General features: G+C 29.1%; 5 protein-coding genes across 8 annotated transcripts; 4 read left to right on the forward strand and 1 right to left on the reverse strand.

The window, feature by feature from the left end:
* Nucleotides 1-6,327: 6,327 nt before the first annotated feature.
* Nucleotides 6,328-16,670, forward strand: LOC136091923 (uncharacterized). The gene is made up of 6 exons (XM_065819644.1): nt 6,328-6,798; nt 6,885-8,712; nt 10,645-10,672; nt 12,602-12,656; nt 16,319-16,413; nt 16,534-16,670. The coding sequence occupies exons 2-6, from the start codon at nt 7,078-7,080 to the stop codon at nt 16,668-16,670; spliced, it is 1,950 nt and encodes a 649-aa protein (XP_065675716.1). The 5' UTR covers nt 6,328-6,798; nt 6,885-7,077.
* Nucleotides 16,671-25,180: 8,510 nt separating this feature from the next.
* On the forward strand, nt 25,181-27,313 carry LOC136091925 (uncharacterized). The gene is made up of 3 exons (XM_065819645.1): nt 25,181-25,325; nt 25,394-25,884; nt 26,075-27,313. Exons 1-3 carry the CDS (start codon nt 25,181-25,183, stop codon nt 27,311-27,313), a joined length of 1,875 nt encoding a protein of 624 aa, XP_065675717.1.
* A 777-nt stretch (nt 27,314-28,090) lies between these two features.
* On the reverse strand, nt 28,091-29,794 carry LOC136091926 (uncharacterized). Its single transcript, XM_065819646.1, has 3 exons — nt 28,913-29,794; nt 28,561-28,804; nt 28,091-28,473 (listed from the first exon to the last, which is right to left on the reverse strand). The coding sequence occupies exons 1-3, from the start codon at nt 29,792-29,794 to the stop codon at nt 28,091-28,093; spliced, it is 1,509 nt and encodes a 502-aa protein (XP_065675718.1).
* Nucleotides 29,795-32,113: 2,319 nt separating this feature from the next.
* Nucleotides 32,114-32,587, forward strand: LOC136091927 (ATP-dependent DNA helicase PIF1-like). Its single transcript, XM_065819647.1, has one exon. It carries the CDS (start codon nt 32,114-32,116, stop codon nt 32,585-32,587), a length of 474 nt encoding a protein of 157 aa, XP_065675719.1.
* Nucleotides 32,588-53,350: 20,763 nt separating this feature from the next.
* LOC136091428 (uncharacterized) lies at nt 53,351-58,343 on the forward strand. 4 transcript variants are annotated; one of them, XM_065819006.1, is made up of 10 exons: nt 53,356-53,596; nt 53,700-54,639; nt 54,888-55,177; nt 55,300-55,517; nt 55,721-55,960; nt 56,174-56,250; nt 56,374-56,479; nt 56,657-56,986; nt 57,217-57,793; nt 57,939-58,343. In XM_065819006.1, the coding sequence occupies exons 2-4, from the start codon at nt 53,911-53,913 to the stop codon at nt 55,385-55,387; spliced, it is 1,107 nt and encodes a 368-aa protein (XP_065675078.1). In that variant the 5' UTR covers nt 53,356-53,596; nt 53,700-53,910; the 3' UTR covers nt 55,388-55,517; nt 55,721-55,960; nt 56,174-56,250; nt 56,374-56,479; nt 56,657-56,986; nt 57,217-57,793; nt 57,939-58,343. The 4 variants fall into 4 exon arrangements, with proteins under 4 accessions (XP_065675081.1, XP_065675080.1, XP_065675078.1 ...); XM_065819009.1 differs by lacking the exon at nt 57,939-58,343 and having other exon boundaries at nt 53,351-53,596; nt 53,695-54,639; nt 57,217-57,295; XM_065819008.1 differs by lacking the exon at nt 57,939-58,343 and having other exon boundaries at nt 53,353-53,596; nt 56,374-56,580; nt 57,217-57,295.
* Nucleotides 58,344-65,106: the final 6,763 nt, after the last annotated feature.

Raw genomic sequence — 65,106 nt, forward strand, 5'->3', positions numbered from 1 at the left:
CTCCTTTAATATAAATCAGCAACTGTTTTAAACAACTCACAAGTGCAACTATAAAAATATATAAGGTGTTAATGAGTATTTTATCTTGTATTCAATAACGTTAATAAAAAAAACAAGAAAATAAATCATGTTATGCTGGAAATTTTTTTAAATATTTGTATCTTAAATTAAACATGTTTACAAAATTCACAGCTAAAAAACATTTAAATCAAATTATGAACTATCTTCTTCACTAAGGCTAGCATTATCTTCAGTGGCATTACAGAGTAGTGTTTTATACATACTAAGTATTCTGCCTTCTACTCCTACAAGACCGAGAAGACGAAAAACATCGTCTTTCTTAGCAAGTTTAACACAGTTATTTAATTCCAAACGTTGCGGTCTAAATGTCTCCCATTTCTTCCATTTTTTAAGGATACTGTGTCATTTTGGCTCAGAATGGTAACTAAATGCAACTACTTCGAGCTTGTCTGAATTTATAAGAAGTTTTTTTGCTTCACTGATTTTAAATGTTTTTTTGCTCATGACATACTTTTTGACTTCTGATTTGAAGTCATGTGCTGACCGATTCTGCCCGTAAACTCCTCTTGTCAGATCAGGTTATCCTGCTATATATCTTGTCAGATCTTGTCAGATCAGGTTATTCTGCTACTGGTAACAAGTAACCCAGTACAATCTGCTTCATGTCCTGCTGCCTTGTAGGATACGCCTTTTTAGGCAAAGGCTAGGAGATGCCAACTCCGATTTAAAACACCCCCTGCCTTGGGGCTCTTGGTTGAGTAAAGGCTAGAGATGGTGTCTCGATAAAAATACTCATCTTGGGCAGATGTTAAATGCACCCAGCTACTATCTTGTAGAAGCCCTCCTAGGCAAAGACTTAAGGGGTAAACAGTTTCTATCTGTTGACCAGTCTCGCACCCCTTCTCCATCTATTAGGCTGGTGCAGATGTATTTTTAATACATTGTTTCCAGTTTAGGATGTTGAATGCTGGATCTTCTTGACTCAATGCATGGGTTTGCTTGTGTCACTATTTTTATGACTAGGCAACTCATTCTATTATCTCCTTATGAGGGTACAGCTCAAAAACTCAGTTTTATGGTTCTGAGGCCGGCTGGTAGTCAGGTTTCCCGAACTCTGTGGTAGCTCTCAGAGAGGCTGATTCCATCAACAGCTGATAAATATCAAAGTATTAACAGTGCCATGTTGCGCATGGATGGTGTCCCTGTTTTTACTTTCGGTGTGCATTGCGGAGGCCACATTTGGAGCCCTTTGTTACGGCTTAGGGTTTATTAGTAGTAATGAGGCAATTGCTTGGGCTATTAAACGGTGTTCTGAGTACTATCTATGCTTTGAGTCAAGTTCTTCAATCTAATTTTAAAATGAATAAAGTACCAAAAACTATGAAACACAAAAAACCATCATCATCACCAAGTTCTCTAAACCTATCATTCACTAATATTCGTGGTCTTCGAAGTAACTTATCTTCTGTTGAGTCTTATCTCTTGCAAAGTTCACCAGACCTATTTGCTCTTTGTGAGACTAATTTGAGTTCGGCTGTCTCATCTTGTGATCTTAGTGTTGATGGTTATCTTCCTCTGATTCGTAAAGACTCCAATAGTCACATGCTTGGCCTGGGCATTTACATTCGTAAGAATTCACCTGTTTGTCGTGAAACTAGGTTTGAATCCACAGACTATTCTTTCATGTGCTTTTGTTTAGCACCACTTCACTCTATTGCCTTTCTCTTTGTTCTATAGCGCTCTGCTTCATCTCAAGACTGCACTCTTTTTGATGTTATTTCTGATCATATTGACCAAGCCCTCTCTCTTTATCCATCAGCTAATATAGTTGTTGTCGGTGACTTTAATGCTCACCACTCTGAATGGCTTGGCTCTAGTGTCAGTGACTCTGCAGGCATTAAACCCCACAACTTTTGTCTTTCTCTATCTTTAACTCAAATAGTCAACTTTCCAACTCGCTTTCCTGACAGCCCTAATCATTTACCTTCTCTACTCGACTTATGTCTTGTTTCTGATCCTAGTCAGTGCTCAGTTTCTCCACATTCACCCTTAGGTGCTTCTGATCACAGTTTGATCTCTTTAAAACTAATATCTCATTCTTCTTCATCACCTGAAGACCCCTATTATCGAACCTCTTACAACTACGGTAAAGCTGACTGGGATTCTTTCCGTGATTTTCTTCGTGATGGCCCTTGGGTAGAAATCTTTCAACTTCCTGTCGACAAATGTGCTTCTTACATAACTTCGTGGATTCAGGCTGGCATGGAATCTTTTATTCCCTCTCGACGATTCCAGATCAAGCCTCATTCTCCTCCATGGTTTTCCTCACACTGTGCTGCTGCTATTGCCAATCGAAACCGTTACTTCCATATTTATCAGCAAAACAATTCTCCAGAAAACAGACGTCTGTTTATTACTGCTAGAAACAACTGTAAAAAGGTTTTGTCTAACGCCAAAACCCGCTATTCTCAGGTCATGAAATCTCGTATCTCATCTCAAAAATTAGGCTCTCGTGACTTCTGGAGAATCTTTAATAATATCAATAATAAGGGCAAATCTATAATTCCACCTCTCTTGTATGGTTCAGACTTTGTCACCTCACCTAAAGACAAAGCCAAACTGTTTGCTAAAAACTTTTCATCAATATCATCTCTTGATTCCACTAATTGCGTTCTACCTGATATTGCCAACAAACAGGTTGATCCATTGCTTGACATTCATATCACTCCAGCATCTGTATCTAAAGTGATTTCCTGCCTAGACTCTTCTACAGCTTGTGGCCCAGACAGCATACCTGTTATTGTCTTGCAGAAGTGTTCTCCGGAGCTGTCGTCTATACTCTCAAACTATTCAACAAGTGCTTATCAGAGTCTTGTTTTCCAGCCTGCTGGAAAGCCGCATCTGTTATCCCTATCTTCAAAAATTCTGGCGATCTGATTCGTCTAACTACCGTCCCATAAGTCTTCTTCCTATCATAAGCAAGGTTTTTGAATCTTTAATTAACAAACACTTAATTTCTCATCTTGAATCTAATAACTTACTTTCTGACCATCAATATGGATTTCGATCTTCTCGTTCTACAGCTGATTTGCTAACAGTAATAACTAACAGGTTTTATCGTGCATTAGATGAAGGTGGGGAGGTTAAGGCCATCGCTCTTAACATTTCAAAAGCGTTTGATAAAGTTTGGCATGCTGGTCTTCTCCATAAGCTTTCTTCTTATGGTGTATCCGGCAACATCTTTAAGATCATTGAATCCTTCCTTTCCAATCGTAGCATAAAAGTTGTCCTCCATGGACAACACTCTTCTTCTTATTCTGTAACTTCAGGGGTTCCTCAAGGTTCTATCCTTGGCCCTATACTCTTTTTAATTTACATTAACGATCTTCCAGATATTCTCACATCTAAGGTGGCATTGTTTGCTGATGATACTACCATTTATTCTTGTCGTGATAAGAAACCAACACCCTCTGATTGCTTGGAGGGGGCATTTGAGCTTGAAAAGGATCTCACTTCTGCTACAGCATGGGGCTCACAGTGGCTGGTGAACTTTAATTCAGATAAAACTCAATTTTTTTCAGCCAATCGTTATCGCAATAATTTAGATCTTCCTATATTTATGAACGGTGATGTACTCGATGATTCACCTACTCTTCATCTTCTAGGATTAACTCTTACTTCCAATCTTTCTCGGAAACCATATATCAAATCGGTTGCAAAATCAGCATCTGCTAAGGTTGCATCTCTTTATCGAGCTCGCCACTTTCTTACTCTGGATTCTATTCTCTATCTCTATAAATCTCAAATCCGGCCTTGTATGGAATACTGTTGCCATATCTGGGGCGGATCTTCTAATGATGCTCTTTCTCTTTTAGACAAGGTGCAAAAACGCATTGTAAACATAGTTGGACCTGCTCTTGCAGCCAACCTTCAACCATTATCACATCGTCGTAATGTTGCTTCTCTTTCTCTTTTCTACAAATACTATAATGGGCACTGCTCTAAAGAGCTAGCGTCTCTTGTGCCATCTACTAAAATTCATTCTCGTGTTACTCGTCATTCAATTAAGTGTCATCCTTTTTCTGTGACTGTTCCTAAGTGCTCCAAAAATGCTTATTCGTCTAGTTTTTTTCCTCGAACATCAGTTCTTTGGAATTCGCTTCCTTCATCTTGCTATCCTGATTCATATAATTTGCAATCTTTTAAATCGTCCGTCAATCGTCAATCTTGCTCTACAATCTTAATCTTTTTTCTTACAGTAACTTCCAACTTTAATTAGTGGCTGCTTGCAGCCTTGTTGGAAGCGAAGATGTTTAAAAAAAAAAAAACCATGACTTTTCCATGCCGGCTAAGTATGTTTATGTATTCATTAGGCTCAAAAATTTGGTCTCTTTTTTTAATATCTAGCTGAACTCGACCAAACACGCGATCAGCTGGCAGATATGAGTGACCTCGTTCTGGAAAAGTATGTGTAATCTGCAGTTTATGAAAATATTATTTTCTTAGAGCTTGAAGCATACATGTCGTATTTATGTTTTTGTTCTGGCCATAGCATGCATCAGAAAACAATCTAAGTTAAAAACGAGGCGTTGAAACATTTATCTTTTAAAACATTTTTAAGTAGATGTTCTATAGCTGAACAGATCATATTCGAATCTTTCCTATTTTCACACTCCATCCAAGTAAAAAAATATATATCGTTAACAGACTGAGACTTATCACCTTTATGAATAACAACACCAAGGACATAAAAATAAAGCTGTCTAGAATAGTAGGCTTCTCCAATTGATAATTTTGGTAGTACAAGGTTCTCCATTATGTCAAAACAGATAGTGATCTCATTGGGATGAATATCATTGAGAAGACTATAAAATTTTCTGGCTTTCCTTCGATGAAGAATGAAAAGAGCAGTTTTTAATTTTTTTTGGTTATCAGTAATATTTTGGTTTTTCATAGCCAACTTATATGTTTGACATGTAGAGCATGTATCTGTTGCTGGTTATCCAAAAGCTAAATTGAAATGATTCATAAATACCCCATAATAATAATGGTAGCCTACAGTAGCTACAGTATAAGCATTGTTTTTATCCAAAAAAAGTTCGTACATCCGCTTTACATTTAAATCAGAGGGCAAATATTTACGTCCTGGAGCACCTTTTCTTCCATAATGACTTGCTCGCCAATTAAAAGACTGAATATGGTTTTTAATTCTTTCTTTTTAGAAAAAACTATTTTCTTCCTGTCTCCTCTATTTTCAGGTCTGGTTGTTCCATGTTCATACCAGTGTCTTGCAATTCTTAAAACTCTATCAAGTTTTATGGCTGGAATAAATTAATAAAATATTAACTTTTACTCATTAATTTTTTTTAACAAAATATACATTCTATTTCTGAATTAAAAGTAAAGTAATTTTATACTTACACAATACTGAACAAAATGAAGCTTGGCAAACTCGTACTTTAATTCCCTCGCAGCATAAATAGTACTCAATACTCATATTTCTTAACTTTATTCGATTATTATATTTCACTCTGACTCTTTTAACACTGATTATATTAAGCATTGACAGTATAGTAGCATCTTTATTTGCAATACTATAGAATTCTGTATGATGTTTTAGCAAATTATCCTTTGTTATATCTCGAGCCTGAAATAAGTCAATCAATAAATAATTATTTTGCCATAAACACAAATTATACCAAGTAATCTTACATTGTGTATAATAAAAATTTAAACTCATAACTAAATTATAATTTCAACATACGAAGATCATTAAATTAAAAAAACTCACTTTGCAGTAACCTTAAACATGATTACATGATATAGTAGGAATTTTTCCTCCGCTTGAATGTCTAAATAACTTATTTTTCTCTCTTGCAGAGCATTGTTTTTTTTTTTTCGTGATTTTAACGTTGACACAACACTTCTAAACCATTCAAATCAGCCATCTTTATTATTATTATTTAAATATGACTATTGCGCTTGCGTGGAGTTAACTTTATATAAGCACGGATTGGTCAAAAAAATATACAGCACATTGAAAATAAACTAAAAAAATTATACAGCGTTTTGAAAATAAATAATTTTTAGAGCCTAAATTAAAAAAAAAAATTAAACCTAATTAATTAGTTACAAACATGATTTAAAAGTATCTAACTTTCTCTTCAAAATTATCCACTTAACGCAGTTTTTTCGAAATTGGCGCTTACCGCGTTTTGAAAATAAGCTCTTTAAATATAGTTGCTTAAAATTGGAAGAAGAAAACATATTTATTGAGACTTATTATGCCTTTAAAGTGTTGTGTTGCGAATTGCTCTACTAATTATTTAACAGATAAAAAAAAGTGTGCTGTTTACAGGTTACCAAAAGATCCAGAAGATCGTAGAAAGTGGCTATCTGCTATTCCAAGAAGCAACATTCCTGATAGCAAATACACTGTTGTATGTTCTGAACATTGGCCTATAAATTTCAAAAAAATAAATGTTTATGGTAAGGAAAGACCCTCTTCTCCACCTTCTATTTTTAATTGTGTTAAGTCCAGCCTTGTACCAACTGCACCTCCAAAGTCAAGAATTACAACTTCATCAACTTCTGGTGCAAGAAGTGTACAAGCTGATCAACTTGAAACTTTTAAAGCGATGGACTCTTTGAATTTCAATGATGCGATTATTCATTACCAAAAAAAATCCCAAAAGATTTATTAAAGTGTATAGTTGTCTACAAATGTGATGAAAAAATTTGTTTTCAATCAACTGAATTTTACTGTGGTTTACCAAAGTAAGATAAGCTTTCTTTAAATTATTATAAATTTATAAAAAAAATTTAATTAATTGTTACTGATTTTCTTATTTGATTTTTTATAGGTTCATACTAAATCTTTCTTCTAAATTAAAATATGAGACGTATCATTGTGGATGCTTATGCTATGTAACAAGTTTGTCAAAAAATCATGTAGCTATTTTAGACAAATGGTCGAATTTGGCTGAAGCTATAAGATATTTGACTAATATTGAGTTATCGATAAAAAAACAAGTTATTGTAGAAAGTTTATCTTCTATGAAAGTCTTAAGTATTGGAGATACACTGCATTCTTCAAACACTATTGTTCGAGCTTTTGAATATTTTTCTGTTTCAAGAGCACTTTATAAGCGAATTCGAAATGATTATCAGCTTCCCAGTGTTTCTACTCTACAAAAATTGGCATCAAAAGCTTCAAAATTAAACAATGATGAATTTATTTTGCATGTTTTTTGCAAACTTACTAACCGACAACGACAGTGCATTTTAATAGTTGATGAAGTATATGTTAAAGCTTCATTAACTTATCACGGTGGAGAACTTTTTGGGAAACCTGTTAATCAACCAGACAAATTAGCAAAAACAATATTAGCTGTTATAATTAAATGTCTTTTTGGTGGACCCACTTTTATAGTATGCATGATTCCAGTATGTTATCTTGATTCAGATTTTCAGTATGAAGTAGTTGATTCTATACTTGGATCAATTTCAAATGCAAATGGAAGTTGTGTTGCGATTATATGTGACAATAATAAAGTCAATGTAAAGTTTTTCTCTCTCTTTGAAACTTTAGAAGAGAAACCATGGCTGACTAAAAATAACATTTTTTTACTTTACGATTATGTTCATATATGGAAAAACATAAGAAATAATTGGATTACTGAAAAAACACAAGAAATTCAATTTAAGGATGATGATGATAATTTAATTGCAAGGTGGAGTGATCTTAAGAACCTTTACAACTTAGAAAGTAAGACACTTGTGACTCTTTCACGTTTAAATACAGCTTCTATCTTTCTAAAACCTGTTGAGCGACAAAATGTTTCTTTGTGTTTGAGAGTTTTTTGTGATGAAACTCTTTCTGCCTTATCAACACATCCTAAAATAGACCAAACCAATGTTAAAGGAACTGTTGTATTTCTAAAAATGTTTATAGACGCATGGAAAATTATTAATGTTCACAAACTGGGTGATGATAAAAGGTTAAGAGACCCATTGCGCTCTGTCATAAATTCGACTGATGATCTTCGTCTGCAACAGATACTTTCATTATCACAAATCTGTGAAGATATGGATTGCCATAATGGAAAAAATAGAATTAAAACATTGACTGTTGAAACATCTAAAGCGATAGTCCATACCTTAAAAGGACTAGTTGAGTTAGCAAAATATTTGTTAAGTACATCACACGAATTTGTAAAACTTGGTGACTTTACATCTGACCCTATTGAAAAGGCATTTAGTAAGTTACGCCAAGGTGCTGGTGGTGCTTATTTTATTTCGGTTCAACAAGTTTTAGAAAAAACTAAAATTGAGCACTCAAAACTACTTTTACAATATGATTCAGACTTTCGTGAGCTTCATGTTGGTCATACTTGCATGAACTGTCAGAGGCAACTAACACAAAAGGAAAGTGAAATATTTGATTCTTTGAAAATATTAGAGTCTAGTTTAACTGACTCTGTTAAAATGGCTTTAGTATACATTGCTGGTTATCTTCAATTTAAGATTGGTTATGAAGATCTTGACACTGATACATATTCATATTGTAATGAGTATGGTGCTTATCTCTTAGACTTAGATAGAGGTGGTTTAACAAAGCCAACTGACATTTTAAGTCCATTTACTTTCTTTTTTTATATACTTTTTATTGCACTGGATATGACTTTGCCAGTTTGTTTGCATTCCTTACCATACTACTTTCAATCAATCAACAATTTTTTTTTTGGTTATTTTAAGAATAATAAGTGTATGAAAAGTTGTAAAATTTTGTCAAATATTTTTTTAAATAATTATTCAAAGCTAAACACTCCACGCTCTTACAAGAAGCCAGCTCAAAAAATTTTAAAACTGAGTGATTAAATTAAAACTTGTGTTGTTTTTGTTGTTTGACTTATATAAAACTCTTTTGAATAAATTATGTTTCATTGAAATTTGGTAATATTTTTTCATCAATAAATATAAAATAAGTATGCCTTTAGTTGACAAATTAGATAACAATTGTAATTTGTTAAAATAATTTTATAAATCAAAATAAAGCCTAAATTAAATTTTTACTAATCGGCCTCCAGTTATTTTTACTGTTTGCACGATTAATAGGCCTGTGTTTTAGATAGCCGTGTTCCAAAACAAACCTTTATTTTCCACAGTGCGGAGTAAATTCCAAACATGTATATAATCATGTTAACGTAAAATAAAAAATAATTGGAGTCTGTTAACAATAAAACCTAAAATGATTACCTCCCTTCTATGCCATTAGCCTGAGAGCGACGAGTTTATAACATTTATATATACGCTTTTTTTAACAATTTAAACTAACGTTAAGTTCATTTACAAGTCTCTAATTTCATGCAATAATCTCTTAGTGTTCAAAAGTTACGACTATATAAATTTTGAATAACCTCTCCTACTATTTGGGGGATTTAAAATAATATCTTTAATTAAGTTATAAGTTTGTCTGAGAGTTCCTTATTCAAATGTTCGGAGCAAAAGTTAATGTAACACCTTTTTCGTGAATAAGTAATCAAATGACGCGGACATCAGCATTAAAACTTGTCAAAGAATAACGAAGAAAATTGAGTTTTTATAAGTGACTTTAGTCTATAAGATCATTCGTATTTTTCAAACAATACTATAAAGTTCATTTTTTTTTTCAAAGATAATTTGGTTACAGATTATTATTATTATTTTTTTTATTACATGAAGACATTCTTTAATGCAGTGGCTGACCTTTAATTTTTATAATTTTTTTCTTTTAAATTTGCCATTACAAATAATTACTTTTCTTTTGTAAAATATGCAAATGGCGGGGGTAAGAAGAAGACAAAAATAGTCCTATCGCCAAGCCCTTAATAATCCGCAAATAATATAATTATTAAAAGCTTGTCATTAAAAATTGATGTTTATGTTTCTTTCTGAAGCTTGAGTTTACAAAGTTTTAAATATTTTAGATCACAATTATAGTTTTGTAACTTTTAGAATTATATCTGAAAAATTAATATTTAAGTAGCTGAAATACCCAATTCTCCCGTTTTAGTATATTATTTTTGAAAAAGAAAAATATTTTTCTAAAATTAACAAATAAAACATGAGAGATGTTGCATAAATAACAGAAATTTTGAATTATTTTATTTTCTTAACATATAAAAATAATGGTTATAAAAAATATTATCCATGAAAATATAAATTAAACAAAATTTAAGAATTAACTTTAAATTGATTTAAATACGATTGATATTGCGTGGTATTATACCAAGTCAAAAGCAATGTAAAAAGGTTTTATAATTTGAAAATACAGCGATTCCTTTATTCACCAAACCTATTAGAATTACTTAGTTAACAGCATCTTTAACTAATAGTATTATTAAATAGTTGCGTACAAATGAGGTCTTTTAATGTGTTGTTAAAAACCATATTAAACTCATTTAAAGACTTTATCGTCAACCAATAACATAATGATGTCTACTTGCGTAAATTTTGAGATGTAATGTTAATATAATTATAAAAAAGCTTGAAAAAGGTTAATAAATACACTTTTGGTAAATAAAACATACTTAAGTGCCAAACTTAAGTATGTTGTTGTTTATATCACATTAAAATGTTTAGAAAAAGATTGAAACAACTACTTCATTTGGTTAAGATGTAAACTTTATAAATCATAACTTTTAAATTTTAAGTTTTAAAACCTGTCGGCTTAAATTTAACTCGGCTTTTACGTATATTACTCAGTAGCGTATCAAAATTATTTCGGCCCTTAGGCATACATGGCCCAAATGCCTACTTTCTATTTCTCTGGAACAATAGTTTTTACTAAAAAAAAATTCTTTAATTATATCTTGAGGCTCCTAAACCTCGAGGCCCTGGGCTTAGTTGCTTGAGGGGCCGTAAGTTTTGCTTACTCTCGCCTTGCAGTAGTTAGCCCACTAATTCTACACGCAGATAAAGATATTCACATAAATAGTTCTAATTTTTTTATGCCTTTATAAAATACCGTAGATAAATAAAAGTACTGTAAACCAGTGCCGGATTAAGACTTGCAGGGCCTGGGGATATTTTTGAGTAGGTGGACATTTTTCTTATCAAATTAACGAAAAAATCTTTCAAAAATGAAGAATCCTCTTAAAAACTTTTGGGCTTCTAAACCTGCTGGACATGGAGTTATAGCCACATTCTTCGGGGCTGGTTTAAAATTTATCTCTTTAGTTTTAAATAATAAAAACTTTTACGCAAAAAACTTGTAAAAAGAACTAACAATTATGTCAATTATGCCTTTCAAATAGTCTAACCTTTCTGAGTCTTCCATGGGTATATACGCTTTCTACTCACTGTCATGTTTCAGCTTTGTCTGAATTGTAGGCCTTTCAAATGGTTGGCTACTACTTTTACTACTACTACTACTACTACTATTACTACTACTACTACTACTACTACTACTACTACTACTACTACTACTACTACTACTACTACTACTACTACTACTACTACTACTACTACTACTACTACTACTAGTACTACTACTACTACTACTAGTACTACTACTACTACTACTACTACTACTTCTACTACTACTACTACTACTACAACTACTACTACTACTACTACTACTACTACTACTAATTAATCATTCACTAAGAATAAGAAAACACTGGAGTTCGATGCAACGGTTTTAAGCATTTTTTTTTTTTTAATATTTACAATTATAATTGATATAATTTAGTTAGATTTACAAAACATTTATGGTTTACTCGAACAAAAACCTTTGCTAAAGCTTTTATTTATTTATTTTTTTTTTGGTTTATTTCTCTATTTTCGTCTTTTCTCAATTTACTCGGACTTGGTACCTCATCTATTTCTGTAATCACAAAGTTACCCTAGCCAAAAAGTCCTATTGGATCCTATAAGAATTTGGAACAAAAAAAATTTCAATTGGAACCCAATTAAATTAAAACAGATAAGTTAAAAAGTGTTTATAGCTAACAAAGTTTTGTCTTTTTTTTTGTTCTAAAATCCTTAGGACTTTTGGGTTAGAGTATGTTTAAAATTCACAATACCAGAGCTACTTAAGACGTCAGATGTTTGGTAAAGACGCTGTACCAAATAAAAGTCAAGTTGCTACTTCACAAGATAACATTTGAATAGCTGACTACATTTTACATCTCGGTTTTTGATCTCTGATTTTGCAGCTTTTGCAATCGGTCTCTGATTTTGCAGCTTTTGCAATCGGTCTCTGATTTTGCAGCTTTTGAACTAAAACTTAATTTTCTTATTATTAGTCTTCTTATTTAAGAGTAATATGTTTCTTAAAGTAACATTTAAATTATTTTAAAATGATGGTTAAAAAAAGCATTTTGGTCAGGTGTAAGAAACTAGCAACATAACTCTCAAACAAATTTTATTATTTTACTGGCAGATACTTATCTTGAAATTAGTAGAAAAATATCTCTTTATTTTGTTATTTTTGTCGTTTTATATTGTCGTTTAATTGTAGTACATTAACAGCAGCGACTTTGAAACCTTATTTTTGCGGATATATAATTTATTACTATTAACTTTTATCTATTAGGATCAACGAGACTAATGGGAGTTCATTATACTGATTATGAGGCTGTGCAGAAGTGGTATTGAAACCATGGCAAAACTATGCGTAATACTTGGATCCGTTAACCAAAAAGCTTAGATTAGTATTTTCTGACATGAAAAATTGAAAAGATCGCAAAAGTTCTTTTTTTTATACACGAAGAGAGGTTTGAAAGTATGTAAAAATGAATAGAACATATGCTGAAACTACTTCTGCTAACAGTTTTCTTTTTGATGAACCACAGCCAACAGATCTGGAACCTTATATTTCACCAGACTCCAGATTAATTCTTCACATATTAGGTATAGCTCAGCAAAATATCTATATATGAAATTTCCACAGATATTTTAGAAAGAGTTTTCTAGACAAAACGCGTTTTAAAACTTTGTTAAATTTGTCAAAGTTGTTAACGACTCATCAAAACAAGCAAACACAACTCATTCACAATTTTAAATTATTGTTTATTGTGTAAAGAGCAAGAATAAATTTTAGAAACTTTAAATAAAATCTTTTTAGAAAAAATTTTTAAAAAAGGCCTATGATTGGATGCAACAAATCAGTATCGGTGTCTACTCTCTCACTATCTACTATGAATTATCAACTCAAAACTCTTCCAATACTTCAAACGACATGGTTATTGACGGTTTTAGTTCCATTTAAAAAATTTTATTAAATTTTAATTTTCAATTAAAATGTAATAAAATTTTAATTGAAAAAAAGTCTATTTAAAAAAAGGTTTCCCAGCTACAAGAATAGAGAAAATAAATTAATAATTTTTTTCCTACTGTTTTTAAAATAATATTATCTATATATATATATATATATATATATATATATATATATATATATATATATATATATATATATATATATATATATATATATATATATATATATATATATATATATATATATATATATATATATATATATATATATATATACTCTTACTTAGTCGTCTTTAATTTTTACCATAAAATGTAAGTTTTATGTTTTTTTCTTTTATTGATTTACAAGACCGGAAAATTTTGAAATAAAATCTAATCTAATATTATTAAGTATTATTGAAGATTTTAATTTTATAATATACAATTTGTCCGTTTAAAATACACGTTTTGTCCGTTTAAAATAATTTTATATATAGTAACACAAATACGAAAAAAAAGGTTTATATGGTATAGCAATAATAAAAATACTATAATATAGTATTATGATTATAATAGTCTATATGATATATTATTAACATATCATATATTTTATGTATATATCATATGTTATATATAATAATATTATATATATATATATATATATATATATATATATATATATATATATATATATATATATAAATATATCATATATTATATGTATATATAAATATATAAATAAATATACATATATAATATATACCGTGAAAAGGGGTGACTATGAACAACGGGGTAAAAATGAACATCGATGCCAAGTTTACTAAATGATGAAGAATCACGCACACTATAATTAAATAGTGGGTTTTATATTATTTTAATTTAGCTATTTTATTCTAAAAACTTCCACTTGTATATATATATATATATATATATATATATATATATATATATATATATATATATATATATATATATATATATATATATATATATATATATATATATATATATATATTTGTTTATAATATAAAATTAGTATAGTCAAATATACTAACATACATAGTAAAACAATTTAATCAAAATCTAAAAAACTACTTACTTAAACAAGCTCTAAAACAAATTCAAGCAAATTCTTCATGCAATACACACACTGATGAAATAAAAAAAAAGATCTATTTAATATTTATCACTAATGCATCGCAAATTAAGCAACGTGGTATCGTTAAATTGACAAACTCAAAACCTTATGAAATGGCAATAGATGGCCTAATCAATGACTCGTAAAGTCACGCATGCGTATTTGAGTTCTCAAAATGCAAAACGAACGGTGGAACTCATAATATAGACGTTGAATTAACGTTGATTCAACGTCGCGTTAAGTTGATCGTTTTCAACGAATTTTCAACGTGGATAAAATGTTGATTTTTGGTTATATGACGTCGCGACTAAAAATCAACCGTAAATCAACGTTGAAATAACGTCGTGTGTCCACTGGGTTGCCTTTGGCTTAGCAGAATTGGAGGTTTACTATTTATATTCTTATATATAAAAACTTAGTAAAATATTTGGTTCCATTACAAATTTTAATTGAACTTTAAGTGTTGTTTGACCGTTGTCAGTTCTGACTGAATCTTGCAATTAAATTAGCACTACCTCTCCATAATGTTTTAGGAATTTGCTTTAATTCAAAGAAATATCTAAATCTATTTAAAAGTATCTTGAATAATTTAAATAGCAAAGTAATCATTTTTTTGTCTATTTATTTTATTTTATGATATATGAAATGTTTGTTATGAAATTTTTATTTGATAAAAGATAAAAAAAATATTAAATTTTTACTATTTTAATAAAATCTGCAGTGCAAATTTAAAAATAAATTTACATTTATATATTATTATTTTTATATTTTTTTTTAATTTGGGAAGAGCGGAAGAAAAAAAGTGATTCTTACGCCAACACACACATACGTCACTTTTAATTTCTTTTGACTTTCGTCCAACATTTGCGAGTTGTCAGAAAGTTAAAACCGTTAATTTAATTACAAATTAATCGTTTTTTAAAAAGCCGCAAAAACGCAAATTTATTTGACCAGAATGTTTTTTAAAACATTCTGAATGTTTTTAACACTATAAACAATGTTTTTATTTTAATTTTTTTTATTAAAATGTTTTTATTTTATTTTTTTTACAGTAAATCATGCACGGAGTGCTGCTACATCGACTATCTTATAGCCTGACTCGCTAGGGAGTGCTGCTACATCGACTGACAAATAGCCTGACTCGCAAGGGAGTGCTGCTATATCGACTGATAAATAGCCTGACTCGCAACGGAGTGCTGCTACATCTACTATCTTTTAGCCTGACTCGCAAGGGAGTGCTGCTACATCGACTGAGGGTTTGGTTGGGGCAGGCAGTCTATCAATTAAAAAAAAAAAAAAATCCGGTCTTGCATTTTAACTTTTACTTTTTGTCAAAAAAATATGGAAGAAAACTTTCAGACAACATATAAGTGTATGTGTATATATATTCATACTATAAAAGTGCCTGCTGTTGTTTAGGGAAATGGCTACCCGGTTAAAGCAATGGAGACGGAATAATGTTTTGGTTAATGGCTTCTTAGTAGTGACATTGATATTGATTGCTCAGCTTCATTAAATGAAGATGTCTGTAGCAGCAGCAATTGTGAGGCTACTGCAATAGTAGATTCTGAATATAATTCAGACTCTATTTTACAGGATGAAATTTAAAACTAAAAAATAAAAAGCAACTTAGATGAAAGCAAATTAAGAGGGAAAATAAGGGGTGAGGGGGTTATTTCGGACTTTTTCCGCAAATAATTTTTCTGATTTTTTTTTAAATTTGACCTGGATGATCTATTATATATATGTATAATTTTTATTGAAATTGACCTATTTCTACAAAAAAAAAAGTCATTGAATTTTTGAAATTTTAAAACCATTCGGAATTCCGCGGTATACGCGGTGCCATTGGGCAACCTAACCTGATATTGTATCAAAGTTTAATGTATTTATAAAAATAATAACTTTTTGTTGTAGGTTGATGACCAATGGTTTACAATCAAAGTTCAACATGGCTGGCGGCAAGGGTAAAGAGAAATTTAAAGGCACAAACATTTGTAAGGTTGTTGTTGGTAAGTCATGAGTAATGTTATCTGTTATTGAAAAACACAATTTGATGCTTTGGTGCTACTTTAATTTCAAGTTCTTGCTGTACTTGTTGCAAATTACTCAGGCAATACCTTTTTTTATAGAGAGCGTCATGCTTAGTAAAACGACTGCTACGGTTGCTGAAGTCAGAACAGATATCATGAGTTTGTTGAAATATGCACCCGACAGATCCAATGGTGGCGGTCGGTGCGTAAATGACGATTCGAATATGTTAATATAAAATGCATATATAAAATGGTAACATTCTATCTATTTCTTATATAAACTCCCTTAAAATAATTTTTTGAACATGAAATACACTACTTTTAGCGCAAAGTATTGCTTTTTTATTGTCTTATTTTATCGCAATCCAAGTCGAGACAATTTAACATGTTAACGATGACAATTTAACATGGCTGCAGCCTATTGGATATAAGTTATATCCAATAGGCTGTATAATTTTTATCAAATGACCAAAATTTAACGTTGAAATTAGGTTGTTTGAACGTTGTTCTAACGTCTTATCGACAATATATCAACCATATATGGTTGATATATTGTCGATAAAACGTTAAAACAACGTAATTTCAACGTTGAACTTTTAATTTTCATTTTATCGAAGTTGAAATATGGATGATATGTAGTCGATAAGACGTTAGAACAACGTTGAAACAACGTTTTCATCGACGTTGTTTCAACGTCGTGATTTTCAACGTCGGATTTTGTTTCCAATTCCACCAAATTTCAACGTTGTTTCAACATTGCATTTCGTCGGTTTGCGACGTTGTTTCAACGTTATTTCAACGTCATTGTACCCACTGGGAATAAACAACTGTGTAGGAACTTAATCAAAGTTGGTACTTGATAAATATAAACATATATAAACACTGGCATAGAGACATGTTGCGGAGGGAGCATTGCCCTTTCCCTCTAAACTAACTCAAAGTTTCAACTTTTTCTATTCAAATTTTAGCTGTGTTAGGCCGCCTTAATTTCTGTTTCAGGATTCAAGTCTGGACAATTGGCAGGCCATGGAAGCACTTGAATTTTATTAGAATTGAACCAATCGCTAACAACATGCGCTTTATGACACGGCGCATTATCTTGCTGGAAAATAAATCCATCTTGCAACTGCCATAAATCAATGCTAGGAGTAAGCGAGTTTTCGAAAATTTCGATGTACCTTTCTTTGTTGAGTCTACCATCGAATAAATGAAAAACGCAAACTCCACAGGCACTCATACAGACCCAAATGCCTATTGAACCACTGCCTTGTTTTGTTCGTTTCAAAATGCATGATTCATCGAACCGTTCGCTTGGAAGTCTTCGCAACATTACGCGACCTTTTCTGTTGTCTACCTCAACGTTCATTTCATCACTAAAGACCACACAGCTCCACTGATCTGTTGACCAATTTTTATGTAGTTTGCACCACTCTTTTCTGACAAATTTTTGTTTTTTATTTAAGCGTGGTTTTTTTGCAGCAGCACGCCATAAATTATTTAAATTGTGGAGGAGCCTTCGCACAGTTCTAGCACTTGCTTTCAGACCATATGACAGTGTCCATTTCGTAGACAAGTCTGTAGATGATGCTTGTCTGTTTTCTTTCATTAATCTCACTAACGAACGAACATCACGGTCATTTGAAATTTTATTGAGTCCAGTCCTATGACGATCATTAATTGACCGGGTCTCTTTGTATCGTTGAATTATGTTAATAATGCAAAAGTGAGATCTTCCGAGCTTTTTTGCTATTTGCCTGATGCTATAGCCTTCTTCTTTGAATACAAGAGCCGCGTATCTGTCTTTTTCTTCGATCTTTGCACGCATTTTTGCAATATTTTTATATCCTTATTGCAAATCAAAAAATAAATGTTTATTTAATATCGAAACTCAGGTTTCGACATCTTATTTTATACCCAACGTAATGTTCGTTAAATTTTGTCCAGTTTATTTAAAGAAGATTTATAAGTACTCATCAGTTTTTTAATAAGTTAAACGCTGTTTAATTAGAATTAGATTAAAAAAATTATACCACTTTAATCCGTATGTTTTAATTAACAAGATATTAAAAAAAAATTTAATATGTCAATTAGAATCTTCTAAATTTTAATTTAAAGATTAAGAAACCAAATAAAAAATGAGTGGTCTTTAATTTTTGGCCACCGCTGTATATATATATATATATATATATATATATATATATATATATATATATATATATATATATATATATATATATATATATATATATATATATATATATATATATATATATATATATATCCGATATATATGTATAAACTATTGAAAAATAATTTAACAATATTATTTTATTTAAATAATAAGTAATAACACTTTTTTGTATAACAGTTTAATGAATGCTTTCGAGTCTGTTCCGTAAGCGCACATTACGAAACGCTCCTTCCGTAAGGAACTGTTTCGCAAGTATTTTTTCGAAATGATTTGTTTTGCAAATTTCTTTTCGTAAATGGTTTTTACGGAATTATTATTATTTATTTTTTTCGTATAATGCATTACGGAAGGTGAATTTGCGAAAGTACAACTTCCGCAATAGCAACTTGAAATACGGAAGATAAAAATGCGAAACTTTCGTATATTTTTGTGTACGGCGAACTACCCTAGTATATACCAAAACTTTTTTTCAAGTTTAAAAAATACATTAGTTAAAAATACACTGTACTTAACTTAAATTTATCAACAAATTTTAGGTTTTATTTATTTATCTTTTAGTGTTCATAATTTAAGTTTTATAAAACTTAAAATCCCTTTAATTTGAGAAGGATGGAAACTTAAAATGGCCGTAATATTTGAATACTAAACGATTTTGATATGAAACTTAAAACCTGTTAATGAATTAAAATTAAGTTTAAAATAAAAGACTTAAAAAAATTTACCGAAGGCAAAGTTTTTTAAACTCATTGCCCTCGCTTTTTTTTTGTTACCTCTTTTTACGGATTACCTCGGAGAAGCATTAAACCAGGAAGTTGCACCACGGTTGCTAAATCATGCTACATTAGGGGTATATGGTGCAAACATTTTTAGTAATTTTTATTTTTAAGATTACTTTTGCCGTGACTTGCAAAACCCACTAATTTTTAGAAAAGCATTACCTGGACTTTAGTCATGTTGGTTACATTTCCAGTAATAATCTAGATAATTTAAAATCAGCCAAAGTTCACCAAGTCTTTTTTAAAAAAGTATTTGTTATAATGTTTCCAACGACTGCTTTGTATCATTTCTTCAATTATTTTTGAAAATGTTTGAAACGGTGGTTTTATACCATTTGTGATTTCATGATGTTAAATACACAGTTATAAAAAAGACAATTTGAGTTTCAGAGAAAAAAATCTTTAAGTTTTTTTAACTAATTGTTGTAAACCTTATTAAATCACACTCTAAATCTTGTAGGAGTCCATTCAGCAAAAGTTTTCCCATTTAGGATTACATTTTTTGGAAAGGTTCAAAAAATATTCAATTTCTTCTTAAGTTCTACTACCAGATGGGACAAACTGATGAAAACACTTGAAGTCACCCTAAAAAGTCAAAGTGAAACACGCTGGTCTGCCAAAAAGGAGGCTATCCATTCACTAAATAATCAAATCACAAATGTTTGCAATGTTTTACAAGAAATTAGTAATGATTCTCTGCTAAATGCTGAAACAAGGTCCGGAGCTAGAGAGATTTTAATTCAAGTTGATTTTGAGTTTATTTGCTGGCTTGACCTTTGGAACATGATACTTACATTAATTGACAGAGAGAATCGCAGCTTACAATCAAAAAATATGACAGTTAATATTGCATCAAAAAAAATTGATGGTCTGATTGCTTCTATACAAAACCTTCGAGACAGGGGCATTCATAACAGCATGAAAAAAGCTGAAATAATATCAAAAGATCTTGACATTAAAGCTAGCTTTCCAATCAAAAGAAAACGAAAAGCAAAAAAGATGTTTGATGATGAAACAAGGGAAGAAAGTTCACACATACCTCCAGAAAAAGATTTTGAAATTAATTGTAATATAGTTTTTGACAGTATAATTACACAATTACACTGGAGATTTGAAACAATGGCTGAGATTTCATCAGATTTTGAGTTTCTAAATGGTAACTCTCTTGCAAGTATGTCAGTTGAAGATCTGAAGAAATGTGGAGATGTCAAAAATATGTCAAAAATATGTTCGTGATCTTAATGCTAATGAATTTCTATCTGAAATTGAAAGCTTTAAGTTTTAAGCACTAAAACATAGCAGTAAACATAGTTGGACATGCCCTTGCAGCCAACCTTCAACTATTGTCACATTGTCATGTTGCTTCTCTTTCTCTTTTTTATAAATACTTTAATGAGTGCTGGTCTAAAGAACTAGCATTTCTTATGCCGCCTACTATTAGTATTAATATTTTTTTAACATGCAATGGGTGGAGTTGGGCATATATTTTTAAGATCAGTATCCTGTTCCACAATATTCCAGTGCTTTTTTATTATTTTATTGATAAGTTTTCCAACTTTTCCAAATGTTGTTACTATCGGTAAAATTTTTTCTTTTTCTTCATTATACATACATATTTATATTTCAAGTGTCCTGATTTCAGATTTAAAAAATGCAAATTCATTGAAAATCTAGCAATTTATGCACACCTGTTCTTTGACTGAGGCATACCCTTTCATTGAAATTGCTCTTAGAATCTTTCTCACACTACCGTCACTGTGGCATCATGTAAACATATCTTTAGCAAACTTAAGCTTTTGAAAAATTATCTAAGATCCTCCATGGGTCAAGAACGTTTGACTAATGTTGCCATTTTGTCAATTGAAAATCCCCTGGCAAAATCTCTGTGTTACAATGAAATTATTAATAACTTTGCATCATTGAAAGCTAGAAAAATAAATTTTGTTTGAATGTGTCTAATTTTAATATTTATTAAAAAAACTAATGCCAGGTAATTTTTTCAATGACTTTCAACCACAAAGCACGATTTAAAGTTGATTTTAAATGTGCTTTAAGTAGGTTTATCAAAATTTGAATCAAATTAAACATTAAAAAATTATTGAATTTGAGGCGGCATTTTTTCTCCTTGCCCGAAAGGATTTTACTACCATGATCTCACTACGGCCCTGCCTTTATTATCTTATTTGTTTGATGTTCAGTATACTGTTATATGTTTTTGAACTAGATAAAATGGTTTTTAAAACATAAATTACTGCAGGCTATAGATGAATCTAATTTTAGTTTACTTCTTAGGAAATTTTATATAATTTACTTAGTTTATTGTATTGCTAATTTTTTTATTACTAAAAAAAGAATTTTTTTACAACAAAAAAGTGTAAAATGCATAACATCCCAGCTAATACAATACGTTGGGCTAACATTGGAAATTTGTTTTTTTTAGCATCTTTATTTCCAACAAGGCTGCAAGCGACTACTGTTACAGAAAAGATGAAATTTATAGAGCAAGATAACGAATAACAGAAAAATTAATAGATTGTGAATTATATGAATCAGGAAAACAAGATGAAGCAAGTGAAAAAAAAAGTTTAAGGAAAAAAACTAGACAAATAAGAATTTTGCGAGCACTTAGGAACAGTCGTAGTAAAAAAATTAGACTTTATTGAATGATGAGTAACACAAGAATGAATTTTTGTAGATGGCATAAGTGACGCTAGGTCTTTAGAGCAGTGTCCATTGTAGTATTTATAAAAAATAGAAAGAGAAGCAACATTACGATAATGTTATAATGGTTGGAGGTTGGCTGTAAAAGCAGCTCCTTGTTTGCTGCAAGAGCAGGTCAAGGTGCAAAAACAATTCATTTTTGCATCTTGTCTCAAAGAGGAAGACATCACTAGAAGATCCACCCAAGATATGGCGAAAGTGTTCTATACAAGGATGGATTTAGGATTTATAGATATAAGATATTTATAGATATTTATAGAGATGTTTGCATTGATGTATGCTTATAAATTTAAAAACATATCATAAGTTGACAATATATTCAAAGGCTGAATTTTAGCACAATTGTTATAAGCAAAAGGTCTTTGCACACAATTAATTTGGCATTTATACTTCAAGGGTTGTTTATTGTAAACATTTTTTTTCTATGTTCTATTTATTTTTTTGTTTAAAGCTAATTTAAAAAAAGGCTCATAAGTTTAGAAGCTTTAATACAATATAATAAGTTTTGACACTTCTGTTCTGAACAAAAATAAATTATTTAACATCATATGAATATATGATGTTAAATATCAATTAGTTTTTTAACCTCTTATTCTTTACATAAAAATTGGCTTAAATGTTGAAATAAACACAGACCAATAATGATAGTGCTTTAGCTCATTCACCTAATTAAAAAACTCAAAAAACCATATTGCATATTTAAAGCACATTATTACTGAGTGCAAGGAATCTCAAAATTAAACGCAAAATAAAGCAGATTTACTTAAGAACATTAAAATCTATCAACATTTACCCAAAAACTACCCTTAAAAATAACATAGAACTTCAAAAACATACATCTACAAAATTTTTGTAAAAAATCAGCAAAGAACAATATGTAACCCAACCAATCTGCAAATGTATCAAATAGCAAGAGAAAATATTAACTTTAGGACTAAAATAGTCAGTGCATACATTAGTTTAAAAATAATTTCATAACAAGAACATTATTTCTTATAACAGATTATAAGCATAAGTTTAAGTGATCAATTTGATAAATATAAACTGATAAAAGTTTGCCTTAATTTACATAAATAGGAATATTTGTAGGTATTGTTATATACTAGATAATAATTTATATTAAAAACTAACCTTCATATGTCTCTTTTTTAAATATGTTGTGTTGATATATTTGCCCTGGCTTATAGTTTATGACTAAAAATTTAAACATCAATTCTTGAGGTTTAACTATCTAATCATTTCTAAAAGCATCAAGGGTAAACAGTCTAACTCACCATACCTAATCAAAATAAAAGGACATTATTAATTTGCATCTTTTTAATTTTAAGAATAATTTTTATTTAAACAAAGAAACAATCTTTTGCTTGAAATGCAATGTATAAATATCGAAAAAGAAATTAAAATGAAATAATATCAATAAGAAATTATGCAAGTCTATTTTTTATCAGATAACTTATAGTGCAAAAATAATTTTTATGGAAGATTTTATACCTTTTTGTCGCACTGTAACTATTACCCTCAGCTAAAATAACAAATAAGTAAATAATTCTAAACTATATACAATAAGTTTTTTTATTTATTTAATCTAATAAACTCTAACTGTAACTAAAACTCTCAGCTAGAATACCAAATATATAAATAATTCTAAACGATAACTAAAAAATAAAAAAATATAAACAATTAAAAAAAAAATTCAAACGCCAAATAATCTATAATATAACATTGAAATAATAACAAAGTCACAAAAAATTATCTCAATAATAACAATGTTGTTGTTGTTGTTGCTGAATTATGACGATACTCGATTTCCCGGTTTTCGCTTTTAAACTTTTCGCTTTGACGTCCCACTACCCTTAAAAACTAAGAAATAGTGTATTTTGCAGAATACAGAACCGTAAGTAACAATACTAACAATAGGCGTAACTATGCGCACTAATAATATTCATTAGCGTATTCATATTTAGAATGTCGATTTATTAGTTATGTTTTAAAAGAACGCGTTCTCAAAATGCATGCAGTCATCGGAGAAGATCTCTTAAGTGAGTTGAGACTTTTTTCCTTATGAAATTTAATTATTAGTTTAGATATATCGCATAAAGAATCATACTAAGATAAATAATCATTGTTAAGATCATATTATAATTGAAGTAAGTATATAAAATAGTTGTATATACATTTTTATTAGATAAAGTAGAAAGGATTTAAATTTTTATTAGATGAAGTAGCAAGGATTTTAAGTAGAAAGGATTTTAATTTTTTAAATCGTTTATATTTTGTTTGTTTTAGCTTTTCTTTTAGCAGTTTTATTATTTTATTTTTTAGAAGGAAAATAGGGGTATGGATAATATTTTATTTGCTCGGCAAGCAGTAAATAATTCGAACCCAAATGAAGAGAGCTTGGTTAGGCGAGTTGAAAATAATCGTCGCAGAAATGAAAGAAATAGGCTTAGGCGAGATGAAATTAATAATCGACAAAATGCTAGAAATGCTGCTGGGCAAGCAGGAAATAATTCAAACCCAAATGAAAAGAGTTTGGTTAGGCGAGTTGAAAATAATCGTTGCAGAAATGAAAGAGATAGGCTTAGGCGAGATGAAATAAATTATCAACAAATGCGTGAATACGAAAGAATGCATTGTATAGCAAGAAGTAATACTATTCCAGATTGTAATTATTTAGGAGAAATGAATTATATTTGTCAACATTGTGGTGCTAAGAAATTTCTTGATGAAACATACTTTTTATGTTGCCGTAATGGAAAGGTAGTTTTCTTGCAACCTTCATCATTTCCACAAGATTTAGAAGATTTATTTAAAGGAAACTATGCAGATAGAAATGCCAATCTGAATTTATTAAAATATATTAGACATTATAATGCCTGTCTTTCTTTTGCTTCATTTGAAGCTAATGTTGTTAAACCCATTCAATCGTGGGCCGCCATGTTTTAGAATATGTGGTCAAGTTTTTCATCGTATTGGTAATTTAAGACCAAATCAAGATGTTTCGCCGACATATTATCAACTATACATCTATGATGCACTTGCAGCAGTAAATTTTAGAATGCAACAACGTGGTAATGATCTTCGCATAAGTGATTTAATGTTTCGATTACAAACTATTATTAGTGAAGAAAACCCATTTGCTTTTGCATTTAAAAACATGGCTGAAGTGGAAGATGAAGAAATTCGTCGAGCAGCTCTAGAAGGTCACTCAGTGTCAGTTGTAAAAATGTCTTTGATAAACGTCGCTATAATCTTCCTTCACATAATGAAGTTGCAGTTGTATTTGTTGGTGAAGATGGTGCACCACCTGCTTCTAGGGAAGTTGTCATTTACCCAAGAGGTCATCCTCTTAAAACTATATCAAGTATGTCTGCCAACATAGATCCTATGGTATATCTTCTATTTTTTCCGAGGGGTAATGCTGGATGGCATAATCAGTTGGTTCACAACCCTGAACGTGCTACATTGGTTAGAAATCATGTTACATTATCTCAGTATTACAATTATAAACTTTCAGTTAGACAATTTTTTTCTTCACTCTTTTATGGCAAAAAACTGTTTCAGCAATATGCTTTTGATGTGTATGTTATAATTGAAGGCCAGCGCCTTGGTTTCATCAGAAATAACCAAAACAAACTGAGAAGCGAGCAGTACGATGTCTTACACAAATATGTAAACAACCTTGAAAATGATCATAATGTTAGACCAGGGCGTGTTGTAGTTTTGCCATCAACTTATGTAGGAAGTCCTAAAGCTTTAAAGGTAAACTTTGAAGATGCTATGGCTATAATTAAAAAGTAAACCAGATCTTTTTATTACTTTCACTTGCAACCCAAAATGGCGCAAGATAACTGAAAATTTATATTCAGGTCAGACAGCAAATGATAGACCTGACTTGGTTATTCAAGTATTTAAACTCAAATTAAATAACCTTCTCAATGACATTTTTAAGCACGGTGTATTAGGGAAAGTTGTAACACATGTTCTGGTTATTGAGTTTCAAAAGTGTGGTTTGCCACATGTTCATATTTTACTTCACTTTGCAAATGATGATAAGCTTGAAACAGCTCATGATATCAATAATTTAATATTTGCAGAAATTCCAAATCCGATTGTTAATCGAGACCTTTATGACATTGTTGAAACTTGCGTGATTCACAGTCCATGTGGCATACTGAATCCAAATTCTCCCTGCATGAAAGATGGGATGTGCAGCAAAAACTATCCTAAAGAATTTAATGCTAACACAGTAGCAGTTCATTATGGTTATCCACGCTTTAGTCGTCGTGATATTGGTTTGGTTATCAATATTAAAGGTAACAATGTAGATAATCGCTGGGTGGTACCTTACAATCCATCGTTATCAAAAAAATATCAAGCTCACATTAATGTTGAAGCTTACATGTCTGTTAAGGCTGTTAAATATTTATACAAATATATATTCAAGGGTCACGACTGTGCCAATATTTTAGTAAATGAAAAAATTAATCATGATGAAGTAAACACTTTTTTAGATTGTCGTTATATAAGTGCACCTGAAGCATTGTGGCAAATTTTTGAGTATCCAATAAGTCATATGTCACATACCATTATACGCCTTAAAATTCATCTACCTAAAAATCAATTGTATTTTAGAGAAGGAGCAGAACAAATGGCTTTAGATCGTGCAGCTCAACGTGATACACACCTAACGGCATGGTTTAAGTTGAATACTGAAAATGAAAGAGCACATTGCTATTCGTATGTACACATTCCTTATCACTTTATATTTGATGATAAACATTGTAAATGGAAGGTTAGACAAAGGGGTGGTAATAAGGTGATATTAAGAATGTATAAAGTTAATCCAACTGGAGAATTATTTTTTCTTAGACTGTTACTTTTGCATGCAAAAGGTGCAACATCTTGGGAGGATGTGCGTACTGTTAATGGTATTGTCCTTGAAACATTTCGAGAAGCATTTATTTTAAAAGGTTTGTTGCAAGATGACACTGAATGGCAGAATATACTTTCTGAGGCGGTTTTAACATGTATGCCAAAGCAAATTAGACAGTTGTTTTCAATTATTTTGACCTTTTGTGAAACTGACAATCCTTTGCATCTCTGGAATACATACAAAGTTTTTATGATGGAAGATTTCATTCACTGCTCAGCCCCATTTCTAATAGCTGAACAAGATACTCTTCATTAAATTGAAAAGATTATAAATCAAAGTGGTAAAACGCTGGCTGATTACAATCTGCCTTTCATTGATGAGTTTATGCATCTAAATTTAGAAAATTTTGATGAAAGCGTTCAACAATCTATTGACGAAGTCAACCGAATGAGACTGTTGCTTAATGTCAATTAATTAAATGTATGTAATGTTATCCTTGCTGCACTGAATGAGCAACCAAGTGTAGAAAATCAACATTCTAAGTTGTTTTCATGGATGGACCAGCTGGTAGTGGAAAAACCTTTACTTATAATTATTTGATAGCTGAAACCATAAGTAGGGGATTTAAATCTGCTACAGCTGCATGGACTGGCATAGCAGCAACTCTTCTTACAAATGGATCTACATTGCATGACTTATTTAAACTTCCTGTTCCAATATTGGATAATAGTTCATGTAATATAACTCCTAACTTTATACACGGGCATTTTTTAAGACAAGTTGGTTTGTTTTTGCTTGATGAAACATCCATGATACCTAAACATGCCTTAAATGCAATTGATAGGTTGTTAAAAGATATTTGCAACAACAATTTTTCGTTCAGAGGAAAAATCATTCTTTTTGGTGATGACTTTGTGATGAACCCAATAAAAATATAAACCTCTTGATAAAGGCTTTATTCAACAATAATGTACTAATCTAAAGATATAAGAGTTTAAATATATACATAACACAAATAGTTCAAAAACAATAATATAAATACTAGGAATCACAACAATCTTCCCATCTATATAGAAAAGATGACTAATTTCATCAGTTTAGTATAAAGTCATCAAATTTTACAGGAACTTTACAAGTTCTTGTAGAACGTCGCAAAATGTCTTTAGATGACTCATTTATTGGTTTATTTACTTCAACATTTATTTCAGATGTAATTTTTGGTGATGGATTTTTTGTATTTACATTAAATACTTGAGCAGTTACATTACCATGAGATTTCGGTGATGGGCTTCTATTTACATTAAATACTTCCGCAGTTACATTATCATTAGATTCAATAATTCTATTCTCATTGATATTATAAGACTTTTCTTGTGGGGCAGAATATGGTGCAAGATCTTGAAGTGAAACAGTTGATTCTCGCCCATCCGGGTAACGAATACTTGCATATGTTGGGTTTACATCCACTAATTCGACTTTATCAACAAGATTATTGTTTTTGTTTGTTCACACGAAACATCTAAGAAAAATGGGACCAGGAGTTAACCATGAGGGTAATGAACTTCCACATGATGAACGTCGAGGGAAACTGAATAATCTCTCATGGGGTGTACAATTAGTTGCAGTTGATAATAACGAACGGAGTGAGTGAAGGGCATCGGATAGAACAACTTCCCAATTTCTAACATCTAGGTTGTGGGTTTTTAGTGCCAAACAAATATTTCTCCATATCAAACCATTATATCTATCAACTTGTCCATTACTGATAGGATGATATGGAGTAGAATTACTTGTTGCAATTCCTTTCTGAGTCAAGTAAGATTTTAGTTCATTAGATATAAATGATGAGTCTCTGTCAGAATGAATTTAAGTTGGAAAACCACAAAAAGAGAATATTTTGTCTAAACATTTCACAACGGTTGTTGAACTGATATCTGGACACGGGATAGCAAATGGATACCGAGAATATTCATCAATAGCTGTAAATAAATACTTATTTCTAGAATTAGATGGCAGTGGTCCTTTAAAATCTATACTTAGACGATCCATTGGACGTATGGATTTGATTAACTCACTGACATTCGCAGATCGATAAAACTTTGGTTTTAATTCTGAACAAATATGGCAGTTAGAACAAACTTTCTTGAACTCCTCCGTGGAAAAAGGTAAGTTCTTAGATTTAACAAAGTGAAGCATACGAGTGACTCCTGGATGACATAAACAGTTATGCATATCGCTTAGATTTATTTGAGGTTGAGTTGTGGCACAAAAGACACGCGTAAGTGCATCAGGGACTACATTATCACTTCCAGGACGATACGATATAGTATAGCTAAACTCTGCTAACTCCATCCTCCAGCACTGAATCTTACTATTTTTTATCTTTGTTTTCTTTCGGTTATCAAACATAAAAGCTACATAGCGCTGATCAGTGATTAACTGGAATTGATTTCGTAACAATAAATGTCGCCATTTTTGAACAGCTTCAATAATAGCTACTGCTTCTTTTTCTACTGCTGGATAATTAATTTCACTTTTGTTTAATGTCCGAGACATGAAAGCAACTGGAAGACCATTTTGATTCAAGGTAGATGATACAGCTACATCGGATGCATCACATTCAACAACAAAAGGTAAGCTCTCATCAATAGAACTCAAAGTGGAAGAGTGAAGTTCCCTTTTAAGTAATTGAAATGCTTCAAATGCTTCACTATCGATTGGAAAGGATTTAACATTAATTAAAGGGCGAACTTTATTAGCAAAAGAAGGGATCCATTTTGAGTAATAAGAAAACATACCCAAAGTTCAACGAAGTGATAAAACATCAGAAGGAGGAGGTAGTAAATCTAAAGGACGTAATCGTTCGGTATCTGGTTTTATATTGTTATGACTAATGGAATAACCAAGAATATTTATCAAAGAAACTGAAATGACAGATTTTGATTCATTTAATGTTAAGCCCCAAAGTTGTGAGGCGCTTTGAAACTGTAGACAATTTTCATCATGATATACCTGATCATAGCCACCAATGGTTATATTGTCAAGGTACGGAAAAGTGTCATGTAACTTTTCTTCTTCAACAAATTTGTCCATAGATCTTTGGAACATAGACACACCATTAGTAACTCCAAATGGAATCCTGCAAAATTGGAACAATTTTCCATTTGCCTCAAATGCTGTATACTTTTTATCTGAAATCCTTGTAAACAAGGAAGGTATTTTTATTTTTGCCTTTTGCAGTGCACATTATTATGTGTTATTTTTCCTTGTAACTATTCTTTTTCTCCACCAAATGGAAAAATAAGATTTTTGTGTTGCTTTTGGAAGTCATAGCCAAGTATGATATCGCTACAAAGATTTTCCAAGATACCAAATTGAACATTATTATACAGTAAACCATTTAGTTCGAGGTTAACTGAACAACAACCCACTAATCCTGACTCCATTGTTGTGAGGGCCATCGAAATTTTTCTATTACTGGGTAACGTTTTTATTTTCAAAGTATCAATAATTTTTTTGCTTATAAAATTATCTGAACTACAAGAATCAATTAGTGCTGTTAATGATTCACCATTAATTTTGACAACAACAGATGCATGAAAAAGGCTCTCAGGACAACCACTTGAAACAGTACACAAACTTGGTTTATGCACTGCAGCTGTAACACTGTGGGTCTTTTTGATTGGCCAGCCAAGACAAACTTTGGAGAAATGTCCTTTTTTTCCACATTTAAAACATGTAACATTTTGAGCCGGACAATTTTTCCGAGCAGAGGTTCGATTAAGTTGGTTGTGAGGTTGATTACCACAATAAATACAAGTTGTTTGTGGATGAACAGGCATTGCAATGAGTGCTGCTGAAGATTCTTCTGGTAACTTTATAGTAGCAACAATATTTGAACTGGTTGATGATGAGAGGGGTTTCTGTATATAAGACTCAGAGTTCCTCTGAGCAATGTCAAGAGAGCGAGCTTAGTTAAATGCTGATTGTAAATTCAATGTTGAATTTTCAAGAAGGCGTTGGCAAATGTAATTTGAAGTTATTCCAGAAATAAAAGCATCTCTTATTTGTTCCTCTCAATTTTGTTCAGCTGAAACATCTTTATAGTTACAGTTTTTGCTAAGTTTGCGTAGTTCCTGAAGAAAGTCTTCAAGAGATTCACCTGATGTTTGATGTCTTATAAGTAATTGATGCCTTGCAAAAATTTTATTAGGGGTTTTTATATATAAGTTTTCCAGTGTTTCAATGATGCTCTCATAGGAATCACACTCTTTAATGTAATCATAAACATTTGATGATACAAAATTAATGATGGAGCGAAGTTTATCTGGAGCATCTTCTCCACAATCCTCTATGAAATTCTCAATTGTTTGTTTCCAATGCTTCCATTCTTTCGAAGCAGTTGATGCATTATGGTCAAGATCAAGCCTCATTGGTTTTAAGATCTTTGACATTTTATATATATATATATATATTATTTATATTGAATAAATTGTGATGAACCCAATAAAAACATAAACCTCTTGATAAAGGCTTTATTCAACAATAATGTACTAATCTAAAGATATAAGAGTTTAAATATATACATAACGCAAATAGTTTAAAAACAATAATATAAACACTAGGAATCACAACAGACTTCAGGCATATTCTGCCTGTTGTGAAAAGAGGACAACCAGCTGAAATAGTAGAATCGTGTATAAAATGTTCTTTGCATTGGCAATGGGTGCAGAAGTTTGCATTAACTGAAAATATGAGAGTGCAAAATGGGGAAGGTGAATTTTCTCAATGGCTACTAAAACTTGGGAATGGAACTATACCTGTCAAAGAGGAAGATCCTTTTAAAGGATGGATTGAAATACCAAATCTGTGCATTATTAGAGAAAATGAATCGATTGTTGAAAAGATTTTTGGAGATGCTGATCAAAATGATTATTCTAAACGCGTGGTTTTAACACCAACTAATGTTGATTTATTATCAATCAATGAAGAAGTGCTTGAATGTTGACGGGTGAGGTCAAAATTAATTTAAGTGCTGATCAAATTGATACTGATGACCTTAATGAAAGAAATAACTTTCCTGTTTAGTTTTAGAACAGCTTAACTACTTCAGGTATGCCACCTCATTGTATAAAATTGAAAATTGGTTGTGTAATTATGCTACTTAGAAATTTAGACCTCAAAGCTGGGCTATGCAATGGTATTCGAATGAAAGTTTGTGCTCTTCAAAATAATTATATTGATACAGAGGTTTTGACAGGTGTTTCCGGTCGTAAACGGGTTTTTGTTCCTCGAATTCAGTTGGCTTCATCAGATTCTAATTTACCTTTTGTTCTGAAACGTCTTCAGTTTCCTATCAGATTGGCTTATTCAATGACAATTAATAAAAGTCAAGGTCAAACATCTGATAGAGTTGGGGTATATCTCAAAAAACCGTGTTTCTCTCATGGTCAACTATATGTTGCATGTTCAAGAACTAGAGCATTTAATAGTTTGTTTTTCAAAACTGATAAACATCTCATTCAAGGTATGGTAGGTGGAAAGTGTTACACAAATAATGTTATATTTTCTAATGTTCTTATTTTATAGTCTTTAGATTTTCATTTCGAAAATTTACTGCTTGTAGGTTGTGAGCACATTTTGTATGTATAACTTTATTTATTATTTTAATATTTTTTTTCATAGTTTTTGATAAATATATCTGTCATTTAATATTGCTATAAAATGTGTTTATATGTGTTATATAAAACCATATTTGTTTATAGTTGTATATATGTTAAAATTATGTTGTTTCCGTATTTTCAAAGTGGTGCGACTTAGCATTATGTTGAGCAAGATTGATAACCTTGTTAGCCGAGCGGTGTACTTATAGCAGAGGTGTGACTTGGCAGCATTTAGTGCCAGGCGTTATTACTGCTTTAGAGCTAGGTTGTGTTGTCTAGCCTTTTTTTAATTATTCTGGAAACACATAATATCTGTTAATGTTTAGCATAATGTGTATGAGAGAGTATTGACCTTGATCTTTAAATCTAGGGCGTTTTAATGTCCTAAATTTGAAGTAATTTAATAACTAATATTGAATATAAAAGCAAATATACTTTTATGTATTTATATGTTTAGTAAAAAGATAAATATAGTTAACTTAAAATTGGTTTTCTAATTTTGTCTTTCATACTTTAATCTGTTAGTTATTTTCGCTGGATTTTAGGATCAAGGGTGTAAATATTCTATTGTTATGTGTTATTGTTGTGATGTTTTGTGTTGATAGACTGCTTGGCTTACCTTCATGTTGGTGTCTATTGTTAAAAATGAATAATTGGTAGTTTCATTATTGGAACTTACTGCTTTTATTTATTTACTAAAAGCCAAAACAACATTTTGCTAAAAATGCTTGCTAAAAATGCAATTTATATCTTAATTTGATTTTTATTTTTTTTTAGTATTGTTAATCCTTTTGTACTTGGAAACAGATTTTATAGTTACATTTTCGATAAATGTTTGTATTAACTGCCATGTCAACATAGGTTACTATAAATAGGCAAATCGATTTTGAGTTTTTATGTGGTATTTTTAATTTATTTTTTTGCAATTATGGTATCATAATTCCATTTTTTTTTCTTTAGGATTTACGATTGACGCATTTATATGATCTATAAAAAAATATCCTTTTATAGTAAATTTGTGTCCGTTAAAATGATATAAATATATGCAATTAGTTCAATTTTTTTTTTAAATTTCTCTATTTTATACCTAGTAATTTGTTGTATGTAACTTAAGGGATATTTTTAAAGAGGGGTCGCAACTAAAAACAAACTAAAAACCTTTAAATACATGGAGAATATTGTAGTTTTGCGCATTTGTCAAATACCAAGTTACTTAAATTTTACAACAGGTTTAACTAATTAATTAGCTTAGTTTGCATTTGCAACAATTTTGAGGAAAGAAAAAATTCTTATATATGTTAAATTCTTATATATATTAAAAAGAAAAACTTCTTTAAAATGTAAATCATTGTTTTACATTTTATTTTTTTGGTAAAAGGTCTTCATCAAAAACTTGATTACTCTTAATAAAAATAATTTTATTCTCCTGGTCACCATTAAGGCAAAAACGAGGAAGGGAGGTCCTTTATTAGTGTCAAAATATTTACAAGAATTAAATTCCAAGTAACAAAAAGAATTTTTAGTAAATGGTAGCAAATTACCGTATACTAAAGAAGTAAGTTTTGTTCCATTTTGTTGTAATTAAATGTTATAAATTGCAGTTTGTATAAGTTTGTTGATTTAAATAAATTTAACAATATCAAAACGGTTTAGATGAAAATTTTTGTAAATTAATTCAATCCAGAAAGATTAAATATTTATTTTAATATTGAAGTAATTAAAGAGGTTTAAGAAAGAATCTGCTTCAATATTTGTTTGCTTTTCTGTTTAGATGACAACAGTATTATTGGAGAAAGTAAGTTAAAAAGCATTTTTACTTTTTAAAAAGGAAAATATTTTTTTTTTATTATTTTACTTTTTAATTTATTATATTTTTTTATTATTATTTTATTATATAATTTATAATATATATTTATATAATAATATAATAATTTTTTATATTACTTTTTAATATTCCTGTTTTTTTTGAAGTAGGTTTAAAATTTCAGGTTTTTAAAATCTTATATATTATATCTTAAATATTTTTAATTACTTAAAAAATATATCTATGTTAAATTACACCAGGTTGTAGAAAATAGTTATAGTTTAATGATAAGGTTGTAGACTGTTAGAGCAGATTAAATAGATCAAAGATCTATTTAATATATTTAATAACCTACTACCAAAGTGAAAATTTATTATCAGTTGTTTGTTTTTCTGTTTAGTTGACAACAATGAAGAGAGAGGTAGTAAGTTTAAAAGGATTTTTAATTTTTTATAAAGTAACTAAAACGTTTTTTAAAAATTTGTTGCTGACTTTAAAGTAAAACAGTTGTTTTTTATAATTTTATACAATAAGCCCAAGAACTTAGTTCCTACTTAAAATTATATCGTCTTAAAATTATAAAGAGAAGAAATTTAAAATTCCCATTAAGACAGCTATTTATTAATTTACATCAAGTTAGTTTAATTAGGATTTATTTTCTTTAGTTGATCAAGAGAGAGCTAATAAAGGTATTAGGTACATTAGTTAAGTGAATTTATTTTAAAAAAGTCAAGTAGATATTTTAACGTCTATACATTTAAGTGCTTTTATTGTTTAGACACAGAATTGAAGACTGAAATAAGTCAGTGTTTTTGCTATTGAATGTTTGTTAATAGGAATTTGTTTATTTGTACTGTAACTGGAATTTTAAAACTTCAAGTACTTAAGCTTTATTTTCTTTTTTCTTTTAGGAGAGTTGGAAAAATAACTAAGTATAAATTATATGATTAGTATAGTTAAATAAATAAAGCATTTATATCTGTACCTCAAAAGTCCAAGTCAGTTGTCACATTTTAGAAGTTGTCCAGGAGAGAGTAAATAGTAAAATAATTAGTCTTCATTGGCTTATTCTTGAAGGTTAAATTTATGTTATTTTTTTTGTTTTATTTAATTTGTCTTTAGGCACATGAAATATAATTTTGACAAAAATAAAAAGTTAAATAAAAAAAGTGAAAAGTCATTTCTGAACTACAGACGTTTTTCCTTTGAACATTGTGGAGACACCAGACCCTTTATATTGACCAAACTTTGTTTCACATTGTTGTAGGAAAACAGTCTTTATACCTATGTAGATACTGAAAAAACTAAAAAGGTCTCATACATAACTCATTTTCAAAAAAAACTGGATAACCGACCTTTGTCTTCTGAGGTACAGATATTAAAATTTAAAGTTTATTTTAGTTTATAGTTTTGGTTTAGTTTATGGATAATTTTAGTTTAGTTTTTGTTAGTTTTAGCTTCCGTAACCTTTTTTCTTACTTTAGACAACTTTATGGAAGAAATGAGGGCAATAGGTAAAAAAAATTATAATTATATATTTATTTATATGTAAATATTGTTCTATCAATTATTCTGAGGTATATTTTTTGTCTTTAGTGTCTGGTAGAAGCATAACTGGTAGGGCTGTGTTTTAAGTTTTATATATTTTTTATGGAGAAATATGTGGAATAGGTGAAAGAATATAAATATGACATTTTAAAACTGTTTGCATTTTACTAATATTTTTATTAAAATTAAATTTTTCACAAGTTTAACCCTTTTTAATTTACTTTTTTATTATTATTATTTTTATTATCATTATATTTAGCATCCTCTTCATCTTGTAAAAATGGTGAGGTTATGCTTTATATTTTGATTAAAAAAAGTTGTAAATATTTTTAATTTTTGTTATACCCTTCTATTTGTAATTTTATAGTTGTTAACATTTGAGCAATACCAAAGATATTGCTCCCAACACCCAGGGCCTCTCTCGGAGAGGTCCTTCAATAAGTGGCGAAGTAATGGCAGTATGAATGAGCCATCCTTTAAATGGAGGGCTCATCCATATCGGGGTGCTGGAAGACACCGAAGAAAAAACAGCGACCAAAATGTTGTAAATGTCTTCTATCAGTGGAGATATTTATAACTTTTTTGTTCAGTGATTTTTTTTTTTTTTTTAATTTTGTAATTTTTTTTCTTAATTTGTAATTTTTTTTTATAATATATTGTTGTATATTTGGTTTGTTTTTGTCCTTTTTAATTAAAATTTTATTTGTTTTTCACCAATTAAACTTAAATATAGTTAAATTGATTCAATTACCCAATCATCATAATATGATGCTACATTCTGTTTGTTAAAAATAATTAATTGGTAGTTTAATTTATTGAAAACACTGCTTTTAAAATTTACTATAAGCCAAGACTATTTAGCTATATAAATGCAATTTATTTATATCTATTTGATTTTTTATCTTTAATGTTTTTAGTTTGGCTCCTTGAAGCATTTGTTTTTTAGCTTTTTAATTAAAATATTTTAAATCTATTGTAATGTCTTTTAAATTTAACTAAAGTTTACTAAAAGTCAACGTGAAATAACGTCATAAAACAACACCGACAAGCTGCATCATGACAGCAGTTTAAGTATGACATAAGGCTACCGAAAAGCAGGTAAATTGTTTTCCAGTTTTTTTTTGTTATGTTTTTTTTTCTTTTATGTCTACTTATCTGTTACAATTTTTATTTTAGGTTTGTCATATGACGCATTAATACATTATAAAAGATCAAAGTTTACATATTTTTTACAATTTGTTATACACATTTGATTGTAAATTAACTTTTTTTTGTTTGAAACGTATTTGTACTCAATTGCTTAGTTATTTATAATAAATTTATTTAATTGTGTGCATTTAACGTTTTAAAGACAATTTCCTTTTTTAAAGAAACATGTATCGAGGGGATACCAAAAAATTAATAACTCATGAATAATTTACGTTCACTTCATATTAATCTTATTAATTAATGTTCATGTTATAAAATATATAACAAGAATTTAGCTTTAATTTTTCTTCAATTTAAAGCATGATGAAGTGTTATTATTTTGTGTCAGTAACTAAAAACGTATTGTGTTGAACTTGGTAATGTCTAGGAAAATGGTTCTGCCATACACTGATATGACCTATGTCAGTTGTAATAATAAATAACGTTAAATAATTGGTAAATTAATTTATTTTAATTTTACAGATGGCCTAACTTTTTAATTTGAAGGCGTTTTTCTGACAGGGTATTAGTTAAGGTTTCGCAACTTTAAATTGTGGAAAACAGCTATTATAAATTAAGTAACAGACCGCCCATAACCCGTATTACTGGTTGCTTTTTGCTAGTTTACATAAAAAATACTTTTTAAATAAGAAGTATAAAAATATTGATAAATTCAATATTATATAATAAGCTTACAAAATTTTGACACTTTAAAATTATATATTTAAAACATTTATTTTTGTAAACAAATAATAATAGTTTTAAAGATTTACGGTTTTGCAGATGTGGCTCCGAGAATGAGTCATAGTATTAAAGTAATAGTTCGTTTGATAGTATATTCTTAAAACAATTTATGCTAGAAATCTCAAAACCATACAAATTTCAAATAATACAATTTTTATAACAATTCACCATAACGGACACTTAAACTTAAATGTTCATAAAACGGCTTCAAAACCTGGCCAGTTTTTTGGAACTAAATATTATTTCCGTGGTCAGTAATAAAGAGCGATCGCTCCCACTTCCCGACCAAGCCTAAGACATCCAACAAAAAATTTAGTGTTTAACTAGCAGTGAAACAAAGCCAATTAATAAATGAAGTTCAGGTTGTGGAACTAGTTGCTCAATTAAAGTATTTGGATCTAGATCAATATATATAATTTTTGGATTAATGTAGTTTATGAAGTCTTTCATAGATCATTGATGACTTAACTGATTTATTTTCTAAATACTTATTGTATCAAAATTAATACTGCCAAGAGTTCGTTTTGTTCCTGAATCTAATGTGGATATTCCCTCACGCCATAAACAAGCTCTTTTTCCAGAATCCCCAGATAAGCCAAATAACGCATTTCCACATTTTAGGTCAAAAGCAGCATAAAAACTGACACATTGCAAATTAAACTTTTCTATAATTTGCCTCAAATTAGATTCAGGAATATCTTCAACAATGGCTAGAAATTGTGATCGTTATACGCCACTATTCAAAAACTCATCTGAATCATCATTATTCTTATGATAATCAAAGATATTGATAATCACTTTAAAAAATGAACCACCGCCATCCAATAAAATTCTTATAAAGGCTGAAGTTGGGTCTAACCCATGTAATTTTAAAAAGTCTAGCACAAAATCTGATGTATTTTGAACATATGCAAGACTTCTTAAAATTACATGACCTATATTGTCAACAAACTCACTTCTGTACATAATAGTAATTAGAAATATAATCTTCTAATTCAGAAAGACAACCAAAAATATTAGGCTCTATGGAAAGTTTACTTCCTAAATCTTTGCGTAGACTCAACCTAGATAAACGAACTTTTATAAAAAAGAAAGTAAGAATAATAAAAATTAGGACTTAAAAATCATTAAATACACCTTGGCTATTTTAACTCCCCATTCACCATGAGGCGAATTTCCCTTTTTAAGTCTATAAAGATTTCTTCTGTACCCAGAACAAACAACTGATGATAGCATTTGTTGTTCATCGAATATCCTTGAAAGATAAACAGCTGAATTTGTTCCTCTAAGTTTTATTCATATTTTTTAATGATTTATATCTTTCGCCATACTTTTCCTAGCAACAACAACAAGTAGAATTCATAGTAATTCAAAAAAATTCTTAACTCTAAAAATTATATTAGTTTAGTTAAAATAGGGGGTAAATTAGGTAAAATTTTATCTAATAACTACATTTGTTAAATTAGTTACATTAGTATTAGGTAAAATAAAAATTATAACATTTAATTTCTATTTTATTAAAGTTTTTATTATATAATTATTAAAGATGTATAAACTATGATGCATTATATTAAAAAATAAATGTTATAAAATAAATAATAAAACATCCTTTATAAAAATATTTTTTAGTGATTTCCAGTGATCAAAAAAAAAAATTTTATTCAATTTTTTAAGTTTGAGATTTGGCAAAAAATTAAAAAATTTTATTACAATTTTAGAATATAGTTATATCTAAAATTGTATGATAGCAAAGCATTTTGGTTTCAGGAATAATTTTTCTTGAAACAATATGGATAATACTATTACATAGTAAGGATTTGGTTCGAGTGCCACAACATAAAACCTAGCGGTCTTTGTGGTTCACAGTGTTTATGTCATTCTCTCAACTTTTTTGAAACGCTGCCATAGAAACATGACTTAAATAACCATCAGCTGCTAAAACTACTTGGCCTTCGCAATTTGCATTTTTAAAAAGATTGAACACAGATTTAATTGATTGTACAAGTTGATTCTACTTAACCCAACCAAAAGGAGACACAATGTAGGGTAAGACGGGGCAAAATGAGACAGCGGGGCAAAATGAGACAGATAGCATTTATAATGAACCACGCAATTTATTGCTTTAATGATTTTTAAAACTTTAGTTGTGTACTTAAATTATTTAGTGTTACAAGAAATATCTTGAGTCACTTTGAAATGAATTAGATGAAGAGAGCGTCAACCATTTCATCTCTTGGCTCTATGACAGTTACGAATTTCGATGTGTTGTTGTTTTAATTTTTCTTTGAGTTTTTTTATCATACGGAGTGGAAAAATTTTTATATCTAAAGTTATTGTTTTTTTATAATCTTCATTGCTCTATCAATTCGTGATATTGAGATTTTATTTCTATGACAAAATTGCTCATCCATTTAATAAATATATTGCAGAAAGAGACTTTGTAAGTGGATTTTTAAAGAGACATCCAGTCCTTTCAATCAGAAAGCCTTGAGGGTTGTCTTTAAATTGTGTTTAAAGTTTAAAAAGTTATTCTGTGAACATTTTTTTCAATAATATAGAAGTTGTTATGAAAAAGTACAGGCTTGAACCTCATCATATTTTGATAATTCAGGCATTACAACTGTTCATAAATCATGTTAGTTAAAACAATAAAAGGAAAATAGTTTAGTTATAACAATAAAAAGAAAATATTGTGTTTTTTCTGTAACTAGTGGTGAGCAAGGTGTAGCAACAATGTTGTTTTGAACCACTTGAAACTTTTTATAATATTAAATGTGGATCATGGTTACATGAGCATCCTGGACTAAAATAACAAGTAATCAACTTAGAGATATATTCTCCAAAGTCTATCATAAAGCTGCCTCTGTAGAAGTTGCCTGTTCTGACTTTCGTACATCTGGAATTTATCTTTTGTGTCGGGATATAACTCCAGACATTAAGTTTAATAATGACAAAAGCTCTAATGCCAACTTACATAAGCTTGATAAAATTGATTCTCAAGTTAATTCAAGCACCTTATTAACATCGTTGTCAGGATGTTCAAAAAATATTGATTTTAATATAGTGATACCCTGCTTTTCTAATATTTTAGCTATTTCAAAAATCGCTTTATTACCAAGAAAAGGAGAAGAATCACAGATAATAACAACATCACATTATAGAAAATTACTATTTGAATCCTCTGAAAAATCAAAAAATTAGAAGAAAAAAAATTGAAAATAAATGTACATTAGAAAAGGGTAAAGAAAGAGTTGAAAGTTCAAGTGTTGAATACTAAGAATGTTGTTTTTATAATGGAGTATGGCTGCAAAAGTATTGAAGTAGAATCAATGTTTAAAATGTACAAGTTTGGCTCATTTAGATTGCTGTTAATTTCAAAATACTGGTGAAGTATTTTGTGATTTATGTGACTAGTGACAGTGTGTTTGATTATATGATTAACTAGTGGCAGTTTTATTATGTATTTTATTTGTTTGATTATATGTTATGTATTTTTATTAGCTGTATTATATTAAAAGATGTTCATCTTGCTAAACCACTTAAAAATCTGTTTTACACTATTATTAATTTGAATTACTTAATAAAAAAATCTGTCTAATTTAGCCCCACATAGCGGGGCAAAATGAGACAGGATAGGTGTTGTCAATAAATGATCTCTAGTGGCCAAACCACTGCAATTTTGCAACTCATGTTTTGTAATGTTATAGTAGGATGGTAGAAGATTTGAAAAATATCAAAGATGTCTAATATGTATTAGATAAATTAGTGCTTAAGTGTCTCATTTTGCCCCTCGTTACCCTATAAGGAGGTCCACCAATACACCATTGAGCCCAAAAATGTTTTACTTTGAAGCAGTTATTGACAGCGTAATGAACTTTATCATTATTACCACTATTAATAAGTGTTCGCCTTACTTCTCTTTCGCCTTGCTTCTCTTTCGCGTTACTTCTCTTCTAATCAAGACTTTTTTTCAACCTTGATCACAATTTTGTTACAGTTAAAAACATTTTTTAGCTCGTCCAATATGTCAGTTGTTTAAGTTGTATCAAAAAATTCATCAATAACTTGGTTAGTGCTTGAAGCCGCTTAGTACTTTGCGTCGATTTAATTCATGTGATCTGCGTTTTCTCATGAAGTTTTGAGGCATTGTTGTTGATAGTTGATTGATTTATTAATTTTAATTGATTATAAGACCAACACGATCTGAAAAATTATTTAAAAAACTAAATGAGGGTAGTCAATTTTATTTATCCAATCAAAGCACATCTTCATTAAATATGGCGAAATCACCCATTTATTATCTCCGGAATAACTTCGGAACCAATAAAAATCGGAAAGAAAAAAACAACTCTCAGATTCTTTAAAGAGTATCCTACATTTTGGTCTTTTAAATTTTTGACGGAATAAAAAAAATAGATTTTTAAGGGCATTTTAAATTTCTTGTTTTTTTTTTTTGAAGCTTTTGTCAATTAATTTTCATGTCAATTAATTAACATGAACATTGAACTAGCCAAAATTTCCGAATGGCTTAGATTAAACAAACTATCATTAAATATTGATAAAACTAAATGGATTATTTTTCATCCTTATGGTAAAAAGCACCAGCTGCCTAGCAACTTACTCTTTTTTTTATTGATAACATAGTTATTAAAAGAGTTCTAGTGACAAGATTTTTAGGTGTATATATCGATGAAAATCTTAATTGGAAAAGCCACATTGCTAACTTGTGCAATAAAATTTCAAAGAGTATAGGCATTTTATACAAAATAAGAAACTTTCTTGATAAACATACCTTAATTCAGTTATATTATTCGCTAATTCATTGCCATATCAATTATGCAAACATTGCTTGGGGTAGCACTTATAAAAGTAAACTTAAACCTCTCTATCGGCAACAGAAACATGTAGCACACCTTATAAATTTCAAGGACCGTTTTGCTCACGCCAAGCCTCTTTTATATGATATGAAAGCACTCAATATATATGAGTTAAATGTTTTTAATATTCTTTGTTTTATGTATAAATGCAAGACCCACCAATCACCCGTTTCTTTTCGTAACTTGTATTTACAAAGAGATAGAAATAAATATAATTTAAGGAACGATAATTTAATTCGACAACCATTTTCTCAAACTAATTTTGGAAAATTTTTTATTTCATTTCGCAGACCGTTTCTATGGAATAGTATAGTTCTAAATACTGCTAAAGATTTTTCTCAAGAATGTAATTTTGATTCTTTTAAACAAAATCTTAAAAACCCATTTTTTCAACTGATAAATTACTAATCTACTTTTAAATTTTAAATTTATTTTAAAATCCCTTATCTATATTGGTATATATATATATATATATATATATATATATATATATATATATATATATATATATATATATATATATATATATATATATATATATATATATATATATATATATATATATATATATATATATATATATATATATATATATATATATATGTATATATATATATTTAATGTATATTCTTATTTTATTTATTTTTTTGTTTGTTTTTTTGTCCACAAGCAATTAGCGGTTTCTCTGTGACAAGACCTGATGGTCTTCTTTGAGTAATCCGCGTTCTTTATATTTATTTTTAATATTTATTTTTAAATGATATCTTGACTTGTTAACTTTTTTTATTGTAATAAAGTTTTGTTTATTTTATTTTTAATAAATATTATAATAAAAAACAAATAAAAAAAAAAAAAAAAAAAATTTTCACAGTAAGAAGTTCTTTTACTTATTTAAATTACCATCTTAATCAAGATCTACTATGACATACTAAACAGACACTCGTCTTACAAGTGTCAGTTTAGTATGTTTACTTTTCGAGTAAAATGAAGAACTCATGCAACACATCTATATATATATATATATATATATATATATATATATATATATATATATATATATATATATATATATATATGTATATATATATATATATATGTATATATATATACAGGCGACAAAATAAATAGCACAGATTGATGTTCAATATGTAATGATATATTTTCAAGAGATCTGAGTTTTTGAGATCTAAACTCTTTCAGCCAAAAAAAATATTATTTTTAGAAGATAACATTACTGAGTAAGAAAAGAGAGTAACTTCGTTAAAAAAAAGTACAATCGTATAAATGTTCTTTCGTATAAAATCGTATAAATCGTATAAATATTCTTCTGAGTTCTTTGTCTTTTATCATTTATTGTGCATGTAAATTTTTGTGTGACGGGGCTCGGTGATAAGACAACCTGTCTTCTTCTTGCTCCGGCCAGGATTTTTCTTTTATTGTAATTTCTTTTTTGTAATATTTATCAACGGCAAAATAAATAAATAATAAAAAAAAAAAATAAAAAAATAAAAAAATAAATGATTTAGAAGTACAGAATAAGGGGGCAATTTAAAAAGCACACCCTGTACAAAACTATCATTTCGATCTTTGCTACCAAAATCATGGAGGTTCTTTGTATAAATAGTTTAGAAAACTTTATTAGAGGTAAATTAATGTTTAGTGGGGTATCCTTTTGAGTCAATAACTGCTTGACAACAACAGCCCATTGACGAGATCAGTTTTTGGCATCGTTCAGGCGTAATGGCGTCCAAAGCAGCCTTTATTTCAATCCAAAGTCGGTCTAAATTTGTTGCAATTGACCGGTTTATGTTTCTGTCAACTTCGTCCCACAAATTTTCTATCGGATTTAGGTCTGGCGACTGTGCGGGTTACTCCAATACATAAATTTTCTTAGCGTTAAACCACATTTTAACACTTTTGGCGGTGTTCTTAGGGTCGTTGTCTTGTTGGAATTTCCAAACCAAAGGGAGATTTTCCTCGGCATATGGCAACATGACATTTTCAAGTATTTCTTTGTACATGTGTTGATCAATTGCCCCTTGAATTCTATGCAACGGGTCCACACCACACCATGAAAAACTGCCCCAAACTATCACATTGCCACCACCATGTTTTACGGTCTTAAGAGTATAGCGAGGGCTGAGTTCTTGGTTTTGGGGACAACGAACATATTGTTTTCCTTTCGGATCCAAAGCGATTAAACTTAGACTCGTCAGTCCAAAGCACATTTTGCCAAAAACATAAACCTTTGTGTACGTGCTGTTTTGCAAACTTCAAACGGCTGGCGAGATTACGTTTTGAGACCAATGGTTTTTTTCGGGCGACCTTTCCAAATTGCTTATTTTCGCGTAAGCGACTTTTAACAGTGCTGAAAGACAGATCAAGTTTTAAATTTTGAGCAATTTGTTCTTTAATTTTTGGTGTGCCAACAAAAGGATTCAGCTTAGCAATACGGGAAATGGCTGCGTCTTCTCTAGGGGTTTTCTTTTGTTCGTGAGACTTGCGTTTTTTGTTGCTTAATGAACCAGTATCGTTAAATAAATTAATAGCATTGATAACTTTCTTACTAGAACAACCCAATCTTCGAGCTATTTCAGAGTTGTTCAATCCTAGATCTCGAAATGCCTGTACTTGCCCTCGAAAGACATCTGTTCCATGTTTACCTCGTCCCATAGTTGATAGATAATGCATTATTTTTTTTTTTTGTCAAATGAATTACAAGAATATTCTTTAAATACTGAAAAGAATGATTATCTTTTGATATAATAAAAGAATTTAAGTTTTTTTTTAAATAAAAAGTAAATGTGTGCTATTTAAAATGACCGTCAAAAGGTTAACACGACCGCTTAAATGCTCAAAACAAGCACTTTTGACAGCTATAAATGTCAAATGAGTATTTCCGTTCCAAAAGGTAAACATTGTTGATGCTATAAAAAATAACAGCAATTGCTATAAATACAAAAAAGTTGGCATCAAAAAGTAAAACCAACTGGTCATGAAAGTGTGCTATATATGTTGTCGCCACTGTATATATATATATATATATATATATATATATATATATATATATATATATATATATATATATATACATATATATATATATATATATATATATATATATATATATATATATATATATATATATATATATATATATATATATATATATATATATATATATATATATATATATATATATATATATATATATATATATATATATAAAGGGCGTACAACTCAGTTGTTAGTTAATATTTTTTATTCATTTTTTCACATAATTTTTAGAACAAAGTTACTGATTAGTAGTGAGTTATTTCACCATTTTTACCTAAACATTCCAAAATTCTGGCGCAAAAACTTTCAATAAGTGAATAGCATTCTACCAGAGTGATTGAAGCCCGTTCTATTTGAACTCTTGTGATAAGTTGTTGGTGATTTTAGGGCTTAGAATTTTTAAAAACGCTGTTTTGAAGCCTTGCCCATACATGCTCGATGCAATTAAGGTCTAGTAAATTCCCTGGCGAACATTGTTGAACTCCCAATTGATGACATCCATTGTTGCTTTTGCGTAAGGCATTTTGCTCCATCTTGCATTAAAAAAAATGAAAGTTTACCTTTTGATTTTTAAAAAAACCTTCCTCCAGATAGTTACAACAAACACTTAAAACGTTTAAAAAAATTTTGACCAGAGCAACTTAAACATGGCAATGAAAAAATATGAGAGGTATAAATATATATATATATATATATATATATATATATATATATATATATATATATATATATATATATATATATATATATATATATATATATATATATATATATATATATATATATATATATATATATATATGCATAACATATTGTAAAAAATAAAAACAACATAACTCAATCTTTTTTAATTTAGAAATTCTCAAGAATTAAAACAAGGTAAAGTAAAAAAACTTACATTATTACTTACGTTACGTCATAAACTTAGAAAAAATTAAAAAAATGTTAAAAGTTTTATGAATCGCAGAAAAAGATCTGCATTCAGATATGTTTTCTCGGATTGATCTTTCCTTTAGATTAAAATTTGCAAGAAATGAATTTGTTCTAGAACCAAATAACTTAGAAACTTTTCTGTTTCTAACTGCATAATTTAATGGATTAATTCAGGAACTTCTCTAATGGATATGGTCCACATAAGTACACGATAAAGTCCTACAACTTGAGAAATATTTTTTTTTGAAAAAACAAACGACAAATAGTACTGCCCTATTAAGCACAGCGTGTAAAACAATACATGTGTAAGTGATATTATTACTACGGTTTTTGTGATGTAGTTTTTTATTTCAATGTTTTTCTGAACTTGAACAGAACTTCTTCGCAATTTTTTTCAGTTTGAAAAAGCGTTAAAAGATTAGCAAAAACAACCAGAAAAAGTGAAAGCATTGTAATAAAACCAGTCCCAATATAAAGTATAAACTGTAGATGCAGGCTTGATGTAGCATACACTACACTGTACAAGACAGCAGTACAACATGTAAAAAAAAATAACTAATGAAAGGTATCCAAACAAATAGGAGTCTTTAATTGTAAAGCCATAAATCTTGTTGTTATTAAATATAGTAAAATAATGCTCAAAAGAAATTAATATAAAAATTGAGCTTGATAAGCCTAACAACCAAATTCGAAAAAATGACATAATAGATATCTCTAAGCAACCAAAATTATTAATCAGTTTTAGTAATATTGTTAGAGATAGTGAAACTATTAAAGCATATAATGTATCAGTAATGGATAGTGCAATACCAAGATTCTTGTTTTGAGTGTACTTTTTGTTTTTGGTTGTAATATGTAAGCTCAAAATCAAAAAACTATTCGTAGATAGTGTAAATACTGCGTTCAAAATATTGCATGAAATTAAAAAGCTGCTGTTAGTATATTCCAGCATATCTCTACATTAATATTGACATATTGCATCTTTGTAACTTGACATGCTTCTTTTCCATAAAAACTAAAATGATTTTATGAAAATAAATATTAAATATATGTCAGAATTTAATCTTATATATTTATCAAAAAAATACAACATAAAATTTGCTTAAAATAAATCAAACAATAATTTTACTTTTCAACACTTTTTTTTGCAAATAACTGAGTGTTTTTTGCAGTAATCGTTATAAGGGTTACTTGAAATATTCACTTTTACAGGTTGTTGTAACAATTTTTGCTATTATTGCCCTCAATATTGTAGTTACTTGTATATTAGTTCGGGCAGTTACTTATTATACTTGTATATTAGTTCGGGCAGTTACTTCAAGTAATTATAACTACCTGTAAAAATGAACATTTCAAGTAACCCTTATACTATTACTGAATATTGCAAGTCTTGCAATACATTTTCTATAGAAATCAGCTTGAAGAGATCATTTTAATGTAAACCAAAATTTCATTTTACTGCAACTGACTTGATTAAAATTTGTCTACGTTGTTTCATTTAGTTTGCTGTTCATTAATATATTTGTCTACATTGTTTTCTTTATGAAAAGAGGTACTAAGGCTTGCATTTGATGAAACGTGTTCAATCATTGCACAATAAAATTGGCTTTAAGTCCCGTTAAAAAATTGAATAATTTTACTAACAATTTGTCTGGGGCTCAATCAAGGCCTCAAAAAAAAGGTGAGAGTAAATAGTAACAGTGGTTATTATTACTATATCATTGAGAAAAAATTTTATAGAAATTTATTTTATATTTATTTTGGCAAGAATTTTATGTAAAAGATTTATTATTACTAGCGAGTTATGGTTCGTATAATAAGCCAAAACAGTAGCTCACTTTTAAAAGGCATTTTTTTTATAAATATATTGTGTAAATATTGCATATAAATATAAGTTATTTATATGCAATATTTACACAATATATTTATAAAATAACTTTTTAACTCAGTAATTAGATTTTTGTTTTTTTTTATTATTAAACATTGAAGCTATAATGTGACTAAATATTTTTTAATGAAACTCTTTGTCAATAAATGATCCACCTGCAATGGTCAACCAAAAACCACCTGCAATCGTCAACCAAAACCGACTTAAAATTTTATATGTGCAATTGGTAGTTTATAATAAGATATAAGTTTGGTATTAATATATTTTAGCCTAATAACATATAATTTGATATCGTAGTGAGGTTTACAATTAAATATAAATGCACTAACACGCAATGTTTAACTTTCAGTTTTCCAGATTTCTTCCTTTTTTTGAACCCAAATAAAACTTTTTATCTAATAGCGTTTCTAATCTTTGTAATGTGTGGGATGGGATAATAATTTAACAAAAATATATATGTTTTTTTTTTGTGACTATTGAACTAAAACTGACCAAATTGCTTTTTTTGGTCAGTTTTAGTTCAAAATATTTAAAAATAAAACTGCAAACATTTTCCAATGAAAAATTTAAAAAAAAGTTAGTCGTTAAAGTTATTTAAAAAAAAAGTTAACTTTGGGACTGCAAGTTTGTTTAAATCTCTTCTGTCATCAAAACTTTTTAATCTACATATCCATTTTCATCTTTTTTTTTTTTTTTTTTTTTTTGAATATATTTGTTCCTTTTTTTTTATATTTTTTTAAACCTGATTCCTGTTTGTTTTTGGCTAATTCTAATTTCTAAAAATTACAAACAGTCAAGCCAACCATGTCAGCCTCTCGTTTAAGAGTTGATGAAAACCCTCTTAATTGGCAAACTTTTGAACTGTTTGCTGTTTATTGTCTTTGGTACCAACGGTCTCTTTTGTGTTTGAAGCCAATATGTAACTGATTTTGAACATTGTGATTAGACTTTTAGGCGTCGGCTATAAATTGCGTCACGCTTTAGGGCGGGAGGGGGAGGAGTAGGCAATTTTGTGACAATTTGCAACAAGGGGGATGGGGGGTTCTTGATTTTGTAATGAAACATTTTTTTTTTAGTTTTAAATCTAGAGAAGACTTTCTTCTAATTAAAAGAGTATCTAGCCAAAACCCTTAGTTGATGTATCTACATGTTGATTGTAAAAAAAACTACGCCTCAATCATACTCAATCAATATGTACACTCCGTTAACGGAATAGTTACAGCCTGTTAACGGACTGTTACGGCTGTAATAGTCTATGATAGCCATTCCAAACAATTTTTTTTATAATTTAAATGAATATATAATTGATATTTCGGCCTTTGATGTTAGGCGGATCCAAAGTAAATGAATTTTTTGTAGTGCAAAAATTGATGATTTTTTGACAAAAGGTATAGGGCTTAAGTATGGAAAATTTGCAGTATAATGGCACCGAAAAGGAGAGTATTTTTGGATAATATTGACTTTTAAATAACTTTTGAACCGTTATTACATTTGACGAGATATTTTCATTAGTGATATAACAACTATAAGAAAACAAAATTCCGAAAAAAAAATTTTTTAATCTGTCGGAATTGCTTAGAATTATCTATTTTACAGACTAAGGGTTTTTACTTATTTACTTGATTTTGGTGTCATATTGACTTTTGAATAACTTCTGACCCTTTATTACATTTGACTTGAAATTTTTCATAGTGATCCAACAACTATAAGAAAATAAAATGCCACAATTTTTGTTTTTAAATCTGTCAGGATTGCCCAGAATCATCTATTTTGCAGACTATTGGTTTTTACTTTTTTACTTAGTTTTGGTGTCATATTGACTCTTGAATAACTTTTGAACCATTATTACTTTTGACTTTAAATTTTTTATAGTTATCCAACAACTATAGGCAAATAAAATACCACAATTTTTTTTTAATCTGTGCGGACCGCCTAGTTTCATCTATTTTACAGACTGAGGATTTTTACTTATTTACTTAGTTTTGGAAAATAAAATTTAGGGTTATATTACACCATGGTTATATTACACCATATAATTACATATTATTATTAGGGTTATGTTACGCCATATAACTACACCATGCAAATATGCATAATCGAATCATGGAATCCAAATAATACATTTGAAATTATTGTTTAACTTACAGACCGGTCAGTAAATTACTGCAAAAAGGCAGCACAAACCAGTTGCCATGTCGACTATAAATATATTTGATATTTTTAAAACATTATTACATTTGACTTAAATAATAAATTTTCCATAATGATCTAATTTTTTTTTAAATTGGACGGGATCGACCAGAATCATCTATTTTACAGACTGAGGGTTTTTACTTATTCACTTACTTTTGGAAAATAAAATTTGGGGTTATAAATAATAATAAAAAATAATAGATAAAGATTTATTAGAACAAGTTTAAAAATTACATATTCTAAAGGACATACAGGTCCAATAAATGGACACTGACAATATGCTTCTAAATAAGAAAACAAAGTATGGAGCAAATATTGTTTATAATAGAAACATTCAAGATTTCATTCATCCATTTTTTTGACATGAATCATTTTATATAGACACAATGTTTATTAAAATTACACGATTTTATTCGATTTTTAAAAATACAAATGTTATCAGCATTTACAGCTTCTTATGTCAGATTATTTCAGATATTTACAACTCGTTGAGAAAAACAATATTTGCGAATGTCGAGTTGACATCGTTGCTTGCGAATCCTATAAGTATGACCACAGGTATATTTATTATTGGTAATTTCAAAAAACAAATTTTTATCCATGCAAACCAAATTATGCATAATTTTGAAACGTATATATAAATCATGTTTTAAATGTCTGAGCTCCAGAGAATCCAAACCATGCAGCTGTAAACGGCTAGAATAGCTTAAACAACTAAGATTAGCAATTTTTTTTGTGAATTGTTTTTGAATATTTTCAATAGATTTTATTGACATAGTTTGGTGTGGCGACCAAACTGGAGAGCAATATTCAAGAATTGGTCTTATATAAGTGGTAAATGCACGTACTAATATAATAAGATTGCGAGTTTTAAAGCATTTTAAGATTAGGTATGCTCTAGTATTTGCAACATGAATGTCTCTGGCAATATGTTTTTTGTAGTTTTAGCGGGAGTCCATAGTTACTTCAAGATCTTTTGGGTTAGACGACCAATCTAGAATAAAATCACCTAACTTGTAATTAAAACTAATACTATGCAATGGAGAAAGTGCTAATCTGTGTTCAAAACATTTCTTGCTGGCAAGTGGCAATTACCAAGTATCCGACCAAATAAGTATCCTATCAAGAGCAATAGTTAAATCGTGGCTATGATTCATATCGCGAAACGAACTGTATAACTTTATATCATCAGCAAAAAGTTTTATTGTACAATTGAGATTGTGTACGACAGATGATAAGTCATTTATAAATAATAAGAACAAACTTGGTCCTAGTACACTACTCTGAGGTACGCCACTAACAATTTGAATCGGATCTGATAAATCAGTACCAATCTTTACCAGTTGAGATCTGGCTGCGAGAAATGCAGAAATCCACTTTAAAAGGTTACCACGAATATTGTATAATGAAAGTTTAAATATTAGTTTTGAATGTGATTTGGAATCAAACGCCTTTCGGAAGTCAATACATATAACATCTGTAATCAGATGATTGTCAAGTGCAGTACTCCAATCGTTAGCAGATTCTAAAAGATTCGTACACGTAGAACGTTTATTGAGGAAACCGTGCTGACAAGGAGATATTATGTTATATTTATTTAGATACTCAACTAAATGTGAGTTGATAGTTTTTTCTATGATTCGAAAACAAGTACAAGTTAAAGAGATGGGTCTATAGTTGTTAGGATCCAATGTTGCTCCGTTTTTAAAAATTGGGGAGACGAAAGCTTTGCGCCATTGATTAGGTAAAGCGTTTGATGTAAAACTAGCCTCAAAAATATATGAAAGAGGAAAACATAAAACATGAGCCAACTTTTTAAGAATTGCATTAGGTAAACCATCAGGACCGAACGAGGTTCTTGTATTAATTCCCATTAGGTTTTTATACACTGACTCCACGGAAAAATGAACCGTATCAATACTTATTGGATCATTAACATCAGTGGCAATATTAGAAAAATAGCAATTATTGTCCGTAAAAACACTTCCGAAGTGATTATTAAACATATTAGCAATTTCTATATTACTGGAAATGACCTTGTTATTGTTATTTTTGTCTATTAGATGGTGGTGCTTATTAAGGATTTTCATTTTATTATTAACATACTTATAAAACTTGCTAATGTTATTTCCCTCTACAAGAAAATTCGAAATATCAATTTATTTTTGATAAATATAACTCAAGACACTTAAAATCAGCATTAGTAAAGTCGTAGAAAGATTCCGATTTATTTTCACACTGGTTGAAATCATTCGTACTTGTAGAAAATTGGACTATGTTATGGTCGCTAGTGCTAAAAGGACACTCAGATATATCACTTATAAGAGAACTGTTATTCGAAAAAACAAGATTAAGAAAATTCATATTGCACGGTGATTCAATACTTATTAAAACTTGGGATTTTATTATGCGCATGCGTTAGCTGCAAATATATAAATATCATTAATTTGATTAACTGTGTTAAGCTTTCATTATACAGTGCTTAAAAATTTGCCCGTTTGTTTGTGTTTTTTGTTGTTGGTAAACTTGATCTCGTAAAATAAAGCAAAACCGATCACAAATGAACTTGATTGAGTATTGTAATTATTAGAATTTGAAGTAGTAAAATTGCTTTATTGGGATCAACAAAGCTTTGTTTTTAGCGAAATTAACATATTTTATTCATTTGTATTTTAGAAGAACTAAAATTTTTGTAAGATTTTGGTAAGTTGTTAACAATACTCCTTCTTTTTATCTTTTCAAAAAAAATAGTCCCTATTACCAGTCATTTTTTTATAAGAAAATATAATGTTTTTGAATAGGGTAGGTTTCACGAAAAAAACTCCGTAAAATATGGCGAGTAATCACCAACAAAAACTATCCAGAGTATGTAGAATATGTGGAAACCTTTTAGGAAAAGACAGTTTAAAAACTGACAGTAAAATAGATCGAATTTATAAAGCTTTTAGAATAAATGGCAGTATTCTGGATGAATACACTGAGAATCAGAAGATTCTCAGTGTATTCATCCAGAGAAAATGTGCATGAAGTGTTGTACTTCTCTTAGAAACATCGAAAATAGAGGCAGTAAAGTTTTCAAAGCTCCAAAAATTTGGGTAAAATGTCCAACAGTCGAATGCAAATGTGTTTTTGGTATTCCTGGTCGAAAACCTCTATCTAATGTTGGGCGACCAGGAAAGGTTAAAAAATGGACAAAATTTTATATAAAATTATTTCTTGATTCATTGCCTATACAAGAAGATAAAGAAATTTTAACAGAACTAAACCATGAACTAAATCCACGTATAGTTTTATGCATATGTAAGATTTGTGGGGAAGTTATGAATCAGCCTGTCATGTTAAAGAACTGTCAACACTCATTCTGTAGCTTGTGCATTTTATCAAATGTTAACGATAAATTAGAAAATGATTCAAATTGTCCATTATGTAAAACTAACATCACAATTAACAGCCTATCATATTCTGTCCATATATCTGAAATTATAAAACATTTAACTATTATATGCAAGATTTGTGACAAAAAAGTATTTTTAAAAGACAGAAGTTTTGAAAATCACGACTGCATAAAATTATCAAATAACACCATAAATGAAAACGACCAATTAGTTAGTATAAACAGTCTTTACCAAATCACTGACACAAGTGAAATCCCACGAGAAGTCAATGATGCTGTTTTACATATCATTAAAAAAAAGTTGAATCAGTCCAAAACATCTACAATAGAATTTTCATCAGGTGGGCCTAGGGTAAGAAATATGTTTTAACTTTATAGCAAGTTAAATAGTGTTTACTCTTCTATTACGCTAGGTATAATTGTAATTATTAGAAATGTAGTAGTATTTAATCTTTATTATATCATTTTAATGCAATCTATATTTTAAGCAAGAGTAAATCAGTTTGATTTAGTTTTTTTAATATTAAATATAAGTTTTAAAAAAATATATAAAATATTATTTTATTTTCTATTTGAAGTAATGTTTTGTTTAATTTACAGTCACTTTGTTTCGTTTCTGCTCCCAAAGCCTATAAAGATAGTACAAACTGTAGTAATAGCTCTCTAAGAAGACAGAAATATTTATTGGAACAATTCAACCATACAGCTGGTAGTTCTCAGGACTCTAAAGTATGTCAAACAGCTGTAATGTTAAAGTCATATGATAATGATGAAGCAAATAAAATTTTAAATAAAGCCAATATTGGAAGAGTGGATTTAAATGCAGAAGAAATGGTTGCTTTAAAAGCTGATATGGGTATTCTTTGGAATAAATTGAAAACTATGGCTAGGTAAATATAAATATGGAACTTAAAATACTTTTATTAATTTTGTTTTTTATTTGAAAACTTGTAGTTCATTTTTACAATTGTTTATAATTGCAAAACTTATTGCTTGTATATTAATATTGTAGGTGGTTAAATTCGAAAAATATTAAAACTGCTTCTAACAATAAACTAAAAAAAGAGTTGTTGCAAAAGAATGGGCTGGAAATGATTTAGTTGTTTTAGATGGACTATTTACATTTCATAATGAAAATAATAATGCTGTTTTTGAAATTAAACTAGCTCCTTGGGCTTATATCAACGACCTACCACAAAATATAGAAAACCTACTAAATCTTATGGAAAAGTAATAACTCATTGATTTGAGATATTTTTAGTAAACACTTAAATTTATAAATTACTAGAAAAATAAAAGTTAATCTTTATACTAGTTTGTATAAGATAAGTATATATGTGTGTGTGTGTGTGTGTGTGTGTGTGTGTGTGTGTGTGTGTGTGTGTGTGTATTTATACAAACTTATATACAAATTTAAATGTTAATATTTTAAGGTTTAACTTACTCAAACATGGTGGGATTATCAAGGATGAAATACATATAAAAATTGGTGGTGATCATGGAGGTGGTTCTTTTAAAATGAGTTACCAAGTTGTTAATCAAAATCAGCCTAACGCAAAATCAAATAGTTTTGTGTTTAGTACTTTTGAAGCAAAAGACTATCGTGTCAATCTGAAAGTTGGACTGTCTAGATATACACAACAAGTTGATGAGATGCAAAAAATGGTTTGGAAGTAAGTTAATATGTCACAGCAGTCATGGTTAATATTTGTTTTGAACAATAAAATATAATATTTCTGAACAATTCAAATTACTTTTTTTTTCTTGAGTTTTCACACATGTTTGGGTGGGTACTTTGTTATTAGTTTTAGGATGTTATTACTGTATCAAAGCTGTAAAATATTTATTCTCCATAAAGTCTTGGATAAAAAATCTTTTTTGTTTAGAAATCACCATTGTTGTGTTTTTATGTTTGGAGATTACGATTTTCTGTGCAGTGTATATGGAATCACAGGAGCTAGTGGTAAGTTTTTTTTTTACTATGAGATAAATTATTATCCTGACAAATCTATTTCTGCAAGTGAATAACTATTTTTTTAATCAGTCATACAACACATTATTTATTCCTTTTTTTCTTCATTTCAAGGTCGACACTGCTGCCTTTTTTTGTGACATAACAAAGGAAGAGATCAAAATAACTCCTGAAAATCGAAAACATAATGTTTCACATAGAACACTTTATTCTTTAAGAGGTAACTTTGAGTCTTTTCAGAGTTTTGGAGGAGTTTTAAAGAATGCAAAGCTATTCAACAATGTTATTGATCAATCTTTGTTTAATATTCCTCTGGATCAAGTAAATTAGTTCTTTTTATTTAAATAATGCTGCTATACTATAAAATTACTACAATTGTTTTTATTAACTTTAACAGGTTGCAGTGCCTGCATTACATATATCTCTGGGCATCTTCTTGAAATTTTTTATTATGTTAGAAGACGAGTGTCATTTAATTGATATAAAACTTGCTGGAGAACTTGCATTAAGTAATAAAACTAATGATAAAGCAGAATTCGACAAGTTTATTTCCATGCATGTCCAATCAAGTCTTTTGAATAGCATTATTACAGATTGTCTTGAAAAAGTTGCTCTTCTCCAAGACACAGTTGGAATACAAGTTTTGCGTGATCCAGAAAGAGCAGAAGATATTTTGAAAATATATAAACCAAGAATTCTTTATTATGAATTGAGAAAAAACGAAAAGGTATTGTTTTTCAGTAAAAAATATGAATCATTAAATTTACTTTAATCAAAATTTATAGATAAAACTTGCTTTAAAACTATGCTTAAACTAGGATAATACAATTTAATAAAGAGAATGAAGTTTTTGTTATTTTAAGTTATCAATAATTTTGTTTATTTATACAAATATAATTAAAAGATTAAATGTCTGTAAATTTTGTCTACCTAATTTAATTAAAAACATATTATTAGTCAATAGAACTACAAAGTTTACATGAATGTAACAAACTAGATAAAGTGTCAGGACCATGTATTCAAAAACTAGATGAAATATTGAAAGAAAATAAAGTTGAAAGGCAAGCCTATCATGGGAAATGTTTTGTAGGAAACCATGTTCACAAAATGCCTAAGGTAGTTGTTTTAATACTATATATATATATATATATATATATATATATATATATATATATATATATATATATATATATATATGCATATATGTGTATATACAACAAACTGTTTTATTATATATATTAAAAAAATGTATTGCATAAAATAATATATTTAAAGCTCAATGTTTATAATGCCTCGACTTATGAATTGTTTTGACTTTTTTTGATATTTTTTTATTTATAACATCAACCATTGCTTGACTTATGCAATTCGATTCCAAAGCTAGTTGTAGACCTTGGATTTATAGATACCGGTGTTCACTTACTATCTATCGATGTGAGCCAGAAATTTAAAAAGTTATTTTCATATTATTCTAAGTGTCATAATATTATGAATAGTTCACACTATTTCAAAGATAATGATATTCAGGAGCTTGGTAAATATTTAACTAATTTTTTCGATTTTACTCTTGATTGTAAATTATAATACCTAAACTACCCCTTGTTATTTTTACAGTATGATATTATTGAGTATTATTTTTCTTTCTGTATTCTATAATGGAAAATCTCGTCAATTTTTAGATTTAGCAATCAAAAAACTCATGGAATTTTATAGATTTACATGGCCAGATGCTTCTGTTACACCTAAAATGCATTTGCTTGAAAACCATGTATATCAGTTTATCGAAAAATGGAGATTAGGAATCGGTGTGTATGGTGAACAAGGTGGTGAAAGTTTACACGCCGAATTCAACAATCTTAATAGATTATTCTGGCATATGAAGGGTTTTAGTCGGCCAGAAAGCACTGTTAAAGAATATTTTTTAAGAATCACCCTAAAGCAAAAGATATAAAGCCAATTGTAAAAAAAAGAAAAATGAGTTTATAAAATTTTACAAATATTTTTGTAAAAGAATTTTAGAATTAGTTGAAAATTTATTATAAATTTTAAAAGTTTAAAAGAGAAACAAAATCCTAATTTAAATTTCATTTTCAAATTGACATTGGTTTTAACCCTTGAGCATAAGTAAGCTAAACCTTACATTTTTTTTAGTCAAAAAAATTAAATAATTTTTGCCTAACGTTATATAAATTATCTCGATTTAAAAAAATGACTGGTCAAAATGATTAACATAAACTTTTTCCTTACAGTATCGAGAATAAGAATATGTTTTAATTTTTATCCAAAAAATTTTCAGTCGCAAGATATTCTTTAAATAATTGTAGGGGATGCTGTTTTTTTTCACTTAAAAACTTAATTATTTTAAGCAAAAAAATGTCTTATTTTACGACTTATTATTATTTTTTTAATTTAATAAAGAGCTTATCAATTATATAATTTAAAAACTTTTTTCATTTTTCTGATTGCGAAGACTAAATAGACATTTAGAAAGCAAATCAATCACTAAAGTTTTTAGTTTTTACGGAAAACTGCTCCGCCATTTTTTATTATTTTTTATATAGTGTAATTTAATGCGCATGCTCACAATAACATCCTACGCTTAAATCACCGCACAGTGACCCAGATTAAGTTAAAAGCGGCAAAAATTACTTAACTATTAACAACATGTACATTAAGCTTATACTATGCATCTAAATGGGGATTTTGGGGTCAAGGAATTCGAATTAGCAACTTAAATTTTTTTTTACATGCACTTATTACCCGTATAATGCACATGTACGCGTCAAAACACGCGTTAGAGGACTTTAAAATTTGTAAATAATATTTTTAGTAAAAAACTTAGCTTCCTTGACCCAAAATATAACATTATTTTATTATTACACAAACGCTCGCGCACGCGTTAAAGACATGCACACGCGTTCAACGCGCGCGAATTTGAGCGCGTTGAACGCAACAACCATATTTATTAACTATAATTTTAGCTGTATCAGTACAATAAACTTCAAATTGATTACTATCGATATGGTACCCAGAGGATATTGTAATAAGAACAATGTGCATTCTCTTTATAACTTCCATATCAACCCCTTTTATTTCAGAGAAAATCGCAGAGTTCTCAAATGCTCTTCTTGAAGTATTTCCATCATTGCTATTACCAAAGCCTACTTTGGGCTGGTCAACAATGAGACTCAACTTTTCTCTGAACTTTGATTTAATAAAATTCTTCTTTAAATTTACAGTTAGCTTCTCTTTTTCAGTTCTGGCTTGAAACTTCTGGATTTCCATTTTATAACCTAAATGTAAGATGAATTCAAAAGATCTTATCCAATAGTGCAAATTTGAAATACCTAGTTTAAGGGCTTTCTCATTAACAGCCTTTTTTTTAACTAATTCTATATCATTCATCTCTTTGGGCTTACAACCACGCACATTACAAGACTGAGTTGACTTTGTGTCAGTCAATGAATTTATTACTTTTCCATCAAACATGGTCATATCAATTTTAAAAGTAACCTTAATAGTTATTACTGCACCAGCAATATTCAAATCTGTTGAGAAGGGTTTTAACTGATTCATTTGAGTTTGAAGATCAGCTTCTTCTTCTTTGCACAACTCTGATGTCTCTTTTATATTGCAGGTAAAGAGGTCTACAAAAATGGCAGCTAGAACTTTTAGAATTTTTCCAAAAGTCAATGTTTTCAACTTTAAACAGAAGAGGTACAATAGCTGTGCTAAACAGGCTATCTTCTTGCTTTGATTCTTCAGTAAAATTAAGGCTATCAAATTTTTGTTTGTAAATACTTTGACTTGAAGCTCCATCAAACCCAATTTTCACATACAAAATTCCATTCATCTCAACTTTACAACTTTCCTTTAAATCAATCATATCTATAATCCTAGTAACTGTATGATTTAGCATACTTTGTAATGAGCATTTTGCTGACATTTCATTAAATTGAATACCTTCAGGATAACATTTCAGCTTTTCTTCCCCAAGTTTATTAAGACTAGGATATATTTTTACATTGTGAGAAAGAGCTGAATTTCTCAACATTTGGTATTGTGAATCACTTAAGTCAGTTTGCGTTTTCAGAGCAAGAGCCTCCTCTAGTTTCATAGTTGTTGGAGTCAAGGAATCAATACTTCTTCTCATTTGAGCCACATCAACACATTTAGAAGTTCTCTTCGAAATATAAGCTGAATCGTTTTCTTCTGCTGATTTAGCACTCTTTGATGCAGCAAGAGATAGAGCTACATGGTGTTCATTAGCTAAATCTGCAATCTTTGCTCTTTTACTTCTTTCACAAAGATCTCCCCATTCCTTAATTGGTCTTCCAGATCTAGGATGAAAAGACACACTATAATTAATGAGATTTTTTCTGAGCCAATTATTTTCGTACTTTAAAAACTTTTCGTAGTTTCTACAATATTTTTTAAGCTTATTTTTTACTTTCGAAATAAAAATCTGTACAATTCTATTTAGTTCACCAAGTTTATCTTTAGGAACTATTTCGGATTTTTTGATAAATTCAATAAGTATTTCAGGAAGTGTTTCGTTATTTATTTCAGATTCGCGAATTTTTAAATATAAATCCAACCTTTTTATTTCACTTTTAAAGCTTAATTTTTTTTTCCAAATAATATTATGATTAGATTTCTTTTATTTTCAAAATAGAAGGTAAAGACTAGATTGTATATTATTACACAAGCGTTCGAAAACTATTTTTAAATTGGAAAGGGAGGGGCGGTGTTGCATTTGACAAAACTATGCATGAATCAATTTAAAATATCTCCTTAAGGAGCAGGAGGTTGCAGAAAATATTGCAGAGTTTACTTGGCTATAGATTAGTGGTTTTATTTCACTAAATTTGAACGTGGAACAACGTGAAACTTTTTTTTGGCTGGCACTTATGTTTAAACTTGTGTACTAAAATTTTAATTTTTGAAAGAAAAATTAAAAAACTTATTTTTTAAATCTAAAATAAATTTTAAATATCTAAGCACTCATTACTTTAACAAAAATAATAATAAAGTTTTGTATGGAGGTGGAAAATAAGGTTACTTACAAGATAACCATACCTTAAATTTTCATAATTTTATGGTGATAAATTTAACTTTTTACGCATATATCCCTTTAAAATTACACAATAATAATATCTGTAAAATTATTTAAAGTTGATTTTAGACCAAAAAATTGTTTACTTTAACATTTTAAGTCTAAAAATTATAAAACTTCCACTTTTTTTTTCGGACTTTTTGCCATTTTTAGATTAATCTGGGTCACTGTGCACCGTGATTGCGCGTGGGTTCTTTAACGAATTGGTGCAAACCGAGTTCGTTTACCAAATTTAAGAATATACTATGACACGTTTCGTTTGGTGAAGCATAGCTTGGCCAATCCATTTTAGGTAAGTTGAAGTCACCAACAATAATAATCTGTGACACCGAGTAACACAAGTTATGAATAATTGAAATATATAATAATTACACCATGCAAATATGCATAACCGAATCATGGAATCCAATAATACATCATTTGAAATTGTTGTTTAATTTACAGAACGGTCAATAAATTACTGCAAAAAAACTGCACAAACCAATTAGCATATCGACTTTGAATGTATTTGATATTTTTGAACCGTTATTATATTTAACTTGAAATTTTCCAAAATGATCCAATTTTTTTTTTAAATCGGACGGGATTGACCAGAATCATCTATTTTACAGACTTAACAATAGACACCATCAAGAAGGTAAGCCAAGTTGTCTATCAGCACAAAACATCACAACAATAACATCACAATCACAAAACACACAGACCCTGTGACACTAAACGCGCCTCATTCACATTAGTGACACTAAGTAATAGGTTAACTTTTAACCAAAACTAATGACCATCCTAAAAAGCTTAAAGGTGGCTCTATTTACAGATGACATAAGAAACATATGGATTTCAATCAACTAGTTTTATAGCTGACTTGCTAACTATTATTAGAAAGGTACTACATAGCATTAGATAGAGGTGGTTAGGCAAATTCTACTGCTCTGGATATCAAAGGCTTTCGATAAAGTCTAGCAAGATGAACTTACCCATCTTTTCGCGATCTTTTAAGTCGTATGTTAATTATTATCTAGCTATATAAACTTCGTCTTGGCTCTTCTAGTAACTTCCAACTCTAAAAGTGGTTGCTTGCAGTGGTTGCCTTGTTAAAATAAAGATGTTTTTTTAAAAAAAAAAAAGTATCTTGCATGAATAAACGAAAGATATTTTAAGCTCTGTTTTCTTTTTTCATGATGCTTTTTCTGATGTTGTTGGTTTGTTACCTTCTAATGCTTGCTCTACCCCTACTTCTATCCACAATAGTGAAATTATTCCAAATCAAATTACTGTTTTTGTATCTTCTGATTTAAACTTGGAAATTGCTAATGATGACTTTTCATGCTCTGTTATCCTAACTTCTATTGTATGCATCCCTTTAGGAAATGGTTCAAAAAACTTTCTTATTAAAACGCAACTTAATGAAGAGAATCTCTCAGTTTCCAATTTGAATAAAAAACTACATATATTATCTGGTGATTTGACCTATCAAACAAAGAAATTTTAATTTGTAACATGTAATTGACGCTTTTGAAGAAGGTAGATATATCTAATTGTCTAATTATAAACGAGGTTTTTGAGTCTTTAATTAACAAATACTTAGCCTCTCATCTTGAACCTAATAACTTACTTTCTAATCATCAATATGGATTTCGATCTTCTCGTTCTACACCTGATACTTCCATTTATTCATGTCTTGATAAGAACACAACACTCTCTAATTGTTTGGAGGGGGCATTTGAGCTTGAAAAAGATCTCACTTCTTCTACAGCATGGGGCTCACATTGGCTGGTGAACTTTAACTCAAAGAAAATTTAATTCTTTTCAGCTAATCGTTATCGCCATAACGTAGATCTTTCAATCTTAATATGAATACGCTAATGAATATTATAAGTGCGCATAGTTACGCCTATTGTTCGTATTGTTACTTATGGTTCTGTATTCTGTAAAATACACTAGTTCTTAGTTTTTAAGTAGTTTCTAGACTTTTATTAGGTGCGGTTATATGTTTCTTGCGGTCTTTCGAGTAAGGTCAGCAAGCGAATTAGAACTGATGTACTTTTATTCTCAAGAAGAATTGATATTGTTCATTGTTTAAAATAAAAATTTAAATAATCGTTTGTTTGTTGTTGGTTGTTTTTATTTTTCTAATTTTTATAGCCTGTTTTCATTTTTTAGAAGAAGTTAGATTATTTATAGATTAAGATTATTAGATTATTTATAGATTAAGATTGTTTTTTGTAGAAAGAATAATGAGAATAAAATTTTATTTATTTATTTAATGTGAAAAGTTAAATAAAATAAGACTGTTGTTTGTGGTCATGTAAGTTTATATACATAAGTTTGCGTTTGTTTCAATCTATTTTATATTTCTCTATATCTATATGTATATTTTATATTCTTAGGAAAAATAATAAGGAATAGAAAAGTTAAAAGAAATTCTTCTGGAATTTGTCAAAAGAATGTTGTGTTAGGCTTCATTTTAAGGTATCTGTATTTTTGTTTATTAGAAATTTTTGGTTTTGTTCTTAAATGGTTTCATCTTTTTCATTCCAATGTTGTGAATTGTAGTCAGCATTCTGTGATACATTAAAAATAATTGATGCTAATAAATGTTGTTTTATAGTTGTTAAAGGTTTGCATATATGTTTATACTATGCTCAAAGTTAAAAAGTTTTTGATAAATACGTGTATGTGATGATATATGTTATATAGTTGTTTTATAAATGTGTTTATATAAATGTGTTTATATAATAGTATGAAATGTATTTTATCTAATGTGTACATGATTGTTAAATGAGGTGTTTTTATATGTTATATAACATTTAAAAAAATATTGTGTTTTATAGTTAGTATAACTATAGAACACAATATAACCTTACCAGTCAAGCGGTGTTACTGTTTTAGGTCTAAGTGTTGTCTAGCCTTCAATATAACTATTCTGAAAATACTTAACATTATCTTTAATAATTTTTTGCGTAATATTGTTACCTTTGGCTTATCTTTATGTTAGTGTCTGTTGTTAAAAATGATTAATAGGCAGTTTCATTACTAGAACTCGCTGCTTTTCTTTCTTAATATAAACTATATGGATCTATGCATATAATTCAAGTCATATTTTAACAAAACGATTTTTTTGTGATTTGCGCATTTAATGTTCGAACGTTGCGGAATAAATGGTTAATTGTATCATTAATGAAGCTAACAGTTTTGTTTAACTAAGAAGCCAAGAAAAATAAAAGTAAGCAGAACTAAAAAAGTATTAATAAATTTATATTTCATTAGAGAAAATAAATTAAATTATTATTAACAATTTATTTACTTCAAACCCGTATTACGGGTTGCCTACTGCTAGTTAAACATTAAACGTTTCTGTAGTATTAATATTAAGATATAATTTTGTGTATCTGTATTTTATTCTAATGTAATCTTATAAAGCAATTTTTACGATTTATTTTGTAAACAAAATGACTTTCAATAGTAATTGCGCTTTTAATGAAATTGTTAATAATTATTAAAGTTAATAAAACTAATCATGAAATAAATATACAAGAAGTTTCTGGCTTCTAAACATAAACATGAATACAAGTAACTCGTTGATGAACAAGCACCGCGCCTGAGTTCACAACAGAACACACAAAAAAATATATATATGTGTTTGTGTGTGTGTGTGAGTGTGTGTGTGTGTGTGTGTGTGTGTGTGTGTGTGTGTGTGTGTGTGTGTGTGTGTGTGTGTGTGTGTGTGTGTG

The sequence above is a fragment of the Hydra vulgaris genome, chromosome 15, assembly GCF_038396675.1.
Source record: "Hydra vulgaris chromosome 15, alternate assembly HydraT2T_AEP".
Classification (NCBI taxonomy): domain Eukaryota; kingdom Metazoa; phylum Cnidaria; class Hydrozoa; order Anthoathecata; family Hydridae; genus Hydra; species Hydra vulgaris.

Bases quoted from the DNA above. Each gene is read 5' to 3' on its own strand.
- LOC136091926 (XM_065819646.1), bottom strand. From the start codon at position 29,794: ATGTTTTCTTATTACTCAAAATGGATCCCTTCTTTTGCTAATAAAGTT. The intron at 28,805-28,912 runs GTGAAATGTTTA...TACTTGACTCAG, and splicing joins ATATCAGTTCAACAACCGTT to AAAGGAATTGCAACAAGTAA. The intron at 28,474-28,560 runs GTTCATTACCCT...TTGTTGATAAAG, and splicing joins TCGACGTTCATCATGTGGAA to TCGAATTAGTGGATGTAAAC.
- LOC136091927 (XM_065819647.1), top strand. From the start codon at position 32,114: ATGCCACCTCATTGTATAAAATTGAAAATTGGTTGTGTAATTATGCTA.
- LOC136091925 (XM_065819645.1), top strand. From the start codon at position 25,181: ATGCAACAACGTGGTAATGATCTTCGCATAAGTGATTTAATGTTTCGA. The intron at 25,326-25,393 runs GTCACTCAGTGT...CACATAATGAAG, and splicing joins TCGTCGAGCAGCTCTAGAAG to TTGCAGTTGTATTTGTTGGT. The intron at 25,885-26,074 runs GTAAACTTTGAA...GACATTTTTAAG, and splicing joins GAAGTCCTAAAGCTTTAAAG to CACGGTGTATTAGGGAAAGT.
- LOC136091428 (XM_065819009.1), top strand. From the start codon at position 53,911: ATGTGCATGAAGTGTTGTACTTCTCTTAGAAACATCGAAAATAGAGGC. The intron at 54,640-54,887 runs GTAAGAAATATG...TTTAATTTACAG, and splicing joins TTTCATCAGGTGGGCCTAGG to TCACTTTGTTTCGTTTCTGC. The intron at 55,178-55,299 runs GTAAATATAAAT...TTAATATTGTAG, and splicing joins AAATTGAAAACTATGGCTAG to GTGGTTAAATTCGAAAAATA.
- LOC136091923 (XM_065819644.1), top strand. From the start codon at position 7,078: ATGAAAGTCTTAAGTATTGGAGATACACTGCATTCTTCAAACACTATT. The intron at 12,657-16,318 runs GTATTGAAACCA...TTTTTGTTGTAG, and splicing joins TATGAGGCTGTGCAGAAGTG to GTTGATGACCAATGGTTTAC. The intron at 16,414-16,533 runs GTAAGTCATGAG...CTTTTTTTATAG, and splicing joins CATTTGTAAGGTTGTTGTTG to AGAGCGTCATGCTTAGTAAA.